The sequence below is a fragment of the Lycorma delicatula genome, chromosome 10 (assembly GCF_047948215.1).
Source record: "Lycorma delicatula isolate Av1 chromosome 10, ASM4794821v1, whole genome shotgun sequence".
In the NCBI taxonomy this organism is placed as follows: domain Eukaryota; kingdom Metazoa; phylum Arthropoda; class Insecta; order Hemiptera; family Fulgoridae; genus Lycorma; species Lycorma delicatula.
Genome location: NC_134464.1, coordinates 42,495,329 through 42,567,417, shown reverse-complemented (window position 1 = coordinate 42,567,417; position 72,089 = coordinate 42,495,329). Strand labels below are relative to the sequence as shown.

Genomic DNA, 72,089 nt, shown 5'->3' with positions numbered 1-72,089 from the left:
TATGAGTATCATGTACTATTATCTTTAAAGATTGTTCTGTGTTTAAAGTAGTAGGTTTTTAATTGTTTCTATTTAGTTATGTGTATTTGCTGCTAATATATGTGTATTAGCTAAGTGAAAACCTTTTTTTTAGTTAATTTAAATAAAGTATTGTAAAATCAACCCAAAAGGATCAGTGGATCAAGGTTCCAGTTATTTTTGGTGTTATAGAGATAATATATTTGATAGAAGATCTAATTCAGTAACAAAATTGATTTGTGAACTGGCCTAATTACACATTGAAGATAATATTACAAGATATTTCTTGATAATTAATACAATTGTGAACTCGCCTCTGATGTTGATAAAATTTGGATGGAATATATTCCATTTTGGAACTAAATTATTCATCAGAATCGCCTTTCACATGAGTTAATGTCTCTTGTATAAAGGTTACTCAGTACCTCAAAAAAAAATTCAGTACTGTTGAAAGTATTATACATTATTTTCAGATTAAATAATTGGTTACCGTTTACAGTTATGAACTCAGTCTGACAATTAGTCAATTAAATATTCAAGGTTAACCTTGAAGTGAGCATTAGGTTGTTTGCTGATAAAATAATTTTTTATTTTGTTGAGCCTCCAAAACCACCGTTATGTATTGCTTCAGAGGATGAGATGAAATGACAATTTTGTAGCTTGTTAGAACGCCATGCCTGACTGGGATTCGAACCTGGGACCTACAGATGAAAGGCTGAGACACTACCATTTGTGTTATGAAGACTGACAGTACAAGTAATCATTACTTTGACTTACCTAACCTAACCATACTCAATTAAATTTCACTTAATCCAAGTTATTTTCTCCATAAATAATAATATTGCATATTTACCAAAGCCCGTACATTAAGCTTAACTTAATTTAATCTTAAGTGAATCTAATCTCATTCTTAACGTAATTTCATTTAAATCAAATTATTTAATCTGAAAATAATGTATATTACACTTGAATAGAGCTGAATTACAAAACTTTTTGTGAGAGTACTGTGTAACAAGTACTGTGTAACAAATGATGTAGCTTGGTGAAAGGCATTTCCGATGAATAATTTCAATTGTAACAAATAACTTAACCCCTAAATAAGGTATATTCCAAATTTCATCAAATTCAGAGGTGAGTCCATAATTGCATATACTTACCTATTTCTTTATTGTTTGTAGATTCTTCAATCGTAATTAATAATAAACATTCTTTTCTTATACAGGAATTAGATAGTCCACTTGCTGATAAGCAAGTGATGTCTGTGTCGTTAATCTAAACCAGTAACTCACTGACTGTTACAGAATGCATTGCCCCATATGTATTAGGGTATTGTAGTTGCTTGGTGTCAGTGAGATCAAATCATGATTAAGAGAATATGATTTTCAATACTGGCAATTTTTAATTGTTTTTGATTGAATATGTCTATATTGCTATTACGATACTGTTTTAGTTTGTTTTTTTTTGTGACCATGTTTGTTTTCATTCATGTTTTAACACTGTAATAAAATGTTTGATTAATCTGTGGTACAGAAAATCATTCTTGAAACAAATTTGCAAAAGATAAAAAAACAAGAAAATGGTATGCTAAATATATAAATAGTAAGTTTATATTGATTACCCCATTTATCACAGAAATGCAGTAAGAGTATTGTGTTTCAACATGAATAAACCATATCGCCAGATAATTAGGAAATGTTTTTGGTTAATTTATAAGAACAAGGTTGTATATAAATATCCATTCATATAATTTCTTGTCATTGATTGCAGGTTAAGCTATTCTAACATTACTTTTAAATTATATTGGTGGTTCATTAATTTAATTTTAATTTAAAATTGATATATGTTAATTTTTTATAATTTTTACAAATTATGTTCATAGTTTACGATTTTATATATAATTTTTGGATAAATTTTCTATTCTATTTCATTACAATTTTTGTGCTGCCTCGTTTTAAGAATCTGAAATGTTCCTTGTATCCAGTTTTAAAACATCTTTGTTTTATTAACATATAGATAATTACATTAATCCCAACCAATTTTATATATTCGGTATGAATTTTCATTTGAAGATTGATTTTTTTTTTAATTATAAAATTTCTTTGTTTATGTGCCAAGTATATGTTTCTATTTTGATCTTTCTTGTTTTCTACAATTTTGTTAGTGTATTTGTAAATTAATTATTTTTAAACCAATAATGAGTAATCATTTAAAATTTTTATTATGAGGATTGGTGTTACTTCTATTAGTTTCTTATAAATATCATACAAAAAATTATATTTTTTCTCTAGAAGCTGTAACCCTATTAATCATATTGGAATATACAGGTGTTTAAAAAGCTAATTAAGTACTTTGCTTGTATGGTCTTAACATAAGTACAGCAAAAAAAGTTTGTTTTCAAATACAAACATTTTTTGCTGAAAATGTATTTCTAAACCTTCAAATGTTCAAAAATACAATTTCATGCATCTGCCCACTATTTGTCTTTTTTAAATGTAGATTTATATATCCAAATGGGATTGATATCTATTTTAATAAAAATTATTATTTTTTAATATTTTTACTAATAATGTCTACAGAGTAAGTAAATATGGAAATTTTATGTTCGTAGTTTCAAAATGGTGCTCTTATTTGTTTTTTAGCTCATGATCTGCTCGTGTTAGCAAGTAAATTTTATTAGCTAAAATTTCAGGATTTCATTGTGAGCAAAGTGACATCTTTTTTTTTTTTCAAAATGACTTTAAATATATGAGTTACAACAGAAAATGTTAGTACAGTTCTACATTGAAAATTACAAAATAATTTGTGCCAGTTTCTATCTGCAAACTACATGATGGTCAGTTTCATTCATGTAATTAATATTGGAAATACACTAATCCAGTGATGTTTGATGGGAACTCGTAACACTATAAATTCAATTATTATTGAATTAAAAATTTGTTGGTAATGTAAAAATAAAAATTTTAAATATTAGGTTTCAAACATTTTATTTTTCACTTAAGGAAATTAATTATTATTGTTAAATACCTTAACAATAACAAGAAATAATCAAAGTAGATGTTCACTGTGTTCCCAATTTACATATTTGCAGCCCTCAGCCTGCTTGATCACTGAAGCCTAGATACATTCAGATATTCCAGCTGCTACTTTTATTTGTTTAATTAAATTATTGTTGGTTTCTCAATTTGTCTGAAATATTTTTTACTGTACCTCATCCTGTGCTCTTCATATGTTTCGGTTAGTAAAAATCCAGTGGATTTAAATCTGATGAGCAGAGCGGTCAGGCAACTGGACCACCCAAGACATTGTTGCAGAAAATAACTAAATTTAAATTATATTCCATTTTTTATCAAACTCACTAGTTTAGTGATATTTGAACATTATCAAACATCTGAGTATTGATAAATTATTTGCATAAAATTATTTTGTAATTTTGAGCATAGGTGTGCAATATTTTTCATTATAAATTGGATATGAGAAGTTTAGCTTAAAAAAAGGTGTTATTTTGTTCACAGTGTGTTCTTTATAATTTTAAACAATAAACAATCACTACCTAACACTAGCTGTTTTTGAGTTATTATAATTGGGGAAAACAGCTATGTGTCCAAAAGAAATTTCTATTACTAGATGAAACATCATCTCCAGCATCTTACAAGTTTTTCCTGTTTCTGAAGATGAAATTAAAGCTTAAGGAATGATGTTTCAAGACAATTAAAAAGATGCAGGCCGAATCACAGGAGGCAATAAATGCCCTGGTCAGAGAGGATTCCAGAAGTTTTAGATAAATTGTGGAAAAAATTATAAAAATGCACCATCCTTACAGAAGAAGAGTATTTTGAGGAGAATGAAGACCAATGATTTTAAGCTAAATTATCTTTTTTTTTTAGGCTGATTCAGGAGCACTCCATATAACACCATTTACCATTTTATCACAGTATTTCAAAACTGAATTTCATATCTTTTGATGCAGTCAGTCATATTTTTGTTTATACCAATGAAATGAAAGTTTAGTTTGATTTCAAATTTGACAACAGTATTTATAATGACAGCTACTTGATTTCATTTAACCTTCAGAACGATTGGCTGGGTTAACAGCACAGGCTATATGTTCAAAAACTATTGACTTAGATGTGATGAAGACACAAATTAGTTACTTTTTTGTAGACTTAAAAATTCTCACTTAAAAATAAATTTTCATATATTATAACATAATTACCTTGAAACACTCGTATTGCTATGCATTTCTGCCCTGTTGATGGGATGCTAGTTAAAAGGAGGTTATTGACTATTAGTGTTAATAATTAACCTGATCAGTGGACTTCTGATTATAAAATTTATTATATCAACACAAAAATTTAATAATTAAAGTCAGATTAATCAAACACAGTGAGGCAATTTAATTCCAAGAGTCATTAAATAGTCATCCATGTGATGATTTGGTTGGAATCATGTGAGTGATTTGTTTGTACACATTTTAACTAAAGATGGTTAAACCTCAAGAAATAGAACCACTTGTTGATTGGCTGCTATATAAACAATAAAAATCTGTGATAAAACTTTAGTGATGTGTTAATAACAAATCTTGTGTAAAAATGACCAAAACTGTTATTGGAATGTCAGCTATTTAATTTGGCATATTTTGTAGATGCTCTGAAAATATATAGTTTCTTTAGTTAAGAATACTGACTATTAGATTCAAAAATAGACAAGAAGTGAATAACAATCCCAGAAGCAGGGAGCAACGGTAAACTTATGTTTACGGTTGCTCCCTGTATGTGTTTATATATAGACACACATTCTGCTTATTTGTATGTCTTTATAGACATACAAATGAGCAGAATGTGATTTGTTATAGTCTGACTGAAGATTTAAGTTTGCAATTAATGGCTGATGATGAGGTTATGATACTCTTTGGAGGAAAAGACTTGATAAATGGATGATTCAACCCAACAATGTCCCAAGGCATGGTGCATTCAAGACGGGAGTCTCTACCCAAAAAATCAATTTTTGAATTAGTAGGTCATCCTATTTATTCATTTGAGAGAAATGTAAAATTAAAGATTGCACTAAAAGAGAAAGCTTCCTGATGTCACTGATCTCCGCCATAATGTAAAGTAACTCAAAGACTATCCCAGAAAAAGAGATTCAGCCCATCTCCAGAAATGGGATTACCATTTTAATTTTAATCAGTATATAGATGTACTGATTATAATATATAGGTGCTGCAAAGAAAATCCTCAAAAAAAAACAGTAGGTGCAAGTTATAAACCTTTACCTGTTATAAAGCCCTATATTATAGTTATAAAGGCTTTTACTAATGAATTTCAGGAATTAAATTGTCGCACTTCATTCTTAAAAAGTAAAAAATATGTATTTTTTTATTTAAAAGAATTTTATGCAGAAACTTAAAATTTAACTACTATTTACTATTACTAAGTAACTTGACCCCAAAGTATGTTAAAAGCAAAGTAACTAAATTTTTATTTGTATCTATGACTTATCTGTATATAAGTTTTTGCCCTTGCAAGAGCTTAGCTCATACGTTTGGTGTTGTAGTTGTGATTTGCAAATAATGGCTTGAATAGATTCAAATAATTTATTTTATGCTATCTAGATTAAAAAAAAGAATGCCAACTGCCATCTGATAGATACTGTGAATTGACCAATTCAAACAATTTTTGGTAATAAAAGTAGACAGAAATTTTAATCTGGGATTGTTCATCGATATTTACTAAAATCAATCAGTTATGCATTTTCAGTTACATCTTATAAGACCAAATTAGATATTCAACCTCCATTTATTATGCACATGTGAATTTCTTATTTTCATATAGTTTTAATATTAGTAAACTGTGGAGAAATAATGGGAGTATTTTCTTTAAACATTAATGTTTGTGACATATTTATAATAATTATCTTTCATACTTGTAATTTTACTGAGTTGTATATCATGACAATGCATTGACACTCACCAGTAGCAATCTGTATAGTAATATGCAGTGATGGAAAAATTAAATAAATATTTATAGAATGAGATTTATTTTTTTAATAAAATAAATATGTGAATTATTATTTTTAATAAGTTTATTTTTTTAACACTTATCAACGAAGCCATTCAACTCGACCAGTTTGTGATATGCATCGACATCTGTGCTTTTCATAGGAACCATCACTAAATTGTGCTGCTTGACATTTTGATTTACAGTCTGGTTTCAAACTGAAGGTGTCTTCGCTGTTAATTGTGTTCCGAAAATTACGGGGAAGAAATGCATTCGCGTCATCTAAAAAAAAAAAAAATTTAACTGTTCTTAATATTAAGAATCCAACTATAAAAAAACTGAAAAAATAATGTTAAAGTCAGTCAAATTTTAACACCTTAGCTATACATAAGGAAGGGTTATATAAATTTTTATAACCATACACTACAAATAAAAATAGGTTTCAACTTCAAAGAACTCATGGTTTCAATAGTAATCAGATATTTTTTAGAGGGTTTTTCTAATTTGTTTCCTTTTTTTATTAATGTTAATATTAATATTAGTTAAAAGCTTTTTTAAAAAAATAATTTTTTATATGTAATCAAATATATATTTTTGTATTTTTTTTGTTTTTTGGTATTTTTTTTTTATTCAATTCGTATTGTATATGTTATACGTGTAGACTTACATTAGAGTATATTATCAATACAAAAGAATTCTTTCTATATTGAGAGAGTGTTAACAACCAACCTCACATAAAACACTTGGTACTTGTAAATATTTTAGTATTTGGATGAAATTTTAGATGAAACTATTAAATTGATTAAAATTGTTATTATTGTTACTTATTCTCAAGAAAAGAAGAAGGTGCATTTTTTCTTTAGGTTTTTTCTTGCTTCTGGCTACTAAAATATAAAAACATTTTGGTATTACTAATAAAAGCATTTGCTATTTCTTTCAATTTTGCACAGTTCTTGGCATGCTCCAATTTATTTTTAAGACTTAATGTTCAAAATTCCCTCTTTAAAATGGTGATTAGTTTATAATATTCAATCCATAAGATATATTTTTATTAATTTATTTTCTGTATTCTTTGTCCTGTTTGTAACTTACTGTAATTCAGAAACAATTTTGATGCTAGTACATAAAAGTTGTAGCAAAGGGAGAAATAAAAATTTTTAATCCCATAAAAAATTTTCATTAACGTGTTTGTTATATAATTCATTTGTTTTAAGATCTTTGTGATACTAAAATTTTTAGAAAAATGCATCGTAAGTAATAATTAAAAGCAAATCTAAATGTTCATACATATTATGTGATCTTATAAGTGTTACATAAGAAAATTTTTTTGTTGAAAATACACTAAATTTGGTGTAAATAAGTGTATATAAATTTTTACTAAAGAAATATTGGGAAATGCTCAGTACTTTTAAAAAACTATGCTTTGTTAGGAAGTCTTAATTGAGCATCAGCATGTTTTCCTGCAAGAAAATAAATTTTGTCAGCGATGAATTCACCATTTGACTACATTTAAGAGCATAAACAATGATATAACAGCGATGCCGATAAATGTTTGATGTTATATATGCTATATTTATTTATTATTTTTTTAAAGGTTTGTTAACTTTACATGTGGTCTTTGTGAAGAAACCTCAGAATTTATACCGTAATTTAGTCAACATTGAATTTTGTTTTGAGTAAATACAGAAACTATATATTTGATGAGCTTATTGGCTGTTATTAAATTTATATAAAATAAATATATTTAATGTAGATTTATTTTAATTAACTATTACCATATTCAAGGAATATTTATTTTTTTTTGTAGTCTAATTCCTTCTAATTTATGCAAATTAACTTACTTATGATGTACAAATACACAAATATGTACGTGTGCGTACAAGCATGCATTATAAACAATTCTTTTCAAACCTAATCAGAACTACTCATACTTATACCACAGAAGAAGGATATTAAGTACAATCCACTGAACTGCAATAATTTTAGTGTAGGTTGCTTTATATTATTAAATTTCTTCAATTTAGGTAGTAAAAAAACTGAATTGCAAGGTCTTATTCATTTATTGAGAGATATACTGAATACTAAAAATAGGGTTTAAATTTTTTTGGAGATGAAAGAATCACTTTATTCAACTGTTATAATGCCATCATTGTAAAATTGAATAATTTCATCCTTATAAAAATTTAGTTATGACAAAAAATATAAACAAATTAAAGATAAAGACAAAATCTACTACTAAAACATTAGTATGGATAAAAATGTATTAAAATCTTCAAGATAAACCTTAATTAGAATTTAAAAAATTGAAATAAAATAAAATGGATCGGCTATTCAAAGGTTATATCTTTCTTATCCTGTTTAAATTGAAGCTAACTTTATCCCTGTAGGATTTTCCTTTAGAAGAAAAAGATAATATTTTTACTTTTGTTTGGTAATCAGTTAACTGACTTTTTGTGTGCTATTTGCTTTATCAATCTGAAACTCAGTGAGTATGAGAGGGATTTAACTCAATAATAAAGAAAGAGATTTGATTGTAGGGTTAGATCATATGGTGAAGAAGTTTGCGATTATTGAATGCTACATTTGCTATTCATGCCCCTATTTTGAAGCGTAACATGTTAAGACTGTTCATTGGTTTGAAGATACAGGAAGCATTAATGTAAACAATAAGCAAAGAGACCAAAATCTGCAATAAGTGATGACAAATCATTAAATTTAGTGTAAGAATTTGTTGAAAGTCCCGCATCATTCAACTTAAACAGTAGTTCATCAATTGGGTGACAGACATTGAAAAATAGCAAATTTTAATCTTTTAAATTGATACCTGATAAGAATAATTTTAATTATAATATCAGATTTTGTGTGAAATTATGATGAACAATATCGAACCACATACTGATCTCCTAAATCCTAGTGTTTAGTGATGAAATATTGCTTAACAAGAACAATATAGTGTTTACCGGGAACGTTGTGAATAGAAAAAAAATCTATTTGAAATTATACAAAATGTTTTGATAAAATAAATATTTCTAAAATTATTTACACCTTTTTTAATCTTTAGTGTAAAAATACACTATAATGCAGTTTTGTTGCAAAAGAAGCTGTAAAAATTGGATAAACCATTTTGAATTGAGACCTTATATGTATTATTTCTTTTTATGTTGTTTTACTTTTCTACAAAACACTAGTGGTCTCTTGCTGCTATGCAGTGTTATTATTACAAAGTAATGTTATATATTTAAAAAACAAATTGGCTAAAAACCTATTCCATGTACAACACTTCTCACCTCCTACTCCCTTGTTTTTCTCTTTCTTTTCCTGCCACAGATAAGATGCATGTTCAAAACCTACTTCCAGTATATCCAGATGTTCTACTGCACAGAATGGGCCGATTCTTTTCTATTCTGCTTGAAATGACCTGCAGATATGTCATCAAGCATCAACAGACCTCTAAAGTGATTTTCCTATGAGTAATAACGTTCAAAATTTATTCAGTTAAGGAATAAACGAGGATTTCTCAGAGGAGAAGTGGAGACTCAAGTTGGAGTCTGATGACCCTTGATTACATATCTGTTGGTTACCAAGCAGAATAAAAAAGAATAATTAACCCAATCTGTTCAGTAGAATGCCCAGACAGACTGGTAATAGGTTTTCAGCCCAACTTTTTTAATGTATATGTTCACAATTTAGAGTGGACATAAAATTATTAAAATTTATTCACCTATTGTTTGATGAACAGTGTGACCATCCAGACTTACTTAACTACTAAATAAGAGGTGTTAACCATATTTAATTGTAATTTTTATATCATTATTTTTGATATTAATACTTTTATCATTAATTTATGCATTCATGTACTTATGTCTTACCGGTAAGGTGATACATTTCATCTTCGAGATCTTCAGCATTTGTTGTAATAAATAAAGAAATTAAAATAAACAAGTAGATAACATTCATTATGTAACACTTCATGTTAATCAGTTACACCTTGGTGTCTGCTTCTAATGGTATTCGGTAACAATGAATTGGTGTGCATATATAATATTTTTTATAACAGGAAAGAGGAAATGATACTGATTACAAGATAAAATAATGATATTGTTATTACCACAGTTATACGTAATTACATTCATTATTCATCTGAAACCACAAATTGACATAATTCCCATATTCTTCCTTAATATACGCACCCTCCTCTATGAATCATGAGACCTTGCCGTTGGTGAGGGGGCTTGAGTGCTCAGGGATACAGATTAGCTGGACCGAAGGTGCAACCATATCGGAGAGGTATCTGTTGAGAGCCAGACTAAGGAATGATTCCTGAAAGAGGGCAGCAGCTCTTTCAGTAGTTGTTAGGGGCGTGAGTCAGGACGACTTAAACGGCCGTATCAACATCACTCAGTCCTCTGAGTACTGCGCAGCTGAAAGCAATGGAAAACTACAGCTGCTTTTTTCCAAGAAAATGTGGCTCTCTGCATTTTCACATAGCAATAATGGAGGCGCCTTCCTTGATAAAATATTCTGGAGGTAAAATAGTCCCCCGTTCGGATCTCCGGGTGGGGACTACTAAGGAAGGGGTCACCAGAAAATTAAAAAATAACATTCTACGAGTCGGAGCGTGGAATGTTAGAAGCTTGAAAAAGGTTGGTAGGCTAGAAAATTTAAAAAGGGAAATGGGTAGGACAAATGTGGATATAGTAGGAATTAGTGAGGTTCGGTGGGAAGAGGAAGGCGACTTTTGGTCAGGTGATTTTAGAGTAATTAACTCAGCGTCAAATAATGGGCATGCAGGAGTAGGTTTCGTGATGAACAAGAAGATAGGGAGGAGAGTGGAGTATTTCAAAACGCATAGCGATAGAATCATTGTAATAAGGATAAAATCAAAACCTAAACCGACAACGATTGTTAACGTCTATATGCCTACAAGCGCCCATGATGATGATGAGGTAGAGTGTGTATACGAAGAGATTGATGAAGTAATTAAACACATAAAAGGGGATGAAAATTTAATAATAGTTGGAGATTGGAATGCAAGCATTGGAAAAGGCAAGGAAGGAAATATAGTGGGTGAATACGGGCTGGGCAAAAGGAATGAAAGAGGGGACCGACTTATAGAATTTTGCACGAAGTATAATTTGGTAATTGCCAACACCCAATTTAAAAATCATAAGAGAAGAATATACACTTGGAAAAAGCCAGGCGATACTGGAAGGTATCAGATAAAAAAAAAAATTTTTTTTTAATTTTTATTTTTTTTATCATGGTTAAGCAAAGATTTAGAAATCAACTCGTTGACTGCAAAACTTACCCTGGAGCAGACATTGATAGCGACCATAATTTGGTGATAATGAAATGTAGATTGGGGTTTAAAAACCTGAAGAAAAGGTGTCAGATGAATCGGTGGAATTTAGAGAAGCTTGAGGAAGAGGAGGTAAAGAAGATTTTTGAGGAGGACATCGCAAGAGGTCTGAGTAAAAAAGATAAGGTAGAAAATTTAGAAGAAGAATGGGAGAATGTTAAAAAGGAAATTCTTAAATCAGCAGAAGCAAACTTAGGCGGAATAAAGAGAACCGGCAGAAAACCTTGGGTTTCAGACGATATATTGCAGCTGATGGATGAAGTAGAAAATATAAGAATGCTAGTGATGAAGAAAGTAAACTGAACTATCGGAAATTAAGAAATGCTATAAACAGGAAGTGCAAACTGGTGAAAGAAGAGTGGATTAAAGAAAAGTGTTCAGAAGTGGAAAGAGAAATGAACATTGGTAAAATAGACGGAGCATACAGGAAAGTTAAGGAAAATTTTGGGGTACATAAATTAAAATCTAATAATGCGTTAAACAAAGATGGTACACCAATATATAATACGAAAGGTAAAGTCGATAGATGGGTGGAATATATTGAAGAGTTATACGGAGGAAATGAATTAGAAAATGGTTTTATAGAGGAAGAAGAGGAAGTTGAGGAGGATGAAATGGGAGAAACAATACTGAGATCTGAATTCAAGAGAGCGTTAAATGATTTAAATGGCAGAAAGGCTCCTGGAATAGACGGAATACCTGTAGAATTACTGCGCAGTGCAGGGGAGGAGGCGATTGATAGATTATACAAACTGGTGTGTAATATTTATGAAAAAGGGGAATTTCCGTCAGACTTCAAAAAAAGTGTTATAGTAATGATACCAAAGAAAGCAGGGGCAGATAAATGTGAAGAATACAGAACAATTAGTTTAACTAGTCATGCATCAAAAATCTTAACTAGAATTTTATACAGAAGAATTGAGAGGAGAGTGGAAGAAGTGTTAGGAGAAGACCAATTTGGTTTCAGGAAAAGTATAGGGACAAGGGAAGCAATTTTAGGCCTCAGATTAATAGTAGAAGGAAGATTAAAGAAAAACAAACCAACATACTTGGCGTTTATTGACCTAGAAAAGGCTTTCGATAACGTAGACTGGAATAAAATGTTCAGCATTTTAAAAAAATTAGGGTTCAAATACAGAGATAGAAGAACAATTGCTAACATGTACAGGAACCAAACAGCAACAATAACAATTGAAGAACATAAGAAAGAAGCCCTAATAAGAAAGGGAGTCCGACAAGGATGTTCCCTATCTCCCTTACTTTTTAATCTTTACATGGAACTAGCAGTTAATGATGTTAAAGAACAATTTAGATTCGGAGTAACAGTACAAGGTGAAAAGATAAAGATGCTACGATTTGCTGATGATATAGTAATTCTAGCCGAGAGTAAAAAGGATTTAGAAGAAGCAATGAACGGCATAGATGAAGTCCTACGCAAGAACTATCGCATGAAAATAAACAAGAAGAAAACAAAAGTAATGAAATGTAGTAGAAATAACAAAGATGGACCACTGAATGTGAAAATAGGAGCAGAAAAGATTATGGAGGTAGAAGAATTTTGTTATTTGGGAAGTAAAATTACTAAAGATGGACGAAGCAGGAGCGATATAAAATGCCGAATAGCACAAGCTAAACGAGCCTTCAGTAAGAAATATAATTTGTTTACATCAAAAATTAATTTAAATGTCAGGAAAAGATTTTTGAAAGTGTATGTTTGGAGTGTCGCTTTATATGGAAGTGAAACTTGGACAATCGGAGTATCTGAGAAGAAAAGATTAGAAGCTTTTGAAATGTGGTGCTATAGGAGAATGTTAAAAATCAGATGGGTGGATAAAGTGACAAATGAAGAGGTATTGCGGCAAATAGATGAAGAAAGAAGCATTTGGAAAAATATAGTTAAAAGAAGAGACAGACTTATAGGCCACATACTAAGGCATCCTGGAATAGTCGCTTTAATATTGGAAGGACAGGTAGAAGGGAAAAATTGTGTAGGCAGGCCACGTTTGGAGTATGTAAAACAAATTGTTGGGGATGTAGGATGTAGAGGGTATACTGAAATGAAACGACTAGCACTAGATAGGGAATCTTGGAGAGCTGCATCAAACCAGTCAAATGACTGAAGACAAAAAAAAAAAAAAAAAAATTTACACAAATGTGTTATCTGGAAGAGATTGTTTAATTCAGACATACTCTAGGAGGAATTCTAAGTATTATGTATACCCTAAGCAGTAAAACCTTATTCTAAATGAATCACAGAAAAATAATAGTAATTTTGTGAACACTACACTATGTATAGTAATATCTGTTGTGTAATAGTTGTTTGAGATAATTTTAATTTAATAGTAATGTAATTTTGGACAGTAGAAAAAAATTCTTAAGATCATTTTAATGTTGAATTTCACTTTTATAAGACCTTACTTTTTGTATTACAATCAATTAAAGAAAAAATATTTACAAAAAAAATATAATTTTAAAGGTCTTGGATTATTGTTATTTCATACAGCAATGCAGTCTTTATCCTGAAGTCTGAAACAAAAAATTATTTTTTTTTTATTCAAATAAAAATTGTTTTAAGAATTTTTAACTCTTTCAACCAATATAATTAGAATATAACTATTTTATCTTTAAACAAAAATATTAGCAACAAATTTAAATTCCTTCACACTAGAAAAATCTACAGAAATGTAATTAATAAAAACTAGTCAGTTAATTTTATAGGGATTTAAATACTAGATCGTGGATGCCGGTGATCTTTGGTGATTGGGTTTTTATTAACCACACGCCTCAGGAATGGTCAGCCTGAGACTATTCAAGACAACAATCATACATATTATCCTCTGAAATAATACCTTACAGTGGTTCCAGAGATTAAACAGAAAAAGAAAAATTAGTAAACTAATGAAAAATGATTATAATGACCTGTGTAGAAAAATAATACATTTAATATAAAGTATTAAAAAAATTATAATTAATAAAAAAAAATATACTCTGTTATAAAACAGTAAATTCATTATATACCTTCAGATTATAACAGCAGAATAGTCTATTTTACTTAAGTTTTAATGTTTTTAATCGTTTTTGTAAAAGTTAGTTCTGAAGAAACATATATATAAATATCTCTGTGAAATTATGCAATGGTGGTAACAAAAAAAAGTGGTAGTGACAAAAACAAATTTTAATTAAATAAATTATACTCTGGTGCTACGATGCAATTGGTAAGTTATTTGGTAACAATGGGTTGATAAATTCAATATGTAAATACATGAAATGAGTTTAGAGTATAAAAATAAATAATTTTAATGTAAAATTTACTTAGATAAATAATTTGATTCCAAATTTCAGTTATCTTAGAAGATTTAAAACATAATTTCGAAAAATGATATTTAATTTATCAGAATATTACTAAATTTTATTTAATTTAAGGTAGGCTAAGGATTTTTAGGTGCAAGGAAGCTCAAACTACATGAATACCAATGAGTATTTTTATGACCTTTAACAAAAATATTTTTTAAAAACAGTTCATAGTTGTAATAATGTTGTAAATTTGTAGCAGTAAACCAAAACAAAAGATAAAAGCTCTTTTTGAAAAAAAAACATCAATATTCAATTTTTTTCATACTTGAGGGAACTAGGGGATATGTCTAAGAAGCACAGGAGGCCCAAATTCTACACCACTATTGAGCTTTTTACTAGTTTTTAGAAGATGAAAATATTTTAAAAAATAAAGCTTTGAATATCACAGATTTATTTTATAGTTTAGGTTGACTGGGCCAACAAAAAGCTAGAGAAGATCTGGAGGGCAACTGAACTTGAAACATTGACTTCTTGAATTTCTTTTAAGTTGTTAAACATTTCCTTTCATTACTACCAAGAACATGATTACACACACATTTTTACGAGGAATATGGAATGGATGGAATGTTTGTAAAAACAGAAAGGGCACACCCTTGCCAAGAATAGAACCCTACAGATTACTAATCTAGACGTCAGCATGTTTACCATGCTGACAAGCCATAGTTTTGTATTTCCCTGAAGTTAGAATATTTTAAAAATAGAACTGGCCAAAATATGTAGTATTTAAGTGTTTGTCAAAATTTAGGGGACCAGAACCTATTACATTACTTACTGGCATCCACTTGCAGAAAATTTAAATAAAAGACCGGTTTGAATATCGTTATTTTTATACATGTTGTAAAGGTAAACAAGTTCTGAAATAAAGAAAAAAGTGATTTAAACATTATTAAAAGGGTCCCATATAGAATGCAAGATTTAATACTTTAACAAAAATCATAATTTATTAAAAAATTACAGATATAAATAGAAAGTGCACATATTATAGTTAATTGTGAAAAAAATATGCTCTCCATGAAGCTGCTAGCATACCCTTTCTCATTCAACAAAATTATTGATCATCTCACATAATTGCGGCTCAATTTCATCCATAATATTTTAGATTTTCTTCTTGAGCCTAGAAAGAGATTGTTTGTCATTTGTCTATATAAACCCAAAATTTTACAAACCTCCAAAAGAAGAAGTCGCGTGGTATCAAAATACCAAGAGTTAAGGAGATGAAGTGGACAGCAAACTGGTACAGTAACTAAGATGAATTTGAAAAAATGGTAAAAAGAGGTAAATAAATCAACAAAGTGTTGGTGATAAATTATGTGTTGTGAAAAGTAAATTTGTATTGCAATTTTAATTGTAGACTACATATTTTATTACTTGCATATTATTGTCACAATTTAATACTTATGAATTAATAAGAGGTTGCTCATTTTTTTGATAAAGCATATTAGATGACTGTTTCTATAAGATATATGTATGACTGAATCATTTTCTATTATATGTTCAACATATTTGAGGTCTGTAAAGAAAGTAATGAGATTAGTTTTTTGGCAGCCAAAGTGGCAACACTGTAAAGTTACTAGTAAGAATATGATTATATGAACAGCCGATTTATATTAGGTATTAATATTTTTAGTCTATTGTTGCCGCGTGAGATGTAAACAAAATTTTCATGAAATGAGTTTTTGTTGTGCATTACAAAAATGAGTGTTACTAATTATGAGCAACGTTATGCAATCAAGTTTTGTGTTAAACTCAAAATGAAATTTTTTCAAAATTGAAAAGGGCATATGGAGATGACGCTGTCATAATTCCAAGTTTTTAGCTGGTTTAAAGCATTTTCAGATAGCTGGGAATCAGTAGCGAACGATCCACGGTCTTCCAGATCGTGGATCGTCCAAAATCGGGTTGAGGAACAGCCCCCTGCAGAGCTGCCGTTCGTCTGTGCTTGCACGGATGAGTGGCAGTGATGAGGCTCTGGGATTCTCATCCCTCCGCGAAAAAGATCAAGACCCAGTGTGAGTGGGGGGAGTAGTGTGTGAAAAAAGATCTAAATGTTTAATGAAATAAATAATTCATACTAATTTATGATGAGTTACAGAAAATAATTACAATTAAACCTATTCAACAATAAAAATTCTTTCTCAAAAATGAAATTCTTGTAACCAAAAAATCTTTATATGCTTTTGCATCCTTTTAAATTATTACTTAAAGAGGTCCATTCAGTTAAAATATTCTTTCATTCTGTTCAATACATCTTTCTCTAGCCAGTTTTTCTTAGCTGGATGGCTCTAGTCCTAATTACCCGTACATTAAAACATTTATCAGTTTCATCTGACATGTATGTATTATCTCTTAGCTCCTAGTCAAAATATTTGTACAGTGTTAAATTTTGCTCATCCAACCTAAACAACCAGTTTTTTCTGAATCATTTCTCATTTTAATTCCATGTATGTGCATGACCTTAACATTTGATTCTCCAACATAAAACTATTCTGTAAATAACATTAATATTTAGTAAGGTAAATTAACAAGCATTTAAACAACCTTATTTTTTAGTTATTACTAATTTTGGTAATATTTCATTAAGTAGCCCTTACAAAGTATAGGTAATAATTTTAAATTTAATATGTACAAATAAATTGTCTGCTGAAAATTTAAACAGACGAATGACACTGACACTACCATTCTGCCTGGTATAGTGGTAGCATCACTGTCATTCACCCCCAAACGTTCCAGGTCAAATCCTGGCATATTTTAATATGCTACAAATTTTATCCTTCATTAAATAAGTGTAATTAGGAGCCTATTTGCTGTATGGGAGAAAATAAAATAACTGTGTATTACTGTTAATGGATAATTTCTATATAATTACTGAAAGTAGAATAATGTTTTTTGGATGTTCTGTATATAATCATTAAAAATAATGGATGATTTGAAATAAAACCTCATCTCATGAAGAGTTTTATGTGCATATTTTTTATGATTTTGAAAATCTCCCCTTTTTGTATAATAATTTTCAAATCCACATAAGAACTAGGAATATATTATTACCTTCTTGACTCATTATTTTTAGATAAATCAGTTGTCCTTGGATAATCAGTTAATTTTTAAATAACCTGATTGTTTTAAAAAATTACACATGTGCCATGAAATTGAAATTCATTATAATTTAAAAAAAGAAAGATACATATTTGTCAAATTCTTTCATATAATTGAATTTTATTATCATTATTTGTTGTGAACAGAACCATCAAGTGGTAAGGGAAAGAAAATACAAATACAGGATAGAAGTTTTTACTCTGTGAATATAAGGGTGGTTAAAGAATAAAACTAGAATTTTATTTTTTAAATTCAGTACTCAAAATTAGTTAAAATAATTATTTTTATATTTATTTGTACAGTTCTTTGTGGACCACCTGGTTCTGGAAAAACGTTGACATTATTCAATGCATTGCGTGCATTACCGGATATGGAAGTTGTTGGTCTAAATTTCTCATCGGCTACTACACCCGAACTTCTACTTAAAACATCTTATCACTACTGTGAATACAGGAAAACACCTAATGGTGTCATGTTGGCTCCTGTTCAGGTAATCATTATGTGCTATTAAGAATATATTACAATATGTCATGTTATTAATTTTTGTACAATTTAATTTTGTCATCATATATCTGACTAGTTGGTGCATTTCTCAATTTTCTTATTTTCTGAATTAATCATTCTACAAGGACTATTTTTGTTTTTTTTTAAATAAGATCCATTTTATATATAAACAAAACTAACAAAGATATTGTCAAAAAGATTGTTTTATTTTACTCTTTACACTTTATGCTATTTTTCTACATAGTTACCTTATTTGTCTAAACGATTGATTCTTAAACTTTTTCACCAATCGCCCACATTGAGAATTACAAATTTTCTAGCACCCCAAAATTTTTAAACTTACCATCTATTAAAAATAAAATTGCAATTACTGGTTTTAAACATAGCATGTCCTATTTTTGAGTTGAACTTACATTTTACTTCACATCGTAGTTTCAGATATCAGGAAAATATTTTTAATCAGCCTTTTTTTAATCAGCCATTGCCTTCCTAGACCGCCTGAACACCTGTAATTTTTGGTGGGCCTTTTATAACGCCCTCTGAAGGCCTCCAGCGCCCACAACGAGGCGTTGGATATATATATATATATATATATATAGAGGTAATTAAATTGATCTTTGAAAATTCTCAAGAAAAATAGATTTTTCTAATTTTTTCTGAAAAAAAGAAAATAAATTAATAAATTTGGCATTATTGTTAATTTACTGGATTTTTAAGACTTGGGGAGACTTTTCTACATCCTACTTAAGCCAGATATGTGCATCCATATATGAAATCTGTGCATAATTTATGACAAGAGATCATTTGTCTATCCTAAAAATCTCTGTCATTTGTAACTTAATTCGCCTCATTGCTGTCGTCAGCTTTGCTTGACCACAATCTTCCACTCTCTTGGGTTTATATCCAACTTGATGCATTATATTATCACTTCGGTCACACGTAAGCCACAGGCCATCTTTCTGCTACCCATTATTGCTGTGAACTATGTAACTAGATTTAGAACTTTTCACACACTGACATTCCCATTTTCCAATTGAAGTCCAGCATGCCTGCCTAAGGATGGGCTTACTACCAAAATAAACTTTTTTTGGGATTCACATACATGTTTTGGGGCCTACCGTTTGGATATATGCAAAATTAAATAAAAAAAGAATTACTAAACTAGAAAAAAAATTTACTGTTCATGAACACTATATCCTTATATGATTTAAGAGTATAGCCTCAGAAATATATTTTTTTCAAGTTTCCTTTATCTTCTAATTCATTTCTTATTTATGTATTTTATAGTCATTTTGACTTATTGAATAATGATCACTTAAAATTTATAGTTTTTTCATTAGCTCTTTTAAATTTACCATAATGCTTGTTTTTAATATTTATTTTCATTGTGATGGCTGGCTAGTTGTGATCATGATGTTACCAAAGAAAATTTAAACATTCTAAAAAAACATTCATTATTGTTAAATCAATTTTTTTGTATAATCATAGTTGATTAGTTTATAATTAATGTATGTCTTATGAATTTTTTTTATGTAATCTATATAGCTTGGAAAGTGGTTAGTCCTTTTCTGTAATAGGATTAATTTACTTGATATGGATCAGTACGTACTCAGAGAGTTATATCATTTCTACGTCAATTAGTTGAACATCGTGGATTCTATCGTACATCAGATCAAGCCTGGGTTACATTAGAATGTATACAGTTTGTTGGAGCATGTAATCCGCCTACTGACCCTGGAAGAAAACCGCTTTCACATCGTTTTCTTCGACGTGTACCTGTTATTTATGTCGATTATCCTGGAGAGACATCATTAAAACAGGTAAACAATAATAATATTTATTGAATTAAAGAATCAATAAATTATATTATTCTGTGTGCTTATTGAAGTTAGCATAAATTAACAGTTAAATAAATGTAAAGATACTGCCAATTCAACTTGAGATGCATTATCATACTTCTTTCTTTCTTTTGTCTTTACTCACATCTCATCCTGTTACAGCTATTTCTTGACCATTATAAGTAAAAACATCAGTAAGAAGAATTTGTGCTTCCTTGGCTATTTTTTTTAAATAGTTTTTTTTTTTAAATAACTTTTTATTCATCAAGATCAGAGTCCCACTGGGCTGGATTAGTGGTTATCTCATTATCCCAAATCAGTTGTTTAACAGCTGATTTTTGGAAATTGAAGGTTCTGAGGTTCAAATCCTAGTAAAAAGTAGTTGCTTTTATATGGATTTGAGCTCTAGACAGTGGATACCGATGTACTTGGTGGTTGGGTATCAATTAACCACACGTCTCAGAAATTGTCAGCCTGAGTTTGTACAACACTCTACACCTCATTTATGTTATACATACTCTTTTCATTGGGCCGTGGGTGGTTTACTTATTGTTCACAAGTTGAACAGATTTGCAACATACACATTAGAAAATAAATAAAATTAAAATAAAGATCACAAATCACCAAAACATTTATTTAATATTCACCCCCTCTCCAAAAAAACATTGTATGTTTTTTTTTAGCTATATCTTGCTTCTGAAAAGAAGTTAATGGGAGTTATTTTGGATCCAAATTTTCTGCTTCAATAGCCCTGTAAACAACTATAAAAAATGTAAGCCCATTCTATTCCAGTGGTATGTGGTACGAAAACTATTTTTGTAAATTTAAAAAAAATTGTTTAAAATTTTAAATATAATTACATGTTGCAAAGTTCAAAAATGAATTGCGTAACTTTACCAACAAAACTGTGAAAGTATAATGCAGTTCATTGCCAACTATTTTAAATGCATAAGTAATATGTACCCTTATAATTCTCCATAGAAATTGTTATTATTTTGTAATTATTTAATTATATATTTAATTTTATTTTATAATTATTACGTAGTGATTGTATAACTATTATTTAATGAATTTATTATTTTTGATATTAATATGTGCTTAACTACTTCTACATTATTTTTTATAATTAAATTGTGTATTTTGTGACAAGTACTCTAACCAAAATTTTACCACAGTTTCCATTGATTGATCTAGACAAATATTGTGACAAGTTCTTTTATTATTCTTAGATATGCACAACAACCTGTTGATTGTATGCCGTTTTATTATATACTAGAGTATTTGTGTATATTATTTTCCCATTGCTAATGAAACATAGGGAAGGTATATATTACTTAAATAGAGATGATATTTATTTTTGTTTAAAATTGGTGGTTTTGTATTATTCGTGCAATAGCACGAATAATACAAATAATGAGTAATAATGTTTGGCTAGCAAATAATGAGTAATAATGTTACTTTGTAAATTAATTAACACCATCAATTCTCTTCAACCTTCATATATTTTATAAAAATAAAATTAAGCGACATTCTATAACTAAAGATTAACATTTTAAAATATAAAGATTAAAGATAGAACATTTTAATAATATATCTGATAGAATTTTTGCTTAGTCAGTTCATTTAGTCAGCAATTATGATGAATTATGTATTTATATGTACAATTTTATATATTTATAACTTGTTAGTATAATTATTTTGTTTTTTTTGGGCAATTGGAAACACTTACAGTAGAAGGTTTGGTTCGTTTGTGGGCTCATGAAGCTCTTAGATTATTTCAAGACAGGTTGGTTGATGAATCTGAAAGAAGATGGAGAAATGAAAACATTGATTTGGTTGCAATGAAATATTTCCATACTGTAGATAAACAATCTGCTTTATCTAGACCTATATTATATAGCCATTGGTTATCAAAAGATTATGTTCCAATGGATCGTAATGAACTAAGAGACTATGTTTAAGCAAGACTCAAGGTATGTGTATTTTTTTATTTTTTACATATTTATTTTAATCAAAAAAATAATGTTATTTTTGAAGGCATGACCTGTATTAATTTATGGCAGGTGAAAAAGGTTATTGTTTAAGACTTAATGTGCATATTTTGTTTATATTATGGTTTTTGAGTTCACATTGATTTTGTCACTGCTCTTTTTAGGATTGAAAACTGAAATCTGTATCAGTTATGGATTGATTCCTCCTGTTATTTTTTAATACGTTGATACATTTAAATTACATCTCTCCCTCCTCCAATAACAAGTTGTATAAAATTCAGAATTAATGTAGTTTATTTACTTAGACTGTTAATAGATTAGCCTTTTCATAGCAACATAGTGCATGTGCAGTAGACATCAATCACCTATGCTTATTGTTAAACACAGTCAGTCACCATTCCGTTTTGTACATGCTAAAATATGCATGTACATATTACATGCATATGCTTGAGTAATACATGTGAAATATGGAGGCCATTATTGAATTTCCCTTCAGTTGCGAGGAACTTAGTGCCATTCATCTTTTTTGCAAGCAGAAGGAACATTTGCAATCAAGATCCACCATTGGCTGTGTGTAGTTGATAGATATGAGTGATGGTTCTGTGAAAGAATGCTGTACATTCCATTGCTTTATGAATTGTTTAAAAAATTAAACACAGCATTTGTGATAAATGTCACTGCATAAATACTGAACATTGTGAGAATTTTTTTCAAATTTCATGATCCACTCTTTTTTGAAATTATTAAAGACAGATCGGGTTTTTGTAAGTACTGTGCATGATGGTTATCAGAACAACTTACAGATGTCCACAAAAAAAAAGGGGGGGGGATTTATTTTTTAACAATACCAGAATAAAGAGATAGAATTGGTTCTTGGGACAAGACGTGGATTTGGTTCATTAATGTTGAGGCTTAAAGAGCCATCCAAACATGCACACACATTGAACAAGCCCAAAAAATTCAAACCAAAAAAGTGATTGGCTACTGTTTTTTGATTGTAAAGTGATTTTGTTAGAATAATATACAATGGTGGATATATCAATAACTACAAATAATTATTATGAAATGCTGATAAAGCTATAGAGTGGTACAGAATAAACAACTGGAGAAGCTAGCAAAGGGGTTAATTTTTTTGCATGACATTGCACAACTTCATACCGCCACTAGCACTATGGATGTACTAACAAGTTTAAGTGGCAAATTTTTGACCATCCCCCTTACAACCCTGATTTGACACCATCTGATTTATATCTTTTTACAAAATTGTAGAATTGGCTGGCAACTCAACACAGTGATGAACTCTTGAATGGATGGGTACTTTGGCAGCACCATTTTTTTAAAAAGGAATAGACAAGCTGGTGTCATGATAAAAGTGCTTGAATTTGGATATAAAGACATAAGATAAGTGTGTACCTAACTTATAGTAAATTCTTTTTTCAGTTTATTTTGTTATTTTTATTACTTAACCGGAGGTTAATTTATAAGAAACCCTCATACCAAAATTTTATTCAATTTCAATTATTTTATTTTCTTTGCTTATTATATTATTTAAACCATTTGCAAAACTGATATCCCTTCATCTATTCTTAAACTTTTAATTTTAGAGAGAGATAATTTTGATTAATAATTTGCTAATTGTTAATAGGTGTTTTATGATGAAGAACTTGATGTACCATTAGTTCTATTTGATGAGGTGCTTGATCATGTTTTGCGTATTGATCGTATTTTCCGACAGCCTCAGGGGCATTTGTTGCTTATTGGAGTATCTGGTGCTGGTAAAACAACATTGTCAAGATTTGTTGCATTTATGAATGGATTATCTGTATTTCAAATTAGAGTAAGTTTTTTTTCTAGTAACAGATGAATTTTATTTATTAATGGTATATATGTTATTCATTACAGCTTACACAATGTTTCAGAATTTTTTTGTCTGTAAATTTTCCATATATAATGAGTGTAGAGGGAAAGAAATTGTAATATTATTAATAAATTAGAACTGTTAGATGAGTATTATATTTGTGAATTTAAAAATAAATCTTAATTTGAGTGTTGAATTTACAGGCAGACTATAAGGGGAAGACTGTAAAATCTATGACCATGATAAAAGATCTGGTTACACTGTTTGTAATAAATTCCAATAGTTTAACATAGTTGTATGTGAACTTTTGATAGAGTAATGTGGCTATTCTATTTTTTTAAGTACCTTATTTATTGACTCATGGACTTAAAAGTTCTTTTCTATGAAAGAACTGATGATGCAAGGAACAAATCAGCTGATTTGGAAGTCGAAAGTTCTAAGGTTCAAATCCTAGTAAAGGCAGTTACTTTTATACGGATTTGAATATTACATCGTGGATACTGGTGTTCTTTGGTGGTTGCGTTTCAGTTTATCACACATAACAGGAATGGTCGACCTGAGACTGTACAAGGCTACACTTCATTTACATTCATACATATCATCCTCTGAAGTAATACCTTATGGTGGTTCCAGAGGCTAAACAGAAAAGAAAAATTTGGGTACTTCCAAAACATGTTCTACACTTATCAACAATTTATTATTAATATAAGAATTTCTTCTGGTTAAGTAAATGCTGTACGGAATGACTTCGCTCGGACTAGTGGTGTTGTTTTATGTAGTAAGCTAAGGGGGATGGACACACAACAGACAGGCTGACACACTTATAAATGCCCTTAATAGGATAGGATTAACCGTTGTTAATACTATTTTTTTTTGTCTTCAGTCATTTGACTGGTTTGATGCAGCTCTCCAAGATTCCCTATCTAGTGCTAGTCGTTTCATTTCAGTATACCCTCTACATCCTACATCCCTAACAATTTGTTTTACATATTCCAAACGTGGCCTGCCTACACAATTTTTTCCTTCTACCTGTCCTTCCAATATGAAAGCGACTATTCCAGGATGCCTTAGTATGTGGTCTATAAGTCTGTTTCTTCTTTTAACTATATTTTTCCAAATGCTTCTTTCTTCATCTATTTGCCGCAATAGCTCTTCGTTTTACTTTCAAACGAATAGATCTAATTCTGCTACAAGTAGAAATTAATTTGTTAATATTTAAGTACAAGTGACCTTTAGTAAAAAATTTAAATCCAATACATATAAACCGGCCGACTGTAATTTCAATGGTTCTTGCGCACTAAATAATAACATTTTGATGCCGTGTTTAAACCGATTCGGTTTATCTTGCCACGGGTTTGAAGCTATTGCATTCCCTAGATTTTCACTTTCAAGTACCACGCGCACACATTCAATAATAAGATGTCTAGAATTATTTTACCTTGTTTACTAGATATTGTCCCGTAACGAAAATCGCTCCGTAACAGCCAACTGATGTTATATATGCGATCACATATTTTCCTTTCCCAGACATTTCATTGTTCTGAAAAAGAATAGATTTTAAAATATAAATATATAAAAATAAATCTTCATTTATTTATCAAATGTTTCTATCGCAAAATAATTTATTATTTTGCGTGAAATTACTTGGGGTTTACTGTAGACCGGTTTTGAAACTACGTAATTGCGAATATAAAAAGAAAAAAAAAATGTTATGCGACTGTCATTTTAGCCAGGGTTGTCGTATCGTGACTTTTTATATTAAAATTGTATTTTTGTTGATACCCTTTAAAATAAACGCGTTTCAACTTCTATTTAAAATTCTGATCGCTCTCCCTTAGCGATCTCATATCGGAAATAGATGAACGTACAAAATTATGAACTTGCAGTCCGCCTACGCGTCTGCACGGGCGTTTCTCCCCACCGACCCGGCCGACCGCGGAACCCTTCCGTCAGTTGCAGGCGGCTGTTTATGTAATTAATCCGTGCTGAAAAATCTATTCTATCGCGAACCTCTACCAGGAACGACCGAGAAGAAGAAGACGGTAAAAAATCTCACTATACACATTCTTCTTTGAAGGATGAAGTTTTAGCTAACGTTAAAAGATATGCCGATTTTATTATCGCTCTAGAATTATAAAACGTACGATCTGACAACAAATATATAATTTCATTTTAAAATGCCGAGCGCGGTTTAAGAGGAGATTCTATGAAAAAAGATTCCGTACGTACTTTATCCAAATTTATTAATGAAATTTCCGCAAATGTGAATTCGCTTGAAGCTATGCAACGTCTAGCAAACAAGAATGAATTTATCGTCCTCCAATTTCTAACATCAAAATTGGATTACAATGATGTTAGATCATTGTAATATGATTTTGAAATTTTGGATTTAGGACTAATGTAACATCTGTTTGTGCACCTCCCCTTTTAATTGCAAACGACTAACTCAAAAGAGTCTAAAAAACCCCAAAATGCAAAAATCCGGATTTAGGACTTTTTCTTAACCGCAGTAATAAGCCCTCATCGAGAGCTTTTCAACGATATTTCATAACGGTATTTATTTTTATCGGTTCCAGAGTTATAGCCAAATAAAAGTTTAACGAATGAAATATTTGGATCTTACAAGGGAAGGCTCATCGGTTCGAATCAGAATTCATTTTCTTTTTTTTTATATTAATATATTGATTTATTAATAATTATTAATCTCTACTTGTTAAAAAATATTTACGATAAATAATAATTAAACGATAACAATAAAAAAAAAGAAGTTATTACCGGAATAAAATTCTATAATGTACTTTTGAAAATCTGTATATGGAATTTAATAGGCGTTATCACATATGTGTATGTGATAGGTCCCGAAACTGTCTCGCTCGCTCGGTACCGGACATTGGGGTATGCGTTGCCCATAACCTTCCCTTTCCAGTTATATGCGTAATTTATATTTCCAGCTGGCTTTTGCGCGGGCTGAGGCTGACATATTGAATTTTTTCTACTTTTTTGCACGTTTACTTTAATTTTTTAACGGAAATATTGTCCAAAAGAAAGTTATTATCGCTTAAATCGATCTACCTCGACAAACTCTAAACACAAACACACGAATCACCGAGCTATTACGTCTAAGAGGTCGGCTATACTGAATGGAAATGAGTGAGAGCGCCATTTTTGTCCGATCTGCGCTGTGCCCCGTCCCCACCAAACCCCTCACCAGGGACGCAAACTTAGTCTTATCGGTGAGCTGACCGTGTAAGTTATAAAATGACACCGCATTTACGCTCTGAGACTAGTAGTTATGGAGATTTTTTTTCCCCTCTACTCCTCTAGGTCGGTCCGGACTGTTGGGTATAACTCCACTCAGAGGAGTATCAGGTTAGTCTAACGAGTCTTCCCACCAACCGGCTGTATATCCGGCATGGTAGGTCGGCTCGCCGGTCAGCTCTTTTGAGGAGTCTTTATTGTGCCCTTTCTTGACGCCGTGTCTGGACATATCTGCCCAAAACACAGCGTCGGGTCTTTTTTCTTTTACTGTGCCTATGATCCCTTGGAGTCCCCAGAGGATCATAGGCACTGTCACACCTGGGCATGCCAGCCCTCACCTCTGGGCTGTCCACGGAGATATTACGGCAGGACGATATAAACCTTTTCGTTACGCTACAAATTTCTGTTCTGGTACCCGTATGTTTCGTTGTGATTTTAAATTCTGGTCCTACCGAACCGGATACGGACATTTAATATTTCGATCGCGTAATCGTGAACGGTTTAATATTTCAGTTAAACAAGGACCAATTCGCATTTTATTCATTATCGATCAGTTTGAAATAAGGTCGTCGCCGATTTGTTATGTCTACCGTAGCAGTTCTTTCGTCTGTTAATTTGTACGTGATGTTTTTATGTAATATATAACAGCGAAGTCGCTCCGTCTCATTCCAATCGATCGTTAATTTCATTCCTATGTTGTCATACTTTCCTTATCTCCTTATTTAAATTACTTGTCTAAGTTAAATTTACAGACCTAATAATAATTTTATTTACATGCCCTGCGATATTCAGATATTACGAATTAATTCAATCCTAACGTCATCCTATTTATCTTTGCACTCGATCTAACATTAATATAAAATCTATACGGATAAAATCGAAAAATCCAAACTTATTAAACAAAGAGGCCTAATTAACCAGAATCAACACATTTTTAGACGATTTCAAAAACCATTCCGATACTCGGTTACTGTATACAAAATACCGGAGATTACCGGAAATTCTAAAGTATTTTAATAGTATTCAAAGTAAATTAGAAATAGAAGACATAGCTGACCGTACATCTTATAGAATCGATTTTGAAGATCTTTATCGTAATTTATTTTCCCGTTTTAAAACAATATTAGGCGTAGGATGGATTATTAAGTCAAGTCAAACAAGAACCGCATTTGAGTACAATCCGTGACAATAACGAAACTTTAATCCGATCAAACCGATCTCACAACGATTATTTTCATTTACCGGCAATAAATACTATCGTTTTCCGGCGATTACACCAAACTGTATCGTTTTAAGGATACGTACGAAGGCTTAATAATAAATAACAAGTCTTTAAGTAACATTAAAAAATTTCATTATCTCCTTGCCTCTCTCGAGGGAGAGACTAGAGAACTCGTACAGAACATTCCAATTACAGATGTTAATTTCAACCGCTCGTATAAGGCACTATGTGATCGTTACGACAATAAAAAACTAATTGTCACCAAGCATGTTAAAATGTTATTAACAATGCCGTCGGCTAACAAAGGCACATCAGCTGAATTAATACACATTATCAATAATGTAACTAACAATAGAAATGCTATTCTAGCGTTACAAGTACCTATTTCATCGGAGGAATTATTATTAACTCGACTAATTCTTGATAGACTCGATAAATCCACTCGTACTAAATTTGAGTCGACTTGTGACGAACATGAGATTCCTGGTCTGGATAAAGTAATTAAATCTCTCGAGAGGAAATGTCAAACCGATCAATTAGTAAATAATTGTTTGACCGGTGAAGCGTTTTCACAACCGATAAAGAGCGTTCAAAATGTAAATTCTCAGCTTAAAACCGCTAAATTGTCCTACGTATCGACAAATCAAAAACGTAAAATTTGTAGCAAGCCTCATTTAATTTATAAATGTCCTAAATATTTGTCATTACGGCCAAACGAACGATTTAGTTTAGTCAAACGTAACAATCTCTATGCGCTAATCGCTTAAAATCCGATCGTGCTTACGAAGATTGTAAATCAACATCTGCGGGTTTTAAATGTGCAGCCCGGCACCATACCACCCTTCACTTCAATGGAGCTTAACCTAAAACGAAACGGATACCGCAGCAAGAAAATGTCTACAACAAATCGGACGAATACCGGTTATCATGCGTTTCACAAGAAACGACCTCAAATCTTACTTGCTACTTCTATCGTAAAAACTCGAGATAAGTCTGGTAACCTACAAGTCTGTCGAGCACTTCTCGACGGTGGTTGTCAAGTTAGTTTTGCAACAGAACAACTAATGCGGCGATTAAAATTAAAACCCAGACCGGGTGGGATCGATTGAATCGTTTAATAGCCTTGCCTCAGAATCTAAATACAGTGTATTTATTCATATACAATCTTTTCGTTCTAATTTTGCTTTGAATTTAAATCGCAATATTTTACCAAAAATAAGTACTAATTTGCCCTCGTCTAAAATTGATTTTAACCTCTGGAATATACCACACCGAATCTTCATCTTGCAGACCCGACTTTTAATAAACCACAAAAATCGACCTATTGTTAGGTGCTCAAAAATTTATGAAAATCCTACGTATGGAGAAAGTTACTCGTGAAGGAGGCTTTCCCGTCCTTAAAAAAAAAACAAAAAAAAAAAAATACCGAATTAGGATGGATCATAAGCGGTGAATACTCACCCGGTTCAACTAATTACAGTTTATTCGCTTTACAAAGATAATCACTAGATCAACAAACGCAGAGGTTTTGACAAATAGAAGTCAGCGGACCTACTCGGTCAGAAGATCAGAAACTCTGCGAAAAACATTTCGTTGAAAATACCTTACGAGATGAAACTGGCCGCTATATCGCAAAGTTACCGTTAATTAAAGAACCTTCAGCTATCGGTGAGTCAAAACCTACAGCTCAATCGATACTAAATTTCTTACAGAAAAAACCGAACCGCTATAATCGATTAAAGAAAGATTATCGTAAGTTTCTTAACGAATAAGAATCCTTAGGTCGTATGACCTACCATACAGGAAAGTTAAGGAAAATTTTGGGGTACATAAATTAAAATCTAATAATGTGTTAAACAAAGATGGTACACCTATATATAATACGAAAGGTAAAGTCGATAGATGGGTGGAATATATTGAAGAGTTATACGGAGGAAATGAATTAGAAAATGGTTTTATAGAGGAAGAAGAGGAAGTTGAGGAGGATGAAATGGGAGAAACAATACTGAGATCTGAATTTAAGAGAGCATTAAAAGATTTAAATGGCAGAAAGGCTCCTGGAATAGACGGAATACCTGTAGAATTACTGCGCAGTGCAGGGGAGGAGGCGATTGATAGATTATACAAACTGGTGTGTAATATTTATGAAAAAGGGGAATTTCCGTCAGACTTCAAAAAAAGTGTTATAGTAATGATACCAAAGAAATCAGGGACAGATAAATGTGAAGAATACAGAACAATTAGTTTAACTAGTCATGCATCAAAAATCTTAACTAGAATTTTATACAGAAGAATTGAGAGGAGAGTGGAAGAAGTGTTAGGAGAAGACCAATTTGGTTTCAGGAAAAGTATAGGGACAAGGGAAGCAATTTTAGGCCTCAGATTAATAGTAGAAGGAAGATTAAAGAAAAACAAACCAACATACTTGGCGTTTATTGACCTAGAAAAGGCTTTCGATAACGTAGACTGGAATAAAATGTTCAGCATTTTAAAAAAATTAGGGTTCAAATACAGAGATAGAAGAACAATTGCTAACATGTACAGGAACCAAACAGCAACAATAACAATTGAAGAACATAAGAAAGAAGCCCTAATAAGAAAGGGAGTCCGACAAGGATGTTCCCTATCTCCGTTACTTTTTAATCTTTACATGGAACTAGCAGTTAATGATGTTAAAGAACAATTTAGATTCGGAGTAACAGTACAAGGTGAAAAGATAAAGATGCTACGATTTGCTGATGATATAGTAATTCTAGCCGAGAGTAAAAAGGATTTAGAAGAAGCAATGAACGGCATAGATGAAGTCCTACGCAAGAACTATCGCATGAAAATAAACAAGAAGAAAACAAAAGTAATGAAATGTAGTAGAAATAACAAAGATGGACCACTGAATGTGAAAATAGGAGCAGAAAAGATTATGGAGGTAGAAGAATTTTGTTATTTGGGAAGTAAAATTACTAAAGATGGACGAAGCAGGAGCGATATAAAATGCCGAATAGCACAAGCTAAACGAGCCTTCAGTAAGAAATATAATTTGTTTACATCAAAAATTAATTTAAATGTCAGGAAAAGATTTTTGAAAGTGTATGTTTGGAGTGTCGCTTTATATGGAAGTGAAACTTGGACAATCGGAGTATCTGAGAAGAAAAGATTAGAAGCTTTTGAAATGTGGTGCTATAGGAGAATGTTAAAAATCAGATGGGTGGATAAAGTGACAAATGAAGAGGTATTGCGGCAAATAGATGAAGAAAGAAGCATTTGGAAAAATATAGTTAAAAGAAGAGACAGACTTATAGGCCACATACTAAGGCATCCTGGAATAGTCGCTTTAATTTTGGAAGGACAGGTAGAAGGGAAAAATTGTGTAGGCAGGCCACGTTTGGAATATGTAAAACAAATTGTTAGGGATGTAGGATGTAGAGGGTATACTGAAATGAAACGACTAGCACTAGATAGGGAATCTTGGAGAGCTGCATCAAACCAGTCAAATGACTGAAGACAAAAAAAAAAAAAAAAGGTCGTATGAAATTAGCCGAACCACCTAACAATAATGAATCGTGTTACTCTTTGCCGCTTCATGCCGTTTTTAAAACCTTAAGCGTTTCGACCAAAACTCGGGTGGTTTTTGACGCATCTTCGAAACCGGCAACAATATTTCATTAAATGACCTACTGAGAGTCGGTCTTACGATTCAACAAGATTTATGCTTATCACGTTAAGGTTTCGTACACACAAAATCGCATTTACAGCCGATAGAAAAACGTATCGCCAAATAAGGATAGTTCCTGGTGACTACAACTTTCAGCACATTCTGTGGAGAAAGTCTAGCGACGTACCTGTGCGCGAGTATCGATTAACCACTGTCACATATGGGACTGTATCAGCGCCGTTTTTAGCGACCAGGTGTTTAAGGACCTGGTCATAAGAGATGGCACATATACTGCAGTAGAAAGACCTATCGTGATTAGACCCACGGCTCGCCAGGTGGATAAAATAGTCGATAAAGTGTCACAAAGACTTAGCACTATAATTGAATTGACACCTGATACCCTCACATCAATTATTCAACAAGAGATGGACATGGAGATAAGGGCCACCAGGAGTAGAAGACAAGTATACTGGTGGTCCAATGAGATAGCGTGCTTTCGCAATACTCTACAATAAGCTAGGAGGAAAAAGCAAAGACTAAGGATCAGAGGCGGCTCTGAATATGACACCGCAGTCAAGTGTTATATAGAGGCAAGGCGTCAGCTTAATAGGTCTATCAAGAGAGCCAAAAGGGATCATTGGGCCAGACTCTGCGAGGAGTTGGACAATGATCCCTGGGACCAGGCTGTATGCCTGGTCCCAGGCATAAATCTTCTTCGTGACGATTTATACAAAATCGTCACGAAGAAGTTCGGCAGGTGTTTACCGATACTGAGCGAGCATCACGCCAGGGTCCAGTTCGACGAGCTATTTCCATGCGAAGAAGAAGCGATTGTCACCTTACCTGATTTTGAGCCCAGGAGATTTACACCTGCCGAACTGAATTGTGCCACTGGCCAGCTTGGCAATAAAAGAAGCCCCGGCGTAGACAGAATTCCAGCTGCTATACTTAAAGGCCTTTTTAAACAACGGCCTTGGGAAATGACGGACATTGCCAGCCATGGGCTAGAGAATGACTGCTATCCGCGGTGCTGGAGAGAAGCAAGAGTTGTTTTTCTCCCCAAGGGTGGAAAGGAACAAGAACAAGTTCGATACAGGCCGTTAAGCCTGTTAAATAATATGAGCAAGGTCATCGAGAAGATGCTTGCCGCAAGGATTATTGGAGAAATTGAGCAAGGAGTGGGGATTAGCCAAAAGCAATATGGGTATTGGAACGGTCGCTCCACAGTGATGGCCGCCAAGAAAGTAGTCTCCTGGATGACAGATGTAAGACGCGGCACCTGGAAGACGAGGGGTGTTCCATTGCTTGTCTCATTGGATATCAAGAATGCGTTTGGCTCCATTAAATGGAGCCATATACATAGAGCGCTATTAGCAAAAAATGTTAGTCCATATTTGAGGAGGCAAGTAATGAGATACTTCTCTGATAGAACATGCAAGGTGGCAACGCAAGAAGGAGAAATGGAGATAGATATACATGGTGGAGTGCCCCAGGACTCAGTTTTAGGCCCATTATTATGGGTCTTAACGTTTGATGAGATCTTAAATTTAGACTATCCTGCTCGGGTTGAAGTTATGGCCTATGCTGACGATTTGGTGGTCTTGGCGAGTGACAGGCATGAATTGGAGGCACAAGAAAAGGCCAATTTGGCATTGCAGATAATAAATGGTTGGCTATGTGAAAAGAATCTAACGCTAAATACTGGTAAATGTAATTTTATTACATGAGGAGTTATAAAATGTTTTGAAAAATTACAAAGGGAGCAAAAGATTTCAAGCTGCTTTGCTACACCGACATGCACATTTATATTGTCGTTACGTTAAACGTTAGATCTTATTTGCAACCCGCTGACTTTACGGTTTTTACATGTCGATTTATCTACACGAATACTAACCGCTTTTACGTATATCTAAGAGTTCGTAAACATCATTATAATCAGACGAATATTTACGGTAGTTACTTTTTTTTAATTAATGGCGATTGCACAAATTTATCCTTATTTGCTACATAAATTTTTTTACCGTTCTTTTCAGTCTATCCTCGATTCCATTATAGCATTTAGTTAATCTACTGCTAAAAGGAGCAATGTTTGGAAGCAATAATTATAAATAAAAACTATCACAAAAACACACTCGCTTCAATATTTTAGTACGTAGCACATTATGTTAGAAATACACTCTATAAAATTCTCATGTCGTTTGTTTAAATTCGATGATAACACCGACATAACAGTTGTAGCATATCAAACGTTTAAAAAAACTAGAAAAATCGGTTACCTCGTTCAAAAGTTATTTCATTTTGTAAAACGCTAATTTTTATATATTAATATCACGAAATTACACATTTAATAGATAAAAAAAAAATGAATTACACAATGAAATATCTCACTAATATAAAAGTATTGTAGTGCAATGGAATCGGTAAAATTGAACTATTACATGACGGAAAAAATTTTTTTGAATAAAATATTTTGTTTTGGTTTCCTTCTCCCGTTAATCACGTCGGAAAGGAAATCCCATCAATCTACGGTGGATTTTTCAAGGACTGCATTCAAGATCCTACTTTTTTGCTTTTTTTTTAATTCTGCAAGTGGATTTTTTTTTATTTTACAACTAAAGGTACAAATTTAGTTTTCTCTCCAAATATCGGTAACTATTAGTCGAGTGAAGATAAACCGATACAGATTCACAATAAACATAAAGGCAGTTACTTTCACGAGGGATTCGAATACTAGATCGTAGATACCGGTGTTCTTTGGCGGTCAAGTTTCAATTAACCACATATCTCAGGAACGGTCGGCCTGAGACGGTACAAGACTACACTTCATTTACATTCATACACATCATTCTCTGAAGTAATACCTTACGTTGCTCCGGAGACTAAACAAAAAATAAATAGCGATTAAGCTACCTTCTTAATTGTTGAGAAATAAAGAAAAGCGTTAAAGTTGCGGTATATCTATCGACAAAGATACGCGGTAATGACGTAATAATTATTTTGTAAAGTAATTTTTTTCATTACATTTTTAATCGAGACAAGTAAGTTCAAACTGTAGATCGTTGATTTCATCGCCGAACATCGACGTCATATACTATGTTAAAAACGATCACGACATAAACTTAAATAAAAGCGTTTGGTTTTACACGACTATAAAAATGTCGGTTTATAAAATAACTTATATATTTTTCACGTAAAAGAAAAAGGGAATAAATTTTGATACTGTTCTAAACGCAGGCTCGTTCTGTGGGTATTGTTTAAATATATATTTTGAGTGTAATGTAATCGTAGATAAAGATTTGCTTTAAAATGTAAAAACATTTATTTTGTCTTAAATTTTAATGCCTTAATTTGTTGTTTTTTTTGTGCTGGAAATTGTTTTTATTTTGTTCATAAAATTACACCGTTTAAATTGTTTAACTTGAAAACGATCAATAAATAAATATCCTGTTACATTGTTAAACAATTTATTTAATACCCGCCTAATTTAAGCACTTATATAATTGTAGGGAAAGTTCGTCTACTCCAGTCGATTCTTTATTCATTTCTTTAATTTTCTTTCTACACTTCACATTTTAATATCGACGGTTGTTTATCCTCTACGTTCCTTTTCTACGTTTATTTCCTCGGGTTTCTTGTGATATACGGGTCCTCCGTGTATTCCTTACTTCTTTCTCTTTGTGTCGATTTTTACCGTCCTCCTCGTTTCTCTTATTTTACCGGTCCCTTTCGATTTAGATCTCGTAGCGGTCTTCACCTTTCTATACATCGTATCGTACCGGCTCTTTTTTCCAGATCCTCGATTTCATCGCATTCTTCCTTCGACCGCTTTTCCCTTCCTTAGATCGTCGTTTAACATCGACAGCGTTACCGATCGAAACAGATTCGACTCGCCGTATACTTGAAATTGAATGTAACAAACAAATATAAAAAAATACTTAAACCTCTTTTGCAAAATAAAACATTTTCATTTCTGTCTATAAAATAAACACGGGAGTTGAAAGAAGAGAGAGAAAACTTATATATCGATTTAGGTATTTAGAGAATATTTTTATTGTCGTAACGATCACATAGTGCCTTATACGAGCGGTTGAAATTAACATCTGTAATTGGAATGTTCTGTACGAGTTCTCTAGCCTCTCCCTCGAGAGAGGCAAGGAGATAATGAAATTTTTGAATGTTACTTAAAGACTTGTTATTTATTATTAAGCCTTCGTACGTATCCTTAAAACGATACCGTTTGGTGTAATCGCCGGAAAACGATAGTATTTATTGCCGGTAAATGAAAATAATCGTTGTGAGATCGGTTTGATCGGATTAAAGTTTCGTTATTGTCACGGATTGTACTCAAATGCGGTTCTTGTTTGACTTGACTTAATAATCCATCCTACGCCTAATATTGTTTTAAAACGGGAAAATAAATTACGATAAAGATCTTCAAAATCGATTCTATAAGATGTACGGTCAGCTATGTCTTCTATTTCTAATTTACTTTGAATACTATTAAAATACTTTAGAATTTCCGGTAATCTCCGGTATTTTGTATACAGTAACCGAGTATCGGAATGGTTTTTGAAATCGTCTAAAAATGTGTAGATTCTGGTTAATTAGGCCTCTTTGTTTAATAAGTTTGGATTTTTCGATTTTATCCGTATAGATTTTATATTAATGTTAGATCGAGTGCAAAGATAAATAGGATGACGTTAGGATTGAATTAATTCGTAATATCTGAATATCGCAGGGCATGTAAATAAAATTATTATTAGGTCTGTAAATTTAACTTAGACAAGTAATTTAAAGTAATAAAACAATCATTCACTCTTGTAGAGAGATAGCTTAATCAAATTATTTAAATCGTTTCACGTACAAAATCAAAATAATAAAAGTAATTAAAACTATAGAGCCGTATATTTTCCTACTTTATAAAAAATTTATTTGATATCGAAAAATTAAAATGATTAAAAATTTTCAATTATAAAATAAACGATGCATAAGTATTGCTCTTTTTAACTCATCGGGAAGGTTTTGGGTTCAAATCCCACAAAAAAAAATCTGGCATTTTTCACGCATTGTAAAATTTAATACCGCAAAAATAAATGACAAGGACAAATTTCATGAAAGATCTAGTTATACCCTGGCCGGAAACTCTTCTGCAAGTTGTTACTTTACCTCGGTCATCGAAAACAATTATTGGAGGGATCCTAGGAAACAATGAAGCACAGACACCGACCGGAAGACAAGAAAAATAGAGAACCTTCTGTGAAATGTGCCGTTACCAAAAGAAACTAATGACAACTAACTATTGTACAAGATGTAACACCCCTTCTATCTCGAGCACGTGTGCAAAACCTGTTCCGAGGACATGTAAATTGCAATCATCAGATTTCTGCAAGTTGAAGAATTACGATCGTGAACGTTCTTGAACTTGTAAAGCGCAAGTTTTTAATTATAAATCCATCGTTACTGAGGAAAATTCGTGTTTATAATCAAATTGAATTTTGAAAAAAAAATTCAAATCTTAAGCAAATAGAAAACACGATGATAAAATAGTTTATATATAATAAATAAAATGAAATTCAACTTTACCAACGATTCGTCCGCTTTCTCTTTTCTAGTAATGACATTTCCAGTCATATTCAGATACAGAAAAAACAAACACAAAACAAGAAGATGTTTGTATTACAAACGCATACAAAAGGAATTGCAATATTATTGCTATGAATATGATGTCGGTCTTTGATCTTTATTTGAGATATAATAGATTACATATAGAGATATTACTGTTAATCCTGATAAAATTTTAGATATTATGGCGAGAAAGAAAAATCGACGATTAGCTTTATAATAATTCATAACTTTTATTGGATTGTAAATGTGTGAGTGTGAAGTAATTATGAAAAAAATGATATACTAACATTATGATTCTTATTTTCGTAGTAAATTATGTATTAAATCTAAGCAAATGTTTTGTGTTTCTCAAATGCAAAAAAGTATAAAAAACCGTTTCAATATAAAATAATTTTCATTATTATTATTATTATTATTTTACGATCATATCAGCCCCCTACACAATATGTAATGTTAAATTACATAAACTTTAAAATACGTATAATATGAAAGATTAATACAATGTTGACCCTTGTGTTTATAAAAATAATCCGTTTTAAAATAAAGGTGTCGAATCCCAGTCAGTCTTTGTATTTTTAACATGCTAAAAAAAAAAAAATAAAAATAATTGAACGTTGATATGCTGTCGATTCAAGTTTGTTAATAGATGCATTTTGACGCGTTAATTGAATATTTGTTTTAGTAGCGCGGAAGACATAATAACAAAGTCTTTGACCCCTGTCCATCTGGCAATGTGTATTTGTAAGTCTGGCAACTCTGGTTGCTAGGAAACCGATCGGTTTCCTAGCAACCTAGTACGTTGTATGAAGGTGAAGAGAGGAAGGGGGACCCCCTTCATCAATTCGACTACATACAACCGTTCAAGGTTACACAGTTACAACTTAAATGCATCCCATATATGACTGTATTTTATAAAATTACAACGAACCAAAAATATAAAATTAACATTGCAAACGTTTTCATCACCGATGCATTTATTTTTTTAAATCCTTTGTGGCCATTATTCCGATTGGAATTATTGAAAAGATCGTTGTAAGACAAGAATTGAATTCAAGACCTGTTAATTTTTTTTTAATGTATGAAACCTGGCTAAACAATTGTCGGTGGTGGATATAGAATAAACTTCACACATTACTTTTTGATAGTATTAATAAAAAATAAATCTCTCTCTCACTGTGTGTGTGAGCGTGCACACATTACATCCTTATGTATCACTCGTTAATCGTTTTTATAATCTATAATAATTTGTAGTTCAGTTATTTTTCTTTGATGATTAGCTATTGAAGAAGTTCTAATTTCTGCTTTAAATTAAAATTTAAAAAAATATAAAACCGCGCACGCGAATGTACTTTTATGTATCGTCACATGATCAGCTATACGACGTCTTCCGACCCGCTGGCCAATAAATTCTCTTACCGACAAATTGTAATACGGTGGAAAAGATAAGTTAATATCTTTTCCATGACAAGTGAAGTGTCATTTTGTTCAGCATAAAATGCTTAATAAATTTTGTAATAAGTAAAAATTTTATCAAACAATTAATTACAAAGATATGGAAGAATTAAAAATTAAGATGGCTCCATTTTGAAATCTTTGAAGTTGATGTTTTCAAAATTTTTTATTATGTAGAATAAAAAATTAAATTTTCCAAATTTAATTATTGTAGGTTAACCCGTTCCTGAGAAGTGATTTTTTTTTGTTGAAAATCACAAAATTGCGTCCATAAGGAAAACAAAGCAAAGCAGGACTTAAGTCGGTTTGAACGTTTTTGCATCTTTTGGTGTCCTGAATCAGTTTCTGGAGTTCGGCGAATACGTCCTGCAACACTCTGTACGTATGTTCTAATTATAAATATATTAAAATTGTAGAGAGCTGTATGTTTGATATTTCAGTCGCTGGTAAAAAATTAACTAACCTGTGCATATCATTGAAATATGAATTTTTATATTCCATTGGAATATTTTACATTCAATTTATACCGACGTGAATATATTTTTCAAATAAAATACATTTAACTAATTCGTCAATCGATCTTAAAATTAAAAATAAAAGGATCGGATAAAATAATTAATAATGAATCTTAATTCTAATATATTTAAATTAAACGTAATGTTTATAAAATATAATTTGAAGATAAAAATTATAAAAAAATATATATATATAATAAATAAACCGCTATCAGAATCATTTACAGAAGTGTAGTTAAATATAATCCATAAATAGATTTTATTTTCTGACACATTAGGAAAAAATTATTTATTTATTTATTTACAATTTAAAACTTACATGGTCATCCGTCAGACCTAAGTCTGTCGACAGATATACTAAAGAGTATTATTACATTATTAAGTGGTTAATGTAATAACCAATTTTATGTAACAACTAAAGATATTATTAGTTATCAGAATCATAAAGAGCAATATCTTTGAGGACCCTATTTTGTATTAAATTTATTTTATTTATGAGATAGTTTGCGGCTGATCCCCATGTTGTCAAGCCGTATCGAATAACAGATTCAAACAAGGATGAATAGAGTAAGCGTTTACAGTGAATTGGTAATAGGGGTGAGATGTGGTGGAATTTCATAGCAACCACTCTTAAATTTTTACATATATGTTTTATATGGTGATCCCATCTAAAAAAAGAGTCAAAATGTACACCCAAATATTTGTATTTGTCAGCATTCTGGAGATGTTCACAATTACAATTTATGTGGTAATTTTTTATACAGTCACATGTATGACAAATAATTCTTATCGGTCTTTGGGATTGAAGATAAGGAGATCTTACATGTAAAACAGTAGTTTTTTTAGCGTTAATAATTAGGCCTTTGTCATGAAGCCACTTTAATAGATTATTAAAATCTTCTTGCATTAAAAACTCTGCTTCTTCCAATCGCTTATGTCCAAATGCTAAAACACTATCATCAGCGTATTGCAACAGACACGAATTAGAGATCGCGCTAGACATATCATTAACGTACAGATTAAAAAGTGTTGGGCCCAAGATAGACCCTTGAGGCACGCCACTATCCGTTTCGTATCTATCACTATATTTATCTTTAATTTTAACAATAAGTTTTCTGTTACTTAAATAGTTTTGTAGCATATTATTAAAAGGGCCATTAAACCCTAGCTTATTTAGGGCATCTAAAAGTTTATGATGGTCTAACGTATCAAAAGCTTTACGAAAATCTAAAAAAAGTAAGATTACATGGTTACATTTATTTAAGTTAATATTGACAAAATCAGATAAATCATTTATAGCATCGTTAGTCCCAATCCCCTTTCTGAAACCATATTGAGTTTCACTGATTAATTTGTTATCATCAAGGTATTTAGTAATATGCATAGAGACATACCGTTCAAAAACTTTTTCGATACATGACAGTATAGAAATTGGCCGATAATTATTTAAATCTTTAAAAGAACCGGCTTTATAGATAGGTCTAACAATAGACATCTTCAGTAGATCAGGAACCCTCCTTGATTTAATTATATTGTTTACTATAATTGAAATTAAAGGGCTGACTTTATTAACGACATATTTCAAATCTTTGATTCGTATGCCATCTACACCTGGCGATTTTTTATCATTCATAGATGAAATTATATTTTCTATTTGTTTAGGAGAACTTAAAGGTAAATGAAAAGACACAAGCTGCATGCAATTGCCACCCGTGAATTTCAAGAACTTATGTATACAATTATGTTTAATATCATCTACTGAAGTTACAAAGTGTTTACCGATAATGTCTGCAGCGACCTTACCCGCGTTATTAGATGTACCGCTTACATATTTAATTATAGTATCGTCTAAGTTACGCTTAGAGGGTAACCCCATCAAAGAGTTAAGTAGTTTCCAGTTACCCTTAATATCATTCTTTTGAAAATTTTTAAATTTATCATTAAAATACTTCTCCTTCGCTTTTCGTATTTCAATATTAATTTTATTTCTATATAATATGTAATCTTTTCGAATTTCCAGGTTAGCTGGTGCTTTTTTCCATTTTTTGAACAGTTTGTCTCTATACTTTATTTTATTTAGAATGTCATCCGTCATCCATGGTTTTTTCTATTTTGAATTTTAATCCTATCAGTATTTCTGCGAACTAAAGAACTGTTATACACAGAATTAATTATATCAACGAATTTCTCATATGCAGATGGATTATTATCCATCTTATTACCTAAGGTGTCATAATTTATGCTATCTAACTTATATCTAATTAAGGCATTATCTAAGTAAAATGAACCAAGACTGTCATCCATCGATCGTTGGGATGAATTCTTGTACAACAGATCTGCTATTGTCACATAGTGATCAGAAATTTTAGTTTCAATTACTCCAGAAAAAACGTAATCAGGAAAGCCTCTAATAAAAATGTGATCTATACAAGATCTAACAATTACCCCATCTCTTATTTCCTCCCTCGTTATATCAGATATGCAACACATGAATCCCGTTGTATGTAATAAGGTTTGATAGTAACTAACTACAGTATTTTCCTTAGTAAGATCAATGTTCATATCTCCGATTAAGACCGCATTATTATTATTACAATTATGAAGAATATTTTCAAGATCATGTAAAAATTCATGAACATTTAAATCTGGCGGTCTGTAAAAGCATATTATCGTAAAATCATCGGTCTTAACGCCCAATTTCACTGAAACCTGAATGCATAATAGTTCACAACTTGAGACAGTCAAATCCAACATTATTCTTTCAGCACTGAGTGTGCTACGACAAAGAATTAAAATACCACCACCAGACCTAATATTCCGGACACAGTGATAGGAGTCATAGCCATTAATCTGATAAAAATTAATTAAACTTATTTCATTATCCGTAATGTTTATTTCCGTGAGAACTATCAAATCTACGTTACTATTACCTAGGTGAATCAAGAATTCATCCCGATGACCGCGAATAGTCCTAATATTTAAATGAAGTATACTCAGTTTCGATAAACAGGAGTAATCTTGCGAAAATTCGTCTAGGTTCGAGTAGTAATTATCAATAGCCAAAAACCGGCCATTAAAAATATTATTTTCATTAATGTTTTCCATTTCAATAGGGATTCGAAAATATGTCTAAAACGCACAGATTACATAAGCTATACAGATTATAAGATTATACAATTTGTAAACATAATAAAAACATTTTATTTAGAAACATATAAATTTTATTTGTAAAGACTAATTTAATACTAATCGTTGTTATGACTAATGTCTTATCTACGCAAAAACACAGCATAACCGTTTTTGTTAAAGGGGTGGGAGAACATATATTCGATAGAACAAACGCTCGAATAAGATCGTAGGTGTAACTTAATGATATCAGTATCATATTATTTGATATCAATGTCGTCACCATAACAGAGATAACATTTTTGAGATAGGCTCGCAAGAGAAGTACATCGTTATGCAAGTCAATTATCCTTATCAATTTAAAGCCAGTTTCTAAAAATAAAATATTTTTCATTAAACTATTATTCACTTTAAGAAATAAACTGATGCTTATAAACATAGAAAAGTAGCTGCTGAATTGGCATAAAATTAAATTAAGTGAAGGTCTTCCTTTTTTTATAATATTGGAACAGTAATACCAAGAATCTTGAGTCATCAATAACAGAATATGATAAATATAAAATGCAATAAAATGATAGAAATAACTAATACGTGAGCTTACATTTACAGAACTGAATGTAATGAACATAATAATATTATTACGAAACAATTCTATTATACTCTTAGGGATAACGCTATCATAGTTACAAATTTATATAACTCACATGATTTTTTGCAGATCCGCCTCAGTGTTAATTTTAATAGCAAACACATCTTCACGTTTCTTAACAAATATTTTACCATTTCGTACCCAAACAAATTTATACTGAAGTTCACCCGCTTTTTGTTTCGTTTTATAAATTAAGTCTTTTATTGATGTTACTAGATTTTCATTAATATACACTTTTTTGTCACTTCCATCTGCAAGAACCATATTATTTGTTAGCTTCTCGCGCTTTTTGCTGATCCAGAAATCTCGCATTTTTCTGCTGCTAAACTGCACTATGATCGGTGGTGAATCAGTCTTCCTCCTAGTAGGTAGTCCATGAACCGCTTCCACACCGTCCAAGCTGAAAGGAATATCTAGTTTGTCAGCGATTTTCTGAAGAGAGTCATGTAAATTTTCCTTACGGTTTCCATCGGGGTGTAATTTTAGCCCGTGAATTTCAATATTTTTGTTTCTTCCATATTGTTCGAGTTGTATGATTTTTTCTTCTAGCGAAGCGATTTTCTTATCCTTCTCTGTTACGCTTTCTCGGAGTTGTTTCACTTCTTGGAGAAGATCCTTGTTAGATTTCTGTAATTCACTAATTTCATTTTTAATATCGTCATAGAACAGGGATAGCCTACCAAGTTCATTTTCGGTCCTACTGGAAGAAGCTCTGACTTCTGCTTTGAGTTCTAAAATGATAACTTTTAATTCATTAATACCGGTGAAATCTAATATTTCTTTAGTCGAATCCACTGATTTGTTGTCAGTAGATTTGACTGATTTGCGACACTCACAACACATCCACTCTTTTTTCTTTTTCTGCGACATTCGCTGATATGTATTCTCCGTAATTCCAACGCATTTATGGTGGTAACCGTATAAACAAAAACGACAAATAATGTATTTTCCATCAATCGGTAATTCTCCCTCACAGGTATTAGTGCACTTCTTCATTTTCAAATATTTTTTATCAAACAGGATTACAATATAATAAAATATTTAACACTGGCATATAAAATACAACATAATTGTTCAAGAAAATATACAGTTGTGTATTTAAGATAAGAACTGCTTATCTACTACACTCTGAACAGGAATGCGAATAGAGCGACACACGTCTGTTCAGTACAGCAGCCAGTCTGCGTCTGGCTGCTGTAAATAATCACATACTTTGTAGTAAAATATCAAGGAAATATTTTAAATAACGGCAAAAAATTTAAATCCTTTACTGTTGAAAAATATACGTTAACAGCAAAAAAAAAAAAAAATAATTAACCTCAATCTATACATATATTGACGCCGTGCTTAAACTACGCAAAAACTACTGAACCAGTCATTACGAAATTTTACCTGTAACTTTCTTATGACACCTGGAAACTTAACCGCAGTTTAAATCTCATCAATTTCACTGCTATGTAAATCATTAAATAAAAACCTTATAGATAAAAATCTATAACTTCCTTTACCAAGATTTAATATCTATGTTAATATCGACTTCAAACAGTAATTATTTGATTTACTAAATTTAATTCGTCGTCTATAAAATATCAATTTGTATTAGTGCCATATTATACGTAAAAATAAATTAATTTGATAATAGAATTATAGGAAATGACGACGGTTTACAAATTTAAGACTGTTTATAGATTAATACGCTGTGTATTAATCGTAGTTCCTCGACTAAGAACTTACATCAGGGTAAGCCACACTCGTAATCGGCATAGATTTGGCTTTCAATTTGTTATTAATATTTTCATAACGCCTAGGTCACAGATAGAAAGAACTTCTAGGGCTATTAGAATTTAGATGGTAGACAACGTAAATCTACGAAAGAACATTCTCAAAGACTCGAACAGCAACGCATACGCTCGCATACGCTAATAAGCAACGCATACGCTAATTAAGGTTAATATACGCTCGGCTCAAAATCGAATTCACACTTTGAAAAATATGTTAAGTTTCAAATCGGTTTTTGATTACTAAGCTGTAATTGACTACCCGAATTTGAAAGATATTCAAATAGGTAACGCGATCATAAAACTTTCGAAGGGATGACATCGTCGTTGTAGATATTACGTAAAAATTACTAGGAATTAAGATAAAATTAGGATAAGCTTATTTGAATGCGACGTTTATTTACGCGAGAAAAACATTAATACATAGTTTTTTAAAAGTATTTTCAATTAATAGTTCAGTTTAAACGGTTGCTGGCCTATAATTTAAAAACCATCAGCACGTGGTTGTCAGTAGTTTGCAATGATTATGCGAAATTAAAAATACCGTACTAATTCTGAAACTTATTTAAAAATTTAATATTTTTAATATAATTAGGCTTTGTTATTTTTTATAACGATGTAATTTTCTTGTGATTTAATTTTATTTTCCACATTTTACAAAAAAATGTATTTTTGGATGAAGCCGTGCTTTCACGGCGACATCTTTGTTTTAATTAAATTTTTTTAACGCGTCGTTTAACGCATTACATGTTCAATATACTAATTAGCATCGATCTTTTTCAATATAACCAGATGTATATTTTTCTTTTATTTTTCATAAAATTCTGACAGATACTTGTAGATTGCATAAAATGAAGCGATTTGAATGAAATTTGGTATCGACTAGTGGCACAAGGTAAGGTTGTAAAACGGCATAAAAACATAGGCAGCATTGATGTGTTGTACAGGACCATGAAATTATCAGTTGGACTGGCTTTGCTTGACCTAATTTTTCTCTACGCAAGTGAACACTACTGCATTATCCTATTATTATTATATTATTATTGTAATTAATGCATTATCCTGCGAAAAAGTGTGCAAAAAAAATGAATTATAATATCAGAAATTAAATCGAGCCAAATACTCTTTTATAAACACCGCATCTCAAATGCAAAAAAAAGCGTAGTTTCTGGGCATGCGGCCGTGCTTTCATTGTGACATTTTGGTTAAAAATTCTTACGCGTCAATTACAATTTGTTCAATATTCTGCACATCGATGTTATTTAATAAAATATTAATTTTGTTATTTAAAGATGACAAAGAGATACATAATTATTACAGTGCGATTATAATGTAAAGGATGCAGACTAGAAAATTCACACTTTACATCTGTACAGCAGTCTATACCTTTCTGATTGCTTCACCGAGAATTGTGTCATTAAATAATCGTGGGACCGGTTATTATATGATTTTAATTTTTTTTAATAATTATTTTTGTTTGTCGAGCGTTTGTTGATTTCTTTAGTTTTATTCCTTACTGTCAGTGGTGTTTCTGAATAACAAACTTGTAATTTTAAGTTCCTATAATAATCGTAATATTTTTCAACCGTCTGTGAATTTGTTTAAAGATGAAGTACGAAAGTTCAATGGATCGGGTTCTTTTTGACCCGCTGAAATCCATTTATTTAGCTTGGATTACCGGAACGATGTAAGTTAATGTCAATTTAAATAAAATTATGTTTCTAACCAAAATTTTTATACGTACAATATTGTATATTAGACACACTCGCGCGCTCGCGTTCATGTAATTTGAAGCTTCAAGTAAAGGTATTAAGATTTACGGAAGAATATAGTACTGCAGTAGGCGTATAAGGCATCTTTCTGTAGAAAAATGTTTAAAACTGAAACCGCTAGTAAAAGTCGACTAGAAAAAGTATATCGGAATACACCGATTTTATTACTCGAATAATCAGGCTACTTCTATATAGAAATAGATATTTTTGTGATTTATCTGATACCATACGTGTACAGCGCTGTGACTTTTTTTATTATTTGATAAAATAACCGAATAAAAAGAAACATAATTTGAAAAACAGAAGTAAAATATCCAATTTTTAAAATCGAGATATATTAAGTTCTTCGAAATGAATTCACCGAATAAAACCGAATGCGAGTGATCGACCAAACACCTTGTTTCGTTCGTGTGAATTGTTACGTTCATCCGGTTTTTTAGTTTGTTAATGTATGTTTTATCATTTTTTTAGATAAGAATTTTGTACATCCATTTGATAATTTCACCAAAAAAACGACGACCTTTGATGGCTTTGTTAAGGGCGAATACAATAAATTTCAAAAATTTTCATCGATCTTATTTCATACGGGAATTTCAAACGACAATCGTATTATAAGTCGATCGAATACTTTTTTTATTATCGGATAAAGTTTGAAAATCTAGTGTAAAAGATCGCAAAACGGTCTAAAATAAACATTTTCCATCTCGTTTTATTAAAGATTTTCATAATATATTTCGTGAGGAAGCGATTGATAGATTATACAAACTGGTGTGTAATATTTAAGAAAAAGGGGAATTTCCGTCAGACTTCAAAAAAAGTGTTATAGTAATGATACCAAAAAAAGCAGGGGCAGATAAATGTGAGGAATACAGAACAATTAGTTTAACTAGTCATGCATCAAAAATCTTAACTAGAATTCTATACAGAAGAATTGAGAGGAGAGTGGAAGAAGTGTTAGGAGAAGACCAATTTGGTTTCAGGAAAAGTATAGGGACAAGGGAAGCAATTTTAGGCCTCAGATTAATAGTAGAAGGAAGATTAAAGAAAAACAAACCGACATACTTGGCGTTTATAGACCTAGAAAAGGCATTCGATAACGTAGACTGGAATAAAATATTCAGCATTTTAAAAAAGTTAGGGTTCAAATACAGAGATAGAAGAACAATTGCTAACATGTGCACAGTAATAATTGAAGAGCATAAGAAAGAAGCCGTAATAAGAAAGGAGTCCGACAAGGATGTTCCCTATCTCCGTTACTTTTTAATCTTTACATGGATCTAGCAGTTAACGATGTTAAAGAACAATTTAGATTTGGAGTAACAGGATACACACTCGCAGTTCACAGTTCATTAAAGTTTATCCTCGACCTGAAAATCTGCATTACTACGTAAGTATTTTTTTTTTTTCGAAAAGTGTGACTAGTTTATAACTGTCGCTTACACTGTTGTTCCTGTTAACATTATAATAATTAATAAAAAAGGAAATTTGCAATTTGTAATTACGAAAAAGCAAAAATAACATTATTTTCTTTTTATAACAAACTTAACCTTAAAATAAAACTTCAGGACTACGGTCTATGTGTTAGTAACAGCTTTCACATTCATTTGATGCATTTTAGACAGAAGGGTTGTGAATCTTGGTGGAATTTACATTTCACACGATTTGTTTGCATCTGCTAACTTCTTCGTATTTATTAAACAAATATAACCCGATTAATATCACCGAAGTCAGTTTTTTCTTCAAATCTTTAAAAGTTTCTTTTAGTATCCTAGTGAAAAAATAATATTGGTACTTACGTATTAACGCCACCGCAGCTACAGCTTTATTTAAAAACGAAGTAGTCAATCGGATTTCGGTGGAAAATGGGCCGATATAGAGTTTGATTCAAAACAGTCTCTTTATTAATTTTAATAAATGGTTATTTATTTTATAAATAAAATTTAACCAAACTTAACCTACGCTCGGTAACCTTGACTAATTAACAGGAGTGTTTTGATTATTTAAATAATAAATAATTGCAATAATTACTGAATTATTAAATAAATACTCAAAAAATTACGGTGTTAATTATTCAAGGTTAGCGAGCGTAGGTTAAGTTTGGTTAAATTATATTTATAATATAAATAACCATTTCCTAAAATGAATAAAGAGACTCAATAAAATAAGAAACTCAATTTTAAATAAAGCTGTAGCTGCGGTGGCGTTAATACGTAAGTACCTTAATATTCGTATTTAAAAACGAAAATGTTATATATATTCTGATACCCGAATGGTTTGTCATTTTTATTGTTTTTTCAAAGAAGGATTTGTTACTCTTCGGAACATTAATCGACTGAAATTTTTTTTTAAGAACATAAAACAAGCGAGTCCCACTCGTCTGGAATATACAAATTTTTTTTTCGTTTCAATATTACCAAAATTTCTGTCGCACGGATTATACGAACGATCGTTTTCAGGAAAATGACGGTACATTTTTTAAAATTATTTTCAAGCAGTAAGGAAAAAAAGAAAACAAACACCAGATGTATTTTTATTTTGCCCTGCTGAAATGTCAGCGATATGAAAACGGTTTTTACACCGTTTTCATATTACTCCGGTTTTTACACCGGAGTTTAAAAAATCTTCAGCAAAATGTCGCAGAAATGATATCGCTCGTTTGTCTCCTTTTTCTCTTTTTGCCGAATAAAAACGCCGATTAAATACCCACAACTGTCGGCTATAAAAGATTTCTACAACCGGTAGAACAGGCAGACGAAGAATCTGTATATGGAAAGAGTTGAAGTGTGAAACCTTCGATGTTAGAGAATGGCGCGGGTCGCACTTTCACAAATCGATTAATTTGATAGTTGAAGGTTGTAAGTTACGGTCGGAACTATAAGGACTATAAGGCGATAGTATGTCGTGTAAATACGCTAATGTAAATGTCTGCCGAGGCGTTTGCTTCGGTGGCATCCTGACAGAAGGCAAACCGATGACCGTGTTGTGTTATCAAGTTTAGAGGGTCTAAAAGACGACCTCCAGAAAAGCAACCTCCGGATTGCCGATGCAGCATTTCAATAACGATACTGTAAATTACGTAGGAGTTTTCTATGTAAAATAAAATATACCGGACACTACGATTTATTAACGGTTTTTCATTAAGAGCTTGACAACATCGATTACCAGTCGGCTTTTTTATTGTTAAATCTATTATAAATGATTTCTAATGAAATAAATTACGATTATATGCACAGTCCGGGCCAAAAATGTTTGTCGAACAACAAAACCGCCCTGGTTCCATTATTCCGTTCGCCGGTTCAAACAGTAATAAATAGAGACATTGTTCAATTTATCTAGTCGACGAATCTTTAACGCGTTTACCGTCATTCTTGTTTTTATTTTAACCGATGTAGTTGTATACTTTTTAAAAACACCGAGACAATCGATAATCAGGTAGTCGATCAAAATTAGGAGTGCTAGTAAACAAATTCCAATCGAGCGAACCGAATATAAGTATAATCTGGTGATATTTGAAAAGACGATTATAGATGTTAATAATATTTTATTAATGTCATCGAACAGAAAATACCGATAACTTGTGTAATTAATGTAATATGTGCACGAACATTTTGAAGTGTAATGTAGATGAGAATGAATACGGGTCGAGTGAATATATAAAATGTAAAATCAAAAATTTCGTTGTTCGGTAACAGTTATGCTTTATTGTTGTTGCATGCCAATAATGGACTCATGTAATTATATTTTTTTCGTTTTCAGAAACATATTTTTTTAAATTACACTATATATTGCAGCATATTTTGTGACCCCCCTCTCCAAACATTCGTTTCGTCCTTCCTACTAAATAATTTTCTCTATTATTTATACGTTGCTCCAAATGTTGTCATTTCGTAAAACTTTGACGACATTCTAACTTCCTTTAGGTGATCTCCTACATACATCTTACACTGGCACGTCCTATTATGTGGAAGTCCTTATGGTTTTAAAGAAGAAGCGACGATGATATAGTCTCACGTAAAGTTTTATGTATACAGATTAATAGCTTAATGGTCGAACTGAGAATGTACAAGACTACAAATTCATTCACACTCATACATATCATCCTCATTCATCCTCTGAAGTATTATCTAAACGGTAGTTACCGGGGGCAAAACAGGAAAAAGAAAAAAAAAAGAAGAGATTAATAGCTTAATTTTTTTGACGAGTTTACTATTCATATTATAAAGTTCAATTGGCACGACGCTCGAATACGGGAACAAAAAACCCTAGAGAAACTGTGCATTATATAAGCGATTCGCTAACGTGAAAATGTTTTACGCTTCCTGCGAAAAAGAATACACGAATCGTCATCTTTCTAGAAACACACAGTAACTGAAGGAATTTATCTTAGATAAATTCCTCTAAAAAAAATATATAAAACTCTAGGAATTTATCTTAGACATTGAGAACTTAATTCTTGTACAAGAAGGAGATCCGCCTTACCGGGACAAAGAGGTTAAAAATTATCTTGAAATATATTCTAAGAGATGGGGTTGGTCGAGCGAATGACAAAAACGCGGTGTTGATCCGATAAGTCCATTGTTATCTATTTGTACATCTATTTCTAGTATATAGTTATCTATTTGGGACTCGCAGCGCACACTCGGGATAATTAGATAAAATCTTTAAAAATTTCTGTTTATTTTTCTTGTTTCTTTTTTATAAAGTGTTATTTACGAAAAGAGTAGCAGACTTCTAGCATATGTTCCATTGAGGAAAATAAAGTGAAAGTTCTTATGAACATAGGTTCGGAAACTCTTCGTTAGCGAGTGTCGGCTGGCGAAAGTTTTCACCACCATCTCTGCCTATTCGGTAAAATAATGCCTTAATAAATTAAGGCGTAAATTTTGCGGTTTTATATTAAATTTGACCTGAGAATACTTCCCAGAACTCAATTTTTTAGTAATTTTCGAGAAAAATGAGGTAAAATACAAAAAATGCGGTCGAAAAAAATATTATTTTATATTTGGCGAAAAATAACTTTGTTAAACGGCTAAGAAACACTAAAGGTTTTAAACAAAACTCCTAAAGAGTTTGATTTGTGTAAGTTCACAGAAAATATAAATATAAATGTAAGAATATTAAAGTTTATTTTTTAAAAAATTTCAAAATGCGACAGATTTTAATTAGGCATTAAACGAAACAAAATGTTAGTTAACAGCGATAAATATTTACCGCTATTCAAAATGCAAAACCTTAATCGTTGGAATCGGTATTGCTTAATAAATTATTACAAATAAATTTTAATTAAATAATTAGCTTTAAAAATGACTAATTTATTGTTTTATTGATAGTTTTTCTCTATTTTGTTTATTTGTCTAAAATATTTAATTCTTTTTGTTTTGTAATTCTGTTTCGTTTAATACCTAATAAAATCTGTCATATTTTCAAATACTTTTTTTTTTTAATAGACTTTAATAGAATTCTTTTGTTTGCGTTATGTTTCTGTTTTTTATTCATACTGTTTTACTCGAGATCAAATTCCCTACAAATTTTATTTAAAATCTTAATTTGTTTATCTCCGTTTAACGATGTTATTTTAAACCAAAAACGTAAAAGAGTGTTTTTACAACTTCAATCTTTTGGGTTTTACCCCAGATTTCTCAAAAACATAGTTTCTCAAAAAATACAGTTCTAAGACCTACGTTTTCAATTTTTCAGGTCAGATTTCATACAAAGCGACCAAAGTTTCCCCTTAATTTGGATTCCAGAAATACGTCTAGCTTAATTTTTATCGAAAGCACAGAAATCAGAGCGAAATCTTTCGCCAACCGACATTCGTTAACGAAGCGTTTCCGCTTATATATTTGTATAAATTTTCTTCTTTATTTTCGCCAGTATTTCACGTCTTAAATGTTTGTTATATACTTTGTGAATCACTCTGTATTATAGAGATAACTGATATGTAAAATGCTAGAACTACGTTGAATGTTTTCCTTTTAATACGATATCCTGCAAGTATATTTTTCTTAATTTGGGACCGGTAAGCTGAGTTCTTTGTCTTTTTTGTGTGTGTAGCGTTAGAACATGTCCTCAAAGTTTGTTCTATTTTTCGTGAATATTTCTGTCTTTGTCTCTAACGTTTATTTTCTTCTGATTTTTTTAAAATTAAATTTCCTGATATCTCAAAACGTAAAGAAAATTCAATTTCAACTCGCACTTTCACCATGTAACCGAAAGTAAAACCGTACTTTCCTTCGAAAATTATGTAAAAAATAGATGTTTCAAATCCAAATTAATTGTTTAAATACAAACGCGTGAAATAATGTTAAAGTATATGCATTAAATATAAAAGATTACTACAAAGTGATTCACAATTTCGATATTAAAGATTATTTTGAGCACATCTTAGTACACGTTTAACGGGAAGCAGATAAATAGTGTTTTTTGTTGTTGGTTTTAATTAATATTATTTAAAAATTCATGAACAGAATAATATTGTTCCCGTAAAATAAATTTTTTTATTGGATTTTAAATAAACGGTTAAAAAATGTTCCAACTATAAAAAAAAATTTTCTCGTAAATAGGGTATCGATTTATAAACGAAAACAGCTCTGTTGTCTGGTTTGGTAAAGGTAGATATTATTATTTTTTTAAGTATAAGTGACCGTTCTTTTTAACAAAAATTGCACGTTCATACAGAATAGAAAAAAAATTGGAAATATTCATCAAGAGATGTAAAGTCTAAACTGAGTTTTCGATTAGCGTATTTTCACATTTTAAAATTGTATTAGTCAATTGTTCTAACTTCTTCCTTTTTTCTAGATGTACTTAACCCTTGAATTGATAATTAGGAGCATTCTGTACCTATCCGTTCAGAAAAAGAAAACATGTCGATACTCATTTTATATATTATGATGGGCATAATATTTCCAAAATTTTGTAATCGATTTGCGTCAAATAAAAACAGTTTTGTAATGAAATTATTGGCTTATTAGATTTTGTTTAACTGTATCTTGAAGTTATTCATTTACTGTCGATATTAACAAAGTTTGCGAATAATTTTCGTTAGATATAATAAAAATATCAAAATTTGAAAAAGCATATCTAGTTAAAAAATGAATTTTTGAAAACCACAGTGTTGAACAATACTAAGTCCGTAATCTAGGACCCTGCAAACGTTTGCAAAGCGGTCAATAACAAACCTGTTCATCCATTTTAGCGCAGCGCATCAGCTAGTGAGTGTGCTTAGTACTACCGGGCGATTCAAAAAGGACTTCACAAATTTAAAAGCGTATAAACGTTTATTTAGATAACTTACAGATTCGGTTGAGATCTCATTTCACAGCAAAACATATCAAGTTTTATCTCACGTAGTTCATTTGTACAGGATTCAGCCTTCGGCGATGTTAAAAATAGGTACACTTATTGGTATGGAACCTGCTCGCTGTGCGTTTTGATTTCACGATTTGCAGTCATCAACTGCAGTTCATCGTAACTTTCGTACAAAGTACAATAGGGAGCCTCTTAGTAGGCGTACAATTTACTCTTGGCAAAAAATTTTCTTTTAGACAGGCTGTTCTGTTAAGCATACAAAATCACCGGTACGCCCACGCGTCTCTGAAGCTGCTGTCGAACAACTCGGCGAAATCTTTGCACGTAATCTCAAAAAATCAACTCGACGTGCGTCACGTGAAATTGGCATTTTACAATAGACTGTTTGGCGCGTATTACGTAAGCGATCGCACTTGAAGCCGTAAAAACTAACTGTGATTCAACACATTGCAAATGACTAAGACGTTGAACGGTGACAGTTTTGCGTGGAAATGATAAATAGTAATGCAGACAACGAAACATTTTTAGAGAACGTAATTTTTAGCGATGAGTCAACGGTTCCCATCAGTGGCAAGGTGTACACCCCTAACTGCCGAATATGGAACAGCAAAAACCTTAATGCAACTTTGCAGCACATTCGTGATCGCCTTAAGGTCAGTGTTTTTTGTGCTTTAAGAAAACAAAGACTGTACGTTCTTCTTAAGCAAATTCGGCCCGGTCTTCTTAGAGGAGGTACCGTTTTATCAGGGCGTGCTTCAAAATGTTCTAATTCCTCAGTAACACGATGATGACCAAGATGGACATATCTCACTACCGCCTAGATTTTCTTGATACTCGATTTCCAGCTCTGTGGATCGGTCGTGTAGGTTCAACTTAATGTCTACCTCACTCCTCAGATTTAACCCCGCTTAATTTCTTTCTTTTGGGATTTCATTAAAAATCGGGTTTATGAACCGCCTTTGCCTGCTGAACTTGTTGAATCGCTAAGACTTGGAATTAACGCCGCAGCTGCAGAGGTAACGCCCGACTTGTTGGCTACAGTCTGGAATGAAATCGACTTCAGGTTGGATATACATCGCATTACAAACGAAAGCCATATCGAACTAGAGCGACAACCTTGATGTGTTTTTCGGTGAATGAGACCTTAATCGAACGAATAAGTTATCGAAATAAATTTTTATATACTTTTAAAGTTGTAAAGCCCTTTTTGAATCACCCGGTAGTTAGTCGCGTAGGAATACTCGTAAAATGATCTCTCATTCATCGATATTAATATTTAAAATCTACACTGGTTTTTTATTAATATATGAGGTACAGAAGGGGGAGGAACAGTAGACGGCAGTGAGGGCGTTTCGTAGAAAAATCTTCGGGAATGCTTTGATTTTTGGGGACGATTAAGTTATATGAACTGCGGAATCCACTGTATTTTGGCAGTTTGCCGCTGTAATTCGAAATTAAGATATCTAGGTCCTCGAATACAAATACGGTCGGTCGGTTGACATTTAATTCCAAAGTTACGCTTAAAAATTTTATCGTACAATAAAAAAATATTGAGAAAATTTTTGTTAATGTACTACGAAAAAAATTAGTAATCGGCGTGTATAAAACGATTTTTTTTCAGTTTTCAAGTTTACTGAAAACGCTTGCTAAAAGTTATCTAATTTGTATATTTTTAGCAGCTTCCTCATCAAAATAATGTTTACAAGAAATATTAATTCGTGGCATTAAAAAAAGATTAATAGAATCTAAAATTAAAAAATTACGTTCTTGAATCCACACACCGATTGAACATTTGACAGAATTTCTTATCTAAATAATATTTATATTTTGTTAAAAATTGTATTACTCTGTTAAATTTAATGAAATTAATTGTTAGTATTGCCCACTTGTGACGTAAATTATTTCTAACAAATTTAGATAAAATAATTTTTAATTAACTATGTCTAATAATTTTAGTTGATGTTAACATATTTTATTTTTAATTTTTGATTATTTATTTCTCTGGAACATCTAATTCTTTTGTTTCATAATATTGTACATTTTGTTTTGTTAAATACCTAAAACCTTCATTTTTGTTTATACTACATATTTTCGGAATATGTACGTATTTTGGCTTGTATCTCAATATCTCAGGACTGGCTCAACATAAATTCTCCGAAAATTAATGTTTTTTTGTTTTTTTTACTTTGTATAGTGTTCATAAAAAATTTAATTTTAGTTCGATAAAAGTGCTTATTTAAAATTCCACAGTTTCAAGTCAATCGGATTCGCGGCGATGTTCGATTAACTTTTCAATACTTTTTTTAAAAAAAGAGGATCCGTTGGGACCGTCTGTTTGAAATTTATTGATTTTTACAAATTTTTTATATTTTAAAAGTTTTTTTAAAGTTTTTGCTGTTATTAAAAATTTTATATCGCGTAGTTTACGTCACCGTTGACAAAGGACCAAATGGGACAAACCCTTTTAAATAAAATGTTGATTTTACTTTCGCATCTAGCGCTATAGCAGTAGATGGGAAAATAAGGTAATCGGTCCAATTTGTGCGTGTGTGGTTTTCACCGGATCTTTACATTGACACATGAGGAACCCAAAAAACACAAAAACAGGATGGAAATTTTCCGGATGTTCATATTTACGTATGTGTGTGTGTTCGGTGACGCACCATAAATCACCTTATATCTCCAAAATAACTGGATCGATTTTGACCAAACTTGGTCCGATTATTTATATACATATATATATATATATATATATATATATATAACAAATTATCTATACATGGAGCTTAATGCCTTTAAAATTTCAAGCTAAAAGATCAAGGGGATGAGGCTCTAGAGTAAGGTAACTCTCAGCGTCTCGATATTTTGCCTAATTAAGGCTTTTCTTAGGCACATTTGTTAACAATTAAAAAATAATATTTTTAAAAAAATTCCGCAAAATCGCACCCCCCAATAAATAAATGCTCAAAATAACTAGTTTCTAAGTAAGTATAGTGCCTCATTAGTACCTCCTATCACCACAAGGAGCGCTAGTATAGCACTGACGTATGTATGTTTTTAGCACTGGAGTCGTTTGTTTTTTTTTTTGTTTTACTTCAGGAGACCACCGTTAGGTATCGCTTCAGAGGATGACATGAATGACAAGTAGCGTGTGAAAATGTTATGCCGGACCGGGATTCGAACCGGGCACCTCCGGATGAAAGGCCGATACGCTACCACTCGCGCCACGGAGGCCGGCAAGAGTCGTCTGTATGTTGGAAGTCAGAAGTGAATGGTAGAATTAAATAAATTAATAATATTTAAACTTTAAAAAAGTATTTAAAGTGGTCGCTAGTACCGCCATACCCGCGCGAATGAAATACGTACGGTAAGCGCGCGCGTTTTAGTTAGAATCATTGAATTAAATAAATAAAAACTATTATATTTCAATAAAATGATAGATATTTTAAGTTAAGTTGTAAGCCGTGCATAAAAAAAAAGCCGTGCTACATGTTACAAGAGCACTAATTCGAAAATTTCAACACGCTACGGCTAGTCGTTTTTTATTATGCGAGATACATACGTACATACGCATGTACAGACGCCACACCGAAACTAGTGAAAATGGTTCAGGGATGGTCAAAACGGATATTTCCGTAGAAATTTGAAAACCGAAATTTTTCGCGATCGGATACTTACTTAAAATATGTTACAACTTGTTATACTTTAAAAATATGTTATAAATGTAAAAATATTGTATTACTTCCTTGTACGAAGTAAAGGAAATATTGTCGTCGCGAATTTTGACTAGTTTCGGCGTGACGTATATGACGTGTATGTACATACATACACGTCGCGCGTGCGGGCGGGAGGGTGGGTGGTTGTGTGTGTGTGTTTATGTATGGGTGTGTGGATGAGTGTATTTGTCTGTCAGAGCGTGTGTATGTGTTTATTATGGGTGTGTGAATGAGTGTATTTGTGTCTGTGTCAGACAAAATATGTAATTATATTTTCCTAACGTGTCGGAAAAAAAATGCTATATATATATAGACATACATTTACAACATTTCTGTAAATGATTCTGAATCGGTTTATTTGTTATATCTTTTTTTTTATAATTTTTATCTTCAAATTATATTTTATAAACATTACTTTTAATTTAAATATATTAGAACTAAGATTCATTATTAATTATTTTATTCGATCCTTTTATTTTTAGTTTTAAGATCGATTGACCAATTAGTTAATTTATTTTATAGTACCAACATTTTTATAATAGTTTTTCCGTTAATTCTGCAGTCTAAACATTTTATTTGCTTTGACTATGGGCGTGCGTGTGGATGTATTGAGACATAATGGCGCACAATTGTATAGCAAGTCTAAAAAACAAAAAAGGAAGGAATAAAAGTGAGCAGTGAACAGATTTGTTAGTTGTTCCTAATCAATCCGCGCACTCAATCGCTCTCTCTCTCTACTCTCATATATATATATATATATATATATACGTACACATAAATGTATGACACATGTACATAAGATATGAAAGTTGAATCTTTGACGGCTTTTTTTAGTAACATACTGGACAGTTCTCGGTAGTTTGTCTACTGTAATAAGTCATAGATACATTGCTTTTTATCTTGGATGCTTTTTGTCTTGGATCAGTTCTCTTGCGGCTTCAATTTTTTTTTTAACTGTACTAGTTTATAGTTGCTTCATATGTTTCTTTGATAATGTACTTAAACCGACCACCTTCTTCCAAATAAATAATACAATTGCAAGATATCTTCACTGCCATTTGCATTACTAAAAAAAAACAAGATAATATTTCTTTAACTTTTCAGATGATTTCTAAAAATAAAAGAAACTGTTACGTATTTCCATTTCTTACGCTAGTTAAGAAAATATAGCGTCCTTAAAGTCGCTTTAATGAGAAATACAATATTTCAAAAACTGAAAACAATACTTGCGCTTTTAAATCGATAATAAATTTTTATAGATGGTAAAAGTTTTGTACATTTTTTAAAAACCTCACGAGAATTGCTCAAAATGCTTTCCATGTACTCGTACTTAACACATTTTTTACAGCCGTTTTTTACATTTGTATAAATTTTTTATACAAATCTTTCTTTCCGTATAACGCTTTACATTCATCTTCAAATTTTCGTCTCGTCTATTGCAAACTTTTAGACTTATGAGAAAAAACATTATTTTTCAAAATTACCCAAACTGAAAAGTGTAACTGTATAAGATCACGTGATCAGTTATACCACGTCTTCCGAGCCACTCGTCAAAGTTGCTGCCAGTACTTTCTCTTACCGATAAACTGTAACGCAGTGGATCACCATCTTGTTCCAATGCGTGAGCTGGTCTTAAGAGTTTTTAACATAAAAAATCGAATAAAATAAGTCCTAGAACCGTATCTGCAGCAAGTTTTGAGAAATCTGTGATAAAGACTAATAAATTAGGGTAAAAAACCCTGTTTGTATGTTTGATGAACAATAACTTTGTTAAATTGGTAACAAACCATTTATATATATATATATATATATATATACATTTGTGTGTGTGGGCGCGCGCGTGTGCAGGTTATCCTTTTAACTCAACAACCACTGACGTGATATGAACAATTCTTTTACCAATATTTTAATTTAACTTTGAGAGAATGATTTTAATTAAAACTTTTTCCAGGTATCTCCATTATCGAGGAAGGTTTAACTTTAAACGTAATTGCGGTTATATTTTATAGCGTCAATGTTTTACGGTATAATTCTTTTAATCGTTGAATAAATAATTTTCTAAAGAAGAGCTGCGTTATTTTACCTATTGAAATTTAAAGGTGAAGATTATATTTTATTTTAGTAGTTTTTTTTATCAAAGTCAGGTCAATTTTTCTTGTGATGTAAACTATTCAAAAAAAATCTGATGCGGGCACCTTTTTACACATTTAAAATTGCAAAGCACATAACATTTTATTTCATTTATTAATTATTGAATTCTAATTTATCGTAAAAGTTTTTTTTTTTTACAGTCAAAGATTAACAATTATTAATAAATCAAACATGAACTTTATTTATCCAATTAACATTATTACAATCGGTATAAATTAACTTTTAACTTCATTTTGCGTATACGTTAATGATGAATTAAATAAGGACGATGAAGTGCATCGAACGAGTACTACAATGGAACTTTACTCGACGAGAATCTATTCAGAACTGAATAATTATTCTCTACACTTTGTACAGGATGCAGCTGCATCGGTAGATTTCTAAACATTAAGCGATAATATCTAGTAAAGTATTTAGAAAAAATATTTATTTTTCATTCCGCAAGCCACGTGAAACACACGTGGCTTATGGAATGCAATGCGTCAGTAGTTTACTGCGACATAACTCTCCCGTCCTCAAATAAAACACCGTGGGGTTAATTATCAGGCACAGGGGTGTTTTCCTACAGGTATTTCAATATACAATACAATAATAACAATTACAATTAATATACGATATAATATTATTACCGAGATCGATATATCGGCTGTGACCATATATAGAGGATAAAGGTCCATCGATACTAAAATGAGAAGAATAGAAAGCAAATTAAAGAAATGAAAAATGAAAAATCGACTGCAGTAGACGAACTTCCCGTACAATTTCATAAGTGCGTTAATGAGGCGGGTATTGAATAAATAGTTAAACAATGTAATAGGATATTTATTTACTTACCGTTTACAAGTTAAAAACTTAAACGGTGCAGTTTTACGAACAAAATAAAAACATAAATTAGGCTAATAATTTTACATTTTTATGCAAATCTTGATCTACGGTTACACTCAAAATATATATTTAAACTAATATTCACATAATGAGCTTTGGCGAAGACGATTTTCAAGAGTCAAACGGGTAAACATTTTGAAAATTATTTAAGAGAGAAAAGTAGAATGGAAAGACAGAAATTTAATTAAAGAAAACAGCGGCGTTGAAAGTAGGTAAGTACTGGGTCACCACCGGGTTGGTCTAGTGGTTAACGCGTCTTCCCAAATCAGCTGATTTGGAAGTCAAGAGTTACAGCGTTCAAGTCCTAGTAAAGCCAGTTATTTTTACACGGATTTGAATACTAGATCGTGGATACCGGTGTTCTTTGGTGGTTGGGTTTCAATTAACCACACATCTCAGGAATGGTCGAACTGAGAATGTACAAGACTATACTTCATTTACACTCATACATATCATCCTCATTCATCCTCTGAAGAATTATCTAAACGGTAGTTACCGGAGGCTAAACAGGAAAAAAAAGAAAGTATGACCAAAGTAATGTTCTGGACATGGCTACTATAAAATGTTTACAGCATGAAGTGAATTACATCCAACATTTTAACTTTATCATTAAAAATTTAATTACTTAAAATCATAGAAATGAAATGTTCCCCGAAACATTCCACGTGTTATGGAATCATCAGGATGTGTGGGATACGTTTGAGATAATTATCAATATTCTGTAATTGCACGGGCGTTTAGAATTAACATAGATTAACTGTCCTTTGATGATGCAGAAAATATACAAAAGAATACGATATTAATATAAATTAAATTCTTATAAAAAATAGTAGTTTGCCAGATAAGGACAAGGGCCAAGATGAACTGCCCCCCTTAATTAAAAAGTTATAAATGATTAACTTAATACCATCGATAAACAAATAAAAATTAATGTACCCTTATAAAAATAACTTAAATATAATTAAAAATATTATATTTTTATAAAAAATCTAAAACAAATAAATAAAAATAAAAAATTTTTTTTAAGTATCTATATTTGATTTTATATCTTTTTAAACTAAAATAAAAACATAATTTTTATTAATATATTAATACAATGAAATATTTACTTTTAAATAATAACTATTCATTATGTTCTAATAAAATACTTAACATTTTGTGAAAAACACGAAATATGATAAAAATTGACATGGTCGTCATTAACATTAATACAATGAAATACTAAAATAAATGAAATAATCCGCCATTAATACGATTAAATATTTTATTTATTAAACAATGTTGTTAAAAAGTTTTATAAAAAATATTATTGTTGACTTCACAATCCGATTTTTGTATATAAATATGTCATTAATAAAAATTCAAAATGTCGAAGAGAAGGAAAAACAAAGAGTCGAAATTTTTCCACAGCACACTTTTTCTTCACTTTTACACGTAGAATCCGTAACGTATACCAGCCTACCATTTTACATACAATATATATATGTTGTGCGCCAGTTTACGATCGAAAATCCTCTAGACTGTCTTAACATCACTTCCAAGTATAAAATAAAATTCATTTCGCGACAGAAATTCTACGAATAATTTTAAACAACAGAAATAAATTAAATTAATTAAAAATTTTTAATATTTTTTTTTTATTCGAATTTTTCCTATGTCGCGGGGAGTCCCGACGGGTTAAATCCTACAGGACAATTTATAGAGGGGTAGTCAACTGCCACGGCATCCCGGATGTGCTGCTTAACAGCGGTTCCGGTTGTCTCGGGGGTGTTTAAATAGAATAAGGAAGAAAAAAGGAAATTTTGATATTGTGAAGCCGTTCTTTTTCATTTATATTTATGTTTTATTTAATTTTTAAATTTTAATATCGAGGCCCTTTACACCCTATAAGTATTTTCAATGTTTGTGTTTAAATGTTCTGTCTTATTTATTTTGGTGTTTTCAAATAAAATGTAAGGGCCCTTTACATCCTTACATAGGATGAACCTGGTGGTAATTTAATCCTTATTTGAAAGAGTGTGACGATGTCCATATAACAAAAAAAAAAAATAATAATAATAATATCCTTGACAAAAGGTTATATTAATATTATTTTACAATTTAATAATAAACATAAAACGGGTATAATTTTATAATTAAAATAATAAGGTTCAAACTTCACGATACATTTAAAAAGGAATAACGAATATAAGGGCAAATTTAAAAATAATTAAAGATGTCAATTAAGCGAGTAACAGAATCTATAACGAATAAAATATTAGAAAAAATAATTTTGTCGTATAAACACTACTAATTAAAATCGTTCTGTCTAGCTTAAAATACAATTTAATATTACAATACAATCACAATATTTAATTAAACAAAAGCTGTGAAAATTTTAACTTTTTTTTTTACAGATATTACACGTTAATCACTTTAAAACTGACATTATTATGAATTAAAATTACATAAAATTATAGAGTAAGTAATAACTTATAACTGCGACATCAATATGTAGAAGTATTTCATTATAAATAAAAATAAGCTATATTAATTTATAATTTATACCTGCAAGACGGCTGTCGACAACTATAGAAGTATTTCATTGTTGCCGGTGACTTATAAAATCCAGTAAACGACGTTTTCGAGATTTTTTAGTACAAGGTTACAAGGTTTAAGTACAAGGTTCGGACGTGCCTTTAAAATCACCCACCCATGCGGATAATGCAGTACACGAATCGAGCAAATTTATTCAGTCAGCGGTATGGGCCCTCAATCCCAATCTGGATTCTGCTCCCTCCCCCAGCTCTCTTTTTTTCCTATTTAGCCTCCGGGAATTGCCGTTCAGATAATATTTCAGAGGATGAATGAGGATGATATGTATGAATGTAGTCTTGTACAGTCTCAGTTCGACCACTCCTGAGATGTGTGATTAATTGAAACCCAACCACCAAAGAACACCGGTATCCACGATCTAGTATTCAAATCTGTATAAAAATCAATAGTACCAGCGTGTACACTAGGTGTACACGCTGGTACTCTCGACTTCCAAATCAGCTGATTTGGGAAGACGCGTTCACTACTAGACTAATCCGGTGGGTTAAATTAATATGTAACCTATAATATATTTTTTTACAGATAATTTACCGATAAAGTACTGAAGTTACTTTGTTATTACAAAATGCAAATCTGTTTTTAAAATGTAATCTGGTGGTAAAAAAGCATACATAGTTTAACTTAGATTGAATTTTTATTTTATTTTTTTACTCTAATCTGTTGTATTATAATTTACTTTACTTCTTTTTTCGTAATTTATTGTAATTCAAATTTTTCATTACTACGAAATTAGTAAAATAGTTAAAATCAGTGTTTGTTAATTAATTCTTATAGGACGTTAGTATATTTTTTCCTAATCTATAATTGAATATTTTTTATTAAAATAGGAATGCAAGATACATTTTTATTGCTAAATCTAACCTTTATTTAAAATAAAGTTAATTAACTTTTTTTCTTTAAATTATTAGCATAATAAGTCACTTAGTTTTGAAAATAATACACACTGGGCTCGTTCTTACTGAACTGTGAATTTAAGAGAAAAAATAAATAAAAATTGCAGTTAAACATTAAATTTACTCGATATATAAACATAAACGATTTTTAAAATCGTTATATTCATCTTAACTGTGTAAAATCCATTTTGACCAAAACACCAAAATATTTAAAAAATTTAATTGTAAAAAAAAACTATAAAAATATTCAAAGTCGATAAATTAAAAACTTTAATTAAAAAATTTAGCGACGTAATTCAGATTCTTTTGTTACTTTATTTTAAATATAAAAACTGATTTCAACGATTAAACTCTTTTTCAAATAAAACAAAAACAAATATTAATTTTAAGATAAATGATTTATCTTTAACGATGGCCAGTTCTTTACATTCTCTCTCTTGCCGACACGAACAGTGGTCATGTACAACAAGCCTTTCTGTTACATAGTTTTTTATATACTTGTCCTTGAATTGGTTACATACAATAGCGTTTGCGTCTTTGTTTTAACTACTGTAAGTTTTAACTGAATTTTTTTTTTTTTTTAGCACAAACGACAGTGTAATTATAAAAAGAGTTTATATATATATATATATCTTACAGTTCTATACTTGTTCATCAATAATTTTATGTATATATACAAAACTCTTGACCGAACAAATACAAAAATAATTTCAATAAAAAATCCTTTTTTCACGCTTACTAAAGAATATAGACAAGACAAACGGTTAACATGCAAAATAATAATAATAAACCGATTTAAAAAGGACATTTTTAAAATTTTGAAAAGATGAGGCATTTTGTAAATATTTTACCGTATAAAAAATCTGATGTTGACACCAGATAACTTCCTTGTACGCCTATTTAATTACATATACACATTTTTTTTTTTAAATGAAAAGTACATAAAATTATATTTCATTAACAAATTATATTTTTTTATTATTTTTTTTATTGTTATTATGGAATTATTATTTAATGTAATTTTTTTAGAATCAGAGGTTAATAATTATTAATAAATCAATAAATTTAAATTAAAAAAAAAATATTTGGCTATAACTTTGGAACCGATGAAAACAAGTGTACCCTACTTATGATATATCGTTGAAAAGCCTTCAAGGAGGGGTGCACAAAACTAGATATTGCAAAAATCTTAAATCCAAAATTTCAACATCTTGCAGGGGAATCGTTTTCGAGTTATCCTTTTCGACTAGGATTAAAGAACACATCAACTGTATAAAGGACACAAAGAACGATCTAATTTTCCCACACATATTTTGGAACAGAATCCTAATTATAACCCAAATAATTTTATTAATATTTTCGAGTACTCTAATAATCATTATAAAACCAATATTTCTTCACTTTAAGTAATACTAAACATATTTTAATGTATTAACTTAATTCTCATAGATATACATTCCCGTTTGTACAGAATGGCCTTTAACTAACGGGATTATTTTAATACCGGGTTAGAATTGCACGATAAACGTAACGGTAGTTACAATTGTTATGGACTCGCCTCTGATTTTTATAAAATTTGAAATATTGTTACCTTATTTAAGACGTAAGTTACGAGTTACAAAACAAATTTTTCGTTAGAAATCCCTTTCGCCCGAATTAAATCCCTCCTAATTCACGAACTACCCGCACCAAAAATTTCGTTATTTTGCACTACACGCGTGTAATATACATGTAAACGTGAAAGATAGAAATTTGAGAATGTCGATCGACATTTCTCCAGTGAATGTAGACACACATCAAATACGTAGATGAAATATCGAAATATTTACTAATATTATTATATATTCGGAACTTCACCGGTATATGTCGATAAACACCGATAAGCTGTGGCGGGGGTCGAAACGATAACTAGAAATTAAAATTAAGAAAAAAAATCACCCGATACCAATCTCTAAGGTTAATAGATTACGAGAAATCCTAGTAAAAAAATTAAGTACTAAAAAAAAAAGAATAATCTACACTCACTTCGCTCGCTAACCTGGTTTAATTAACGTTAAAAATAATTACTGCTATTACAAACGGTTGATTTATATGTATATAATGCATCTTATTAATTCTAGTCTTGAATTTGGAACCGAACATCGGGCAGACGCTTATAAATCTCACTTAAATGTGGAAATAGCATAAAAAAGAATAATTAGAATTATTGATTTCAAAAGTAGCTTCAACCCATCTCTTGAGGTTTCCGATAAGCTGAATATTTTACCCGTGAAGAATCTATACATATAAAAATTATCAAGAGTATTTTTCAATATTTGTAAAAATCATAAAATAGACAATGTGTACAATACAAAAAGGATGGATGCAGAAAACTCACAAATCCCGGCTGTATTTAAAAAACGGGTTCGAAAACCATTTGTCTATTTAGGACCTAAAATTTATAACATGTTAGACAAGATTATAAAGCCTGTAACTGTTGAAGATATCTTCATTAAAGAGTTGAAGAAATGGGTTGTCATTTTTCAGGACACTACTGTTATGTTTTCTAAATTACATTGAATAAAATTAACATACAGTGAATAAAATTAAATACGTTCAAATTTTCAAGGTTTTGTACAACTGTTGAAGAATCGAACCACACTCCGCCTTTCATGAATTGATTAATAATATGAACTAGACTCGATGCGACAAATTTTAGATTAATTGTACTTAGATTAGGCTATATTTTATGAAATAAAACACTTTAAAGCGATGCGATACTGTGCCTATTAATAAAGAATAAAAATGAAAAAGAAAAATCAGAACAAAACTTTTGGCTAAATTTTTGTCAAAAAAGTTAATAAGTCTGACCATCTAACATAAAACCGACCGCTTTGATCTGCAGAACATAATGAAGGTTTCAAGAAAAGTGAGAAAATATTTTTAAAGTATTTCATACTAAACAACAAAGGCAATTTAATTTATCTTTCTAAAATAGGTAGCTAATTTATTAATCACCAAATGTAGACACAGGCAAAAGGTTTTGTTATTAACAGAAATCTAAATAAAAAAACAGAACTTCAAAAATTATTTAAGATAAATTGAATACTAGGAAAAAGAAATAATTGAAAACCTTACTACCGTTTGGATTCCTTGGTTACGTTCCTTTGTTAACGTGTATATAAGTTTTAAAATTTGGTTTCAATTATTTTTTATGATTATAAGTTATCAAATGTTTAAAAAAATTAATATTAAACTGTCGGTGTTTGGTCGGTCGCTTGTTATGCGAGATGAAACGGTGCAGTGTAGGAATACATTTTAGACGGTGAGCAATTTTCATAATTTTGCTATGACGGTTGAACATTTTTTTTTATCGGGAAGCTACGGTTGTTGAAGAGAAGGGGAGGGGGCGACAGAGAAATTACGTATGTGACGGTATGGAATCAGCGGTCATCTCGGGTTGATTGCCAGTTCAGTTTGGATCCTCATGTCTGTGGTCAGTCATGTTTAACTACTATTATTATTATATTTATACATTGCTTATTTTAAACATATGACCCTCGTTGTTGATCGAGGTAAGAATTTCTTATATATATTATTTTAATGTAGTTTAAAATAAATGCCATTATTTTTGTTTGCCTGTTGTATCCAAACTTATCACGTAATGAATTTTAAAATACAATTTGCCCTCTTATTTTTACAAAATAAATTAACTATTTCGTATAACCAAACATTTCTAACATTGTTTTATAATACCGGCGAAATAATATCCCAAAAATTAACAAACAGAAACAAATTATAAATTTTAGTTTAATCGACCAATAAAATAATTCACCGAGGAAATAAAATTATTGCACGATCTAAACGTAACTGAGATATACCAAAATAGGTTAGTTAAACATATTTTGGTCCTCTGATCACGGATATTGAAGGTTCTACAATTCAATACTTAATTCATAATTAATACCAGGGAAAGGATATTGGAAATATTGCAGCAATTCATATTATCATTAATTTATTCATATTTAATTAATATCTTTATTATTATCAAAAACAATTGCTATACAAAGAGGGTACTTTCATTAACTTAGAAAGAATTTAACATTTCTTCAGCTATCTAAAATTGTTTAAACCGGGTAGTGAGCACAATCATGTTTTTGGTATTATACACCTTATAAAAGTTGTTTCAACCACCTGTTGAAACAACTTTTATCAAATTCCATTGGTTTCAAGATATGGAGATTTTAATGTCTTCTATTCATTAACAATAAACAGAAATTAAATTTCCAAATACCTTTTTATGATGAAATATTACTTTTGAGTTATTATATATTTACAATATAACAAATATTAATGTAAGGTTTTTATTGAATTTACCATTTTGTTTCAATTCACCATCATTTTCAACCAGTTATGAAGAATGATAGAAACATAAAAGAAAATAATTTTTCATCGATATTGGTCTGCTTATTTATTTAGATAATAATAAAGAAAAAAACATTCTTTGGAAATTCAATACGGGCAAAAGAACAGTTATAATGAATTAAGTTTCTAAGGTCAACAATTAATGATATAAACCATTAAGGTTAGGAATGGATTAGACCAAATATAATCCTGATCTAGTAATCAATTATAAATCAGTATGCCAAATAATTTATTAAAATTTGAATTATCATTCATTTTATGGGTTACAGAGTGAATATGCTAATGCATATAAGTTTTTACCAGGTTATTTTCAGTATTCAATAAAGATCTCAAATGACTATGAAAAGGTAACGTAAAGGGATGTTCACATCAATCTAGGATTTAAAATATTTCTTAATGTGGCTTCTAGTTGTGACATGAATTATAAATTTGACTTAATAATTTGTGACTGATTATAATTTATAAAAAATTAATTTGTGACATTTATTAAAAATTCAGTTTTATTAGTATCATGTCCATTGATATTAACAATGATTGTTATTAACAATTGATGGATGATTGATTCATTGATATTAACCAGGACATCAAATAATTGTTGATTTTAGATTAGTGTTGATCAAATAATCTTTAATAGTACAGAGATGGATCTGATTATAATTGAATGTTATTTTGGTAAATCTGGAATTTTACTAGGTACTTTTAATAATGAATCTATTGATTTCTTATTTATAAATAGTACCGTGATTCAATCTGTGAAATTTTGAAATTATTCATGGCATGCAGGTGTTTAAAATTCTGATCAATTCCTGTTATGCTTTTTTTGTTTCATTACTAAGGCTTAATTCAAGCTTTGTCTTTCTAACAATACTATTCGTCTGGAATTACTATCTGACTTGACTTATTTTATCGTAACCTTTAAATCGATTCATATCAATTAGTGGTATACCTAGTCTTTTCTCACAACAGCTTTGACAAAATTTATCGTTCATAATTTAATTATTCATCATTATCATTGAAACTGTTTGTGTACAGCTATTCCAGCCACGGTGTAACACGTTGGTTGTGGTAATAGAATACACTAATTGCCAGATAAATTATGGATAATACATAAGAATAGTAGAATAATCTTTGTAATAATGTACATAATAAAATAATGAAATGGAATGAAAATTAGACAGGCTTAAACCTGTGTTCAAGATTGTTTGTCCTACAACACAACATAGATATTTCACGCTTTTAATTGTACTTCCCATAAGTCACCAAAATGGGCTGATGAGGCTGGAATGAATGACCAAGATATATTTTGTTTGGATGAAAAGATGAATGTTTGATTTTAGATTTTCTGAATTTAAGAATTTAAATAGGTCTTACAAAATATTCTTGGCAAAACGGATGGACCATTATCGGAAAAGATTTTGGTAGGAATACCTCTTTGTGAAATAAATCTCTTTGAGTTTCTATGAATGACTACTCAAATTGGAGACTTAATTCTGTTGCACAGAGACAGAATGGATGGAAAGGTACTATTAAAAAAGAGAAATGATTTTACTTTGTTTTCATTTGATATTTGAATTAGACATATGTTATAGGATACTGAACTAAATACTACGCCGATATGTTTTTTAAATGCAAAGTTTTTATTGTAGCTGATAATTGCCGTGAACTTTTGGTGTTTGACATTAGGCTGTAGTTTACACAGTTGCAGAATATACGTGATTCACTCCCCTACTTGAAAGTGAACAATTATCAAAATGCAAATGAAAATTTAAGTTTTCTAGTTTTTTAATTAATATGATTTTGATTTTATAGAAAATTACATTTCTCAGTTCTTGTTACATTTTCAGTTACTAGAGATTGAGATAACTAATTTATTTTTCATAAACCTATTACCAAAATAATTGTGAAATTTATTACATTGTTTGTCTGTACAAAATTTTTAATGATATAGCTCATATTTGAAGTACGTACTAACATGGATAACACTTACTTATTGACGTAACTGCAGGCCTAAAATGTTTTAACATATTTACATTTCTGTGATTTTTTTTTGTCATAAATTAGATGAGTTGAAAGATCAGCGACTAAGCTTCCAAAGGTTATCAGGCATGGAATTTACCTTATGAAATCTCACTTCCTTGAGATTTCTATTCATCCTAAACTACAAATTTATTATATAACTTCCACTACCTTTGTATTTTATCCATTTTGTTGTCACTAAATATGCCAGAACTTGAGGTTATTACTTAAAAGTGTGGTGATTAACAATGACATTAGGTTTATTTCTATTCAGAAAAATTAATGTGCTTTTCTGAAGGGCTACTACTCCTCCTAATTTTCTAGGGATAGATCGTAGGATTGCGTATGCAAATAGGAAATATCATTCAGGTTGAATATGGGGAGGAGTTGTAAGTGGGTTTGCTGCAGATAATCCTACACTAAACCGATTCTTTACTTTTTACTTCATTATACCCTTCATTATATCAATAATAGTAATACTACATCTAATATTTCTACATGAATCCGGATCCTCTAACCCACTAGGTATAAAAAATAACATTGACAAAATCCCATTTCACCCATATTTCACAACCAAAGATATTTTAGGAATAGCAATAACAATAATAATTTTTATAATAATAATTAATATAAATCCATTCCTCACTATAGATCCAGGGAATTTTACACCAGCAAACCCACTTAGAACTCCTCCCCATATTAATATCAATTAGCCCTAATAATATCAATTATAATTATTATATCAATATCATTCTCAATAAAAATAAAATTTCAAACAAGATGATTCTACCCAATAAATAAAATAATATTCTGAATTATAGTAAATACATTTATTCTACTTACATGAATCGGAGCACGACCAGTTGAAGAACCATATATTATTACAGGACAAATCTTAACAAGAATTTATTTCTCATTTTTTATTATTTACCCCATGTCCACAAGGATATGAGATAAATTATAAGTTAATAAGCTCAAAGCAATGTAACTTGAAATTATAAGAAAGTATAAAATACTATTAACTTTTTATCACCTTAAAATAATGAAAAACAAAAAAATCC

At 30.8% G+C, this 72,089-nt stretch overlaps 1 protein-coding gene and 1 pseudogene across 1 annotated transcript; one reads left to right on the top strand and one right to left on the bottom strand.

Moving 5' to 3' along the window:
* Positions 1 to 15,989: 15,989 nt before the first annotated feature.
* LOC142331718 (dynein heavy chain, cytoplasmic-like) lies at positions 15,990 to 20,168 on the top strand (annotated as a pseudogene).
* A 1,534-nt stretch (positions 20,169 to 21,702) lies between these two features.
* LOC142331185 (uncharacterized) lies at positions 21,703 to 44,679 on the bottom strand. The gene is made up of 3 exons (XM_075376913.1): positions 43,563 to 44,679; positions 25,450 to 25,551; positions 21,703 to 21,962 (listed from the first exon to the last, which is right to left on the bottom strand). The coding sequence occupies exons 1-2, from the start codon at positions 44,501 to 44,503 to the stop codon at positions 25,518 to 25,520; spliced, it is 975 nt and encodes a 324-aa protein (XP_075233028.1). The 5' UTR covers positions 44,504 to 44,679; the 3' UTR covers positions 21,703 to 21,962; positions 25,450 to 25,517.
* Positions 44,680 to 72,089: the final 27,410 nt, after the last annotated feature.

Coding starts and splice junctions, on each gene's coding strand:
- LOC142331185 (XM_075376913.1), bottom strand. CDS start 44,503: ATGAAGAAGTGCACTAATACCTGTGAGGGAGAATTACCGATTGATGGA. Junction 25,552..43,562: donor GCGGATCTGCAAAAAATCAT/GTGAGTTATATA, acceptor ATTCTTTTTCAG/AACAATGAAATGTCTGGGAA.